This window comes from Coffea arabica, chromosome 3e (genome assembly GCF_036785885.1).
Source record: "Coffea arabica cultivar ET-39 chromosome 3e, Coffea Arabica ET-39 HiFi, whole genome shotgun sequence".
Taxonomy (NCBI): domain Eukaryota; kingdom Viridiplantae; phylum Streptophyta; class Magnoliopsida; order Gentianales; family Rubiaceae; genus Coffea; species Coffea arabica.
This window is the reverse complement of record NC_092315.1, coordinates 46,885,000-46,957,088: the sequence shown is the minus strand read 5'-3', so window position 1 is coordinate 46,957,088 and position 72,089 is coordinate 46,885,000. Positions and strand designations below refer to the sequence as shown.

At 35.4% G+C, this 72,089-nt stretch overlaps 4 protein-coding genes and 3 long non-coding RNA genes across 7 annotated transcripts; 2 read left to right on the top strand and 5 right to left on the bottom strand.

Moving 5' to 3' along the window:
• Nucleotides 1–4,309: 4,309 nt before the first annotated feature.
• LOC140038576 (bi-functional coumaroyl CoA and feruloyl CoA ortho-hydroxylase F6H2-1-1-like) lies at nt 4,310–5,607 on the bottom strand. Its single transcript, XM_072083962.1, has 2 exons — nt 5,105–5,607; nt 4,310–4,886 (listed from the first exon to the last, which is right to left on the bottom strand). Exons 1-2 carry the CDS (start codon nt 5,605–5,607, stop codon nt 4,310–4,312), a joined length of 1,080 nt encoding a protein of 359 aa, XP_071940063.1.
• A 6,149-nt stretch (nt 5,608–11,756) lies between these two features.
• LOC140038575 (protein WALLS ARE THIN 1-like) lies at nt 11,757–14,143 on the top strand. Its single transcript, XM_072083961.1, has 6 exons — nt 11,757–11,950; nt 12,097–12,159; nt 12,698–12,814; nt 12,953–13,187; nt 13,761–13,912; nt 14,011–14,143. The coding sequence occupies exons 1-6, from the start codon at nt 11,757–11,759 to the stop codon at nt 14,141–14,143; spliced, it is 894 nt and encodes a 297-aa protein (XP_071940062.1).
• Nucleotides 14,144–19,844: 5,701 nt separating this feature from the next.
• On the top strand, nt 19,845–20,344 carry LOC140038750 (uncharacterized). Its single transcript, XR_011842325.1, has 2 exons — nt 19,845–20,006; nt 20,149–20,344. It is a non-coding gene; the product is annotated as an uncharacterized lncRNA (long non-coding RNA).
• Nucleotides 20,345–42,661: 22,317 nt separating this feature from the next.
• LOC140038313 (uncharacterized) lies at nt 42,662–45,855 on the bottom strand. The gene is made up of 2 exons (XR_011842142.1): nt 45,152–45,855; nt 42,662–43,803 (listed from the first exon to the last, which is right to left on the bottom strand). It is a non-coding gene; the product is annotated as an uncharacterized lncRNA (long non-coding RNA).
• Nucleotides 45,856–52,542: 6,687 nt separating this feature from the next.
• Nucleotides 52,543–53,840, bottom strand: LOC140038574 (bi-functional coumaroyl CoA and feruloyl CoA ortho-hydroxylase F6H2-1-1-like). The gene is made up of 2 exons (XM_072083960.1): nt 53,338–53,840; nt 52,543–53,119 (listed from the first exon to the last, which is right to left on the bottom strand). The coding sequence occupies exons 1-2, from the start codon at nt 53,838–53,840 to the stop codon at nt 52,543–52,545; spliced, it is 1,080 nt and encodes a 359-aa protein (XP_071940061.1).
• A 4,837-nt stretch (nt 53,841–58,677) lies between these two features.
• Nucleotides 58,678–59,177, bottom strand: LOC140038749 (uncharacterized). The gene is made up of 2 exons (XR_011842324.1): nt 59,016–59,177; nt 58,678–58,873 (listed from the first exon to the last, which is right to left on the bottom strand). It is a non-coding gene; the product is annotated as an uncharacterized lncRNA (long non-coding RNA).
• Nucleotides 59,178–64,860: 5,683 nt separating this feature from the next.
• LOC140038573 (protein WALLS ARE THIN 1-like) lies at nt 64,861–67,248 on the bottom strand. Its single transcript, XM_072083959.1, has 6 exons — nt 67,055–67,248; nt 66,846–66,908; nt 66,190–66,306; nt 65,817–66,051; nt 65,092–65,243; nt 64,861–64,993 (listed from the first exon to the last, which is right to left on the bottom strand). Exons 1-6 carry the CDS (start codon nt 67,246–67,248, stop codon nt 64,861–64,863), a joined length of 894 nt encoding a protein of 297 aa, XP_071940060.1.
• Between the last annotated feature and the right edge of the window lie 4,841 nt (nt 67,249–72,089).

Sequence of the window (72,089 nt, the reverse complement as noted above, 5' to 3'; positions counted from 1 at the left end):
AGCAGAAGCAAAAGGCTCCAGAGGAGTCTGCCCATAATAGTTATTGGGGGAATCAGCAAACTACGCACCATGGGAATTGAGAGGTGTCGCCCCATTTTTGAAAATAAAAATAAATAAATGGCGTTTATGAAAAAATGAATTTTGATTCAATTTTTGATTGGAAAAAGATTTTTGGTTTAAAAGAAAAATAAGTAAAGAAAAATGATGAGGGCCTAAATGGGGTTTGAAAGTGCGACGATTTTGACCCAAATTGATAGTTTAAAAAGGGTTTTATAAAAAAATCGGAGTCGTCACTTGGTATCGAGTTAAGGTGTAGCAATTCACCTAAAAATGAATTTTCTAAAGAAAAAAGTAGAAAACCCTTTTTAAATGACTCCTAGTCTATCAAAATAAAAAAAAAAAAGGTTCGGGAGTCACATTTGAAGAAAGGGAAGGCAAGGATAAAAATCCGAGTCACCCTTTCGACCTAACCAAGGCTAGTTGCATGATTCAGTCAAAGATTTCCTTATTTTAACCTAAGAATTTATCACATTTGGATGTACTATATGAATACAAACCCTAGGCCTAAGGGGGGTATTGGGGGGTCAAAATATCTCTTCAAAGTTTAATTGGTGCCAATCACATTAATTGTGATGCCCAATAGGTATTCTTTGAAGAAGTCACGAATAATGCAAAAATATGAGATTCTAAGAAAAGAAAGGAAAAAATAATTATATAAATACAAATATACATGACCTAAAGGAATCATCATGTCGGGTACGGGGGACTAGTGTTCGTGACTCAATTTTCCCTTTAATAGAGGGAATACGAGCGTGCTAAGGTTAGAAAGCCAAACTCGTCCATATCCTATATTTAAGGGGTTTTCCCTAATCTAATCAAGTAAATGCGCTACCCTAATTCTAATTCTTAAATAAAATGCAAGTCCAATATTATGTATCACACATAGGGATATATATATATATATATATAGGAAAATTTAGGATAAGGGGTATACATATAAGGGGAATATGGGGGAAAAATACATATATAAGGGAAGTATGGGATAAGAGTTATATGTATAAGGGGAACATGCAAAAAATGATAAAAGACCCTAGAAAGTGAAAAATATGCATGAAATGAAGTGATTTTATCACACAATCATGATCTAACGCTTGAAGGGCTCCTAAAGGTCTAGCATTGGACTAGCCCACACTTATGAATTTTCACTAGCATTGGACTAGTGGAAAATCGGAACAGAGGGGCCAGAACTAGTGTGGATTAGGGAAATGGCCCACAACTAGCGTTGGACTAGTGATGTGACGTCACACATTGATTATAACTAAACAAATAATATAAAACATAATAAAGCAAGTAAACACATAATATCACATAAACACATAACACATAATCATGATATCTAAATGTCAGACCCTAAGAAAGCGGTAACACATAACACATAAGCATGCAAAACATATCAAGCAAATAAAGCAAATAAGCCCAAACTATTACATTAGGGGGGGCCCTACTACAATCTAAAGGGGAAATGAAAATAAATAATTAAAATACCTAACTATTACAATTGTGGCATTTCATTGCCTTCCCAAATAATTACAAATTAAATTAAAATAAATAAACTAAATTAAAACAAATAAAGTGACTAAATAAAATAAGTAAAATAAAATAAAATAAAAAATATTCAAAAGCATGCAATTAATCACATAAAGTCACATAATTGCACATAGGGTCAAATAAAGTAAAAATAAAGGATAGAGTGTACCTCCCTTGAGTTGGGGCTCTAATGACACGAATTTACTTATTTACCCTCCAAAATAATAAAAAGGGGTCAAGGTATCACTTTAATTAACAATTACTTATATGAAACGAAAATTAAACACACAAATGAAAATTAAAGATGAAATGAAAATTAAACACAAAATGGAATGAGTTAAAGCATTTTATAAAAGAAATCATCTATATGCAAGAAATTAGAATAGAAAAGAACCTAATTGAAATGATTAAAAAATTCTAAGATGAGGTACTAAAAATGAAATAAATTAAAATTAAAGGCTTAATATGAAATCTATCAAAATTAAACTAAAATTCACAACAAATACATAAAAAAAAAACACTTTGCTACGCTTAAGCCACAAAACATCAAAATTCCACCAAAAATCTAATTAAAACCATAAATCTAAAAAAAAATTACTAAACCTTCAAATTCATCCTAAAGTTTATAAGAAATCTATCCAAAAAATCATGTTAAGACATATTAAGGAGAAAAGGCTTGTTAAGGGGATAAAAATTGATTAAGTTACTCAATTAGTTGGGCCATAGTAAAATAAGGGGAAGCTTAGGGGGTTAAGAGGCAATTTTTGAAAGTTTTCATGCAACTTTCATGCAAAGTTACGAAGCTTATGCTTCTGCAATTTCCAGCCCTTCTGCAATTTGCTTAAGAAGCCGAAGCATGCTTGTGAAACAATGCAAATAAGTCTATAGATTTACCCACCAAACCCCCCAGTGCCATGACCTCCAACTCATGTTGTTAACCTCAAACACAATCATCTATACCCCAAAAGATCTACTCAAAACAACCGAGCATAAAATGCAGCAACCACGAAGAAAACATTCTGCAACTGAAACCATTTAGCAGCCCACGTAGCTCAGGAAAATTTGAGACAGAACTTTAACATGCAAACGAGAGAAAGCTATGAAACTAGCAAACTTGAACTCATTCATGGGTTCATTTCTGCAATGTTTCAGCTTCTATATGCGCAGGAAGACAGCCATGAACATGAACTCAGAAGAAACATGTAAGCCTGTCTACTAAATCCACAAGACTCAAACCATTAACATGCCAAACTCTAATGCAACGTTTGCTGAAGATTCAACAACGGAAACCCAACAGGACATACGACAACAAAATGGGGAAAACACTTCTGTAATGGCAAAAAACTGTCTGCAACTTCTAATGCTTTGAGAATTCCGCAAATTTTCAGCTATGTTATCACTCAGATTTATTGCACAATCAATACAGGGAAGGAAGGAAAACCATGGCATGCCATCTTAACAAGAACCAAACCTTCTAGCAAGAACATCAACTACCCCAAATCTGGTAAACAAAATTTCCAGGACAAGAACATGCAAATCGGGTCTGACCGCCACCAAAAGAAAAAAAAAAAAAGAGAAAAAAAAAATGCAGCAAGAGCTTCTCTGCAAGCACCTTCTGCTGCGAATTTGCAGCTTATTCCATATAGACAGCTATTCAAATAAAAACCCATCAATCAAACTCACACAAACCCCCACGTTCTTATCCCCCAAAACCCAAGTGAAGCCCACAAATTTCTTAACCAAAACAGAAGTATAACTCAAACTTCCTCAAATACAAACTCAGACATGAAACCGAAAGTGTTGGATGAAACGCTACAAAGGACAGATGGCTCTTGGGTTAAAACAAATTTTAGAAACCAAATGATGACAAAAGCAGACCTTCAGACATGGCTATGCCTGGAATATAGGTAAACAGCGAAGAAAAGAAACAACTTCAGCCTGTGAAATAAAGCATATTTTTGTGAACAATTTTCTTTTTCTGACAAATTTTAATACTAAAATGTCAAAAAAATAAAAATTAAGATACTAATGAGCCAAAATGAATAATAATTATCATTTAATCCATAAAAATGAAAATAATAATAGATAAAGCTAAATTAAAAATTTGGTATCTAAAATGCTAAAAAATGTCTAAAAACAAAATCATTAGATTAATAAATAAAAATAGATAATAATTATCAATAAAAATAAAAATAAAATGAAATAAAGATAAATTAAAATTTTGGTATCTACAACAGGATCACCAGCATGGACAAATGCAATATTCTTATAATCAGTGGGAAGAAACCTTTGCCCGTGAATATAATCAGCACATTTGTATTGGCTCTCCCAAGAATTCTAATTATGAGTATTGATGGAACAAAAGTTAATGTTTTCCTGTGATTCCATGTTCTATTTTTGGTAATTTTGGTTTTTTAGACTCTTTTGGTTGCTTAGATAAGTAAAATTTTGGTACTCAGAATGAGTATTTTGTGTGTGTGTGTGTGTGTGTATTTTTGGTGTGGTTTGTTTAGCAAGAACTTGATTCTATTATTTTTCACCTACAAGTTGGTCGTGCTTCAAATTGAGAGGTTTGCTTCGTTATTGTTACTATTAAAAATCATTAGTATTATCAAGCTCTTGAATTCACGGTCCTTGTGTTCTTGGAATATAAATTACATGATTTATTTTTCAATATGGGATGCGAACATCCTATAACACTATAACATCAAAATACATAATCTTATATCTGGACAAATTGAATCTTGTCTTTTCCACGATGAGCTTTTGAGTAAAAATGTGTTGCGTACTCCGAGTAGAGACACTCTTTATAGAGTGGTTCTTCTCCGGTGCTCTCAAGCACTTCTTCAAAAGGTCCGATAATTGCACAAGGTGTTGGACCTGCAAAAAATGGCATTGAAATCCTATTGTGATTTTTACTAACAGTCACAAAATGCTCGATACTCTTGTAGCGCCCATTGCTCATGATTTCTAGAGCATCACCAACATTTATCACTAAAGCTCCATTTATTGGAGCGACATGTATCCACGGATCACTTTCTGATTTCCGAACCCAAAGACCTCCGATCACACCTTGAGGAAGGATAGTGATAGTTGATGAGTCGGAGTGACGGCCTATGCCAATAGCAAGCTCAGGTTGGGGACATTTTGGATAATAATTTAAATTGACTCTTTTTGTCCCCATAAGCATTGAGTGTTTTGTTTCTTCAATCTCTTTCACATTCAACCGCTTCAGGAGGATTTTTAGTAACTTTTTAGTAAGTACTTCGCATGATTTTATATATTCCAACACTTCTTTCCTGAAACCCAACAAAAAGGACAACTTTATATAAGAATTATTAGGGCAATATCTAATAATATACTGCCAAATTGTGATTGTAAAATCTATATGAAAAATCATTTAGAAATTTACTTTTTTTGAAGTAAAGGAATCCAAATGAGTAAGTTCAAGAATCCAATACCATGAGAGGCAAAGAGGTAAAGTATATAGGAAAAGTTTCCATTCTATGTATAATACCTGCAAATTGGAGGCCAAAGCCCCAAGGCCTCTTCATCAGAAACATATGTAAATGTAAGTTTGTCATGCCACTCATGAATCTTCTCAATTTCTGGGAGAAAGCTTGTTCGAAGAGAAACATTTTTGCTTGGAGAGTTGTTTATGGTATATTTCAATTTCTCAGTTGGTGGCCATTCAAAGAATTCACGAGCTGCATTCCTTAAATTTGAAAGTACCTCAGTAGAAATCCCATGATTAACAAGTCGGATCAATCCCCATTCCTCCGCTGCATCACACACCATATTCTCAATGTTAGGGTCACTCCAATTTGATATATCGATCACGGGTACGTATTCTTCCAAAGTATTGTCAACATTGAACCGTTCTTCAAGTGGTTGAATGAATTCCTGTGGCAGAATTTCAAGGTCCATTTCAGACAGGCCCTTGACCCCATGACCTTCATTTATTAGTGCTTTGATATTATTTGAATTCAAAGCAATTGCCGTCTTTTTCGAATCGGCCATTGGAATTTATAAAGCTAGAATGGTACTCGTCACTAGCTTATCTGCAAATGAATAGTAATTGCTTCAGAAGTTGTAGATAGTCAAGTTTTAGTTATTAACAATGACCCATAGTGAATAATGATTAATCACCGGTGAGTCCCAAATGTAGCTGGAGTTATAACTCCATTGTAAAGTTATATTGCAAATCAATAAAAAGTGACATTTTCCCCAAAAAAAAAAAAAGCACCACAGCACTTACCAAACCGTCAATGTCTAAAAATGTCTGTTCCTTTTTCACTTGCAAGAGCCTATTTGGACCTGTTAAGAGACACACAAGTTAAAAAATAATAGTTAAAAAATATTAGTCATGACAAAAGCAGACCTTCAGACATGGCTATGCCTGGAATATAGGTAAACAGCGAAGAAAAGAAACAACTTCAGCCTGTGAAATGCAAGTGAACGCAAGAAAACAGCATGCTGTCTCTCATCTTTCGGCTACATTCACAGGCTATGAATTTCGGGGTTTTCATGTCAAGAGATTCAAACAAGTACCAAACTTTACTCTAGCAATCAAGCCACAGTATTTCAACATTTAAGCATGAGTAAGAGCCCAGAATCTCTGGTTACGCAGACCAGGTTTCATATGGAATGGAAGTGGACAAGAAAGAAAAAAAAAAAAAAGAAAAGATTGAAGACTACCTATTCACCGCCTTTGGATCTGAAGCTCAGCTTGAGTTTGATGAAGAATCAACCCAGGCTTTGATGGAGAAACCTTGCCGTAGCTTTCTTACAACCTCAGCCGCAAAGTTCTTCCCTTTTCTCTTAGTTTCTCCTCTGCTTACTCTCAGTTACGAACCCTTGCTTGCTGTTTCTCCTCCTCTCTCAGCCCGTCACTGCCCCCAGCCCCGTATGGTCGTTTATTTATAGAATGTTGAACGCACGATTTGTGTTCACAAGGAATTCATGAAAAAACTGTCCTATGTCCCAGGACCTGCTCGGTGCATGCTGTTTGGCAGTCTTGTGAACGGTGAACCCATTAAAGTGACATGAGGAAGTTTTAGTAAGTCATCAATTCCTCAATAAAGGAGCCTTGTAACATCTGTAACCTGATTCCAACCATATAACGATATATATTTTTGTCTTCTAATTAAAAGATTATATGTTTAATATTTTTAATTAATGAAGTTTACTATACACTGTTTAAGAAAGCCTTTGAATAGTCTTAATTGAATCAATTCCACTCATGACGATCTCTGTCTTCTTGTTTAAATGGCCCACATTTGCTCATTGTGCTTGCATTTGCCTGCCCGGACGGTGATAGATACCTATTCAAGCGACCCACATTCTTTACATTGATTGATAATTTTGACACTCTAAAAATAAGGCCACTGCCGAAATAGCAGCAGCTTATAATTAAGCATGGATTGGTTGGGCATCAATGCCCCAAAAATATGCATGAATTTAGGTATCGCCATTTCCAAGGATTTTTGCCTTCCATTAATTGCTTTCTACAACAATCTGCTATACGTGTTCAGGATATCCATGGCCATGGAACTCTCTTACTACATCCTAGGGGATATAACAGTGACATACACAACCAACTTCATTACCCTCATTCCTATAGTACACCTTTCTCTTGTCAACAATGGTAAGGTGTTGGCATGTTAAATCAAGTCAAAAAAAAATTCTATATTATTATTTAACGGTGTTTTAGTTAAGTTAAAATTGTGGTAATTTTATTGGGATTAAGTTAGAGTAGTTTTATTCTTTGGAAATTAGTATTTTATTAGAAAATTTTTTGTTGTTGTAACACTACCAAATCATCTAATTAATAAATAGAGAGTTTTATTGTTATTGTCAGCTGAGGAGAGTAAAATTTGATGGTCTTGTTATTTTAGTGTGTGATTAATATATAATAGTTGGTATTATGAAATTTATCGCCTATATATTTTTTGATCAAAATTTTGGATTCTACATCTGGTATCAGAGCCCTAACTTCAAAAAATTGATCTTGGGGTGCTTATGAACATTGAAAATTTGTCCCAACCACGAGTTTAGTCTTGAGCGTCTCCTGATGTCAAAGTTGGAGCATAAGAATTGTAATAAAAAAAAATTAATTGATTGAGTTGGACCACAATTTTCGTCATGGAGTATCCAATTGGTAAAGATTGGACCATAAGATTGGTTCAGAAGAATTGTCAGATTGATTGCGGTGTTGCGACAAAGATAGGAGAAGAATCTTGAGTTGTGGTCACCAAAATCGTAAAGTGACGAGTTGTCAATGAATTGACATCAAATTGTGGAATGAAAATAGTTTATCCAGAGGTTTGGATTATTTTACCTAGTCAAATATAAATTTGCCCGTGCAATATTAAAACAACAAAAACTTTTGAAGATGAAAAATTGAAATTGATATTAGGAAAATTTGCAAAGGAGATCACTCTTAGTGATTGTGTTGGATTAAATTCAAGAAAAAACGTGATTTAAGGGAGGCAATGTTAGAAGAATTAAATCAAGCAATATTTAGAATTATATTTTTTTATTTGGTAATTAGATTAGAATTGGTGTCATAGTTTGTTCAGAAAATCTAGTTGAATTGTGTTTAAGAATTAGAATTAGAATTAGAATAGGTTTTATCATTTTGTTTCTCTATTTAAGGACTTGAAGTCCTAGGTTGGTAGTTGAGGAAAATTGAGTGACGAGATAAATTTGTTCAAGTGTGTGGAATATTACAACAACAAAAACTAAACTATAGTTGAAAAAAATTGAGCAAAAACTATAGTTGAAAAAAAAAAACTGAGCAATTTTCAGCAACAAAAACTGTAGTTGAGGAAAAATTGAATGACGAGATAAATTCGTCCAGTTGCGGGGAATATTATAGCAACAAAAAACTGTAGTTGAGGAAAAATTGAGCGGCGAGATAAATTTGTCCAAGTGCATGGAATATTACAGCAACAAAAACTTTTGAAGATGAAGAATTCAAACCGATATTAGCACAATTTGCAAAGGAGATTATTGTTTGTGATTGTGTTGGACTTAATGCAAGAGGAAGATTGATTCTAAGGGAAGCAATATTGGAATAATTAAACCAAGCAATATTTAGAAGTATATTTTTTATTTGGTAATTAGATTAGAATTGGCGTCATAGTTTGTTCTGAAAATCTAGTTGAATTTTGTTTAAGAATTAGAATCAAAATAGGTTTTATCATTTGCTTCTCTATTTAAAGACTTAAGTCTAGGTTTGTAGTTGAGGAGAATCAATTAGTTGAATAAATTTCTTTATCCTCCTGTGCCTTCATATTCATTAGTCCAGCTTATCAAGCTGTGTGTTTTCCGGCTTCGGGATCTTTTCCGTCCTTTTCTAGTATGTTCAAATAGCCTCACGACTTATCATATTTGTTCATTGTTTGTTTGTGTGCTATCTAACCAACAAATTCTTGGTTTACAAAATACAAATATCTTCCGCTGCATGATTTTTTGTACTAGCACAACGTAGGCCTGACTTCAAATTGCCACTGATCTCTTTCAATCTTTCAAACGTATTTGTTTTTCATCTAACTCGTGCATGAAAAACATCAGTCCCTACCAATTCTAATTTGTCTGAATCAGCTTCCAATTGGGTGGTTCAGAATTTATTTTGAAAGTTACAGGTTCATACCAAAGTTGACAGAATAAAGATTTTGGTTCAGCGACAAAACAAGACATAATTTAAGAAAAGGTCAATCCAAGACGCGAGAGACGACCTTTTCGCTTCATGCAAGAAAGCCAAAGGCGGTTTCCAATTTATTGGGACATAGGACAGTTTTTCATGAATCTCTTGTGAGCACAAACCGTGCAAGACACCAAATCATGCTTAAAGGGTGTCTTCAACATTCTACAAACAAACGACTATACAAATATAGATGGGAAATTAGCGGCAAATACGTTCATTTTTCTCAAAGGCTAAATCTACTTTACAACCTTAAATTTAAGCATCACTTTTTCATTATTCACTTTAAAAAATTTCAATCTCCTAAAAAGCCTCCTTTTACATCTATGATGAAAATATCTCCAAACAAACCTTGAATAAATATCATATCCTAACAAACTTGTAGTGGTAGCAAATTAAGTTGGTTGTTCGGATGATCAGTATGAACATTTTTCATTTTTCTTATACTTAGGAGTTTCAGTTTGTTTAGGAAACAAAAACATGTCTCTAGTTGAATGAAAGAAACGAAATTCATTATTGATATTGATCCGACTTTCTGGGTAAGTATAAAGACAGACGAAATTTTTTAGGAAAGAAGAAGGTATTTTCGTTCACATCAAGATTGTTACTTAATAATCACCAGAAAAAATGCAGAAAAAAAACAGCACCATTGATGCTAGGTTCTGGGGATATTCGGGGCCTATAAAAAGGCCACAAAACAAGAAGGAGAGGGGGGACGGCTGATGAAAAAAAAGAGGTGGCGGCTAGGTTTAGGAAAGGAGAGCTTGGTGAGAGTGAGAGCTAGAGCGAGAGATAGAGCTTCGGGCAGCGAGAGAAAAATCTGGGGGGGAGGAGTGACGGCTGGGGTTAGGAAGGAAGGTTGAGAAAAAGAAACCGAGAGAGTTGGCGGCTGCGGATTGAGGAGAGAGCGAGAGAGCGAGGAAACAGAGTAAGGAGAGGCCAAACGGGGCTGGGGGCAGTGACGGGCTGAGAGAGGAGGAGAAACAGCAAGCAAGGGGTTCGTAACTGAGAGTAAGCAGAGGAGAAACTAAGAGAAAAGGGAAGAACTTTGCGGCTGAGGTTGTAAGAAAGCTACGGCAAGGTTTCTCCATCAAAGCCTGGGCTGATTCTTCATCAAACTCAAGCTGAGGCTTCAGATCCAAAGGCGGTGAATAGGTAGTCTTCAATCTTTTCTTTTTTTTTTCTTTCTTGTCCACTTCCATTCCATATGAAACCTGGTCTGCGTAACCAGAGATTCTGGGCTCTTACTCATGCTTAAATGTTGAAATACTGTGTCTTGATTGCTAGAGTAAAGTTTGGTACTTGTTTGAATCTCTTGACATGAAAACCCCGAAATTCATAGCCTGTGAATGTAGCCGAAAGATGAGAGACAGCATGCTGTTTTCTTGCGTTCACTTGCATTTCACAGGCTGAAGTTGTTTCTTTTCTTCGCAGTTTACCTATATTCATAGCCATGTCTGAAGGTGTTGCTTTTGTCATCATTTGGTTTCTAAAATTTGTTTTAACCCAAGAGCCATCTGTCCTTTGTAGCGTTTCATCCAACACTTTCGGTTTCATGTCTGGGTTTGTATTTGAGGAAGTTTGAGTTATACTTCTGTTTTGGTTAAGAAATTTGTGGGCTTCACTTGGGTTTTGGGGGATAAGAACGTGGGGGTTTGTGTGAGTTTGATTGATGGGTTTTTATTTGAATAGCTGTCTATATGGAATAAGCTGCAAATTCGCAGCAGAAGGTGCTTGCAGAGAAACTCTTGCTGCATTTTTTTTTCTCTTTTTTTTTTTTTTCTTTTGGTGGCGGTCAGACCCGATTTGCATGTTCTTGTCCTGAAAATTTTGTTTACCAGATTTGGGGTAGTTGATGTTCTTGCTAGATGGTTTGTTTCTTGTTAAGATGGCATGCCATGGTTTTCCTTCCTTCCCTGTATTGATTGTGCAATAAATCTGAGTGATAACATAGCTGAAAATTTACGGAATTCTCAAAGCATTAGAAGTTGCAGACAGTTTTTTGCCATTACAGAAGTGTTTTCCCCATTTTGTTGTCGTATGTCCTGTTGGGTTTCCGTTGTTGAATCTTCAGCAAACGTTGCATTAGAGTTTGGCATGTTAATGGTTTGAGTCTTGTGGATTTAGTAGACAGGCTTACATGTTTCTTTTGAGTTCATGTTCATGGCTGTCTTCCTGCGCATATAGAAGCTGAAACATTGCAGAAATGAACCCATGAATGAGTTCAAGTTTGCTAGTTTCATAGCTTTCTTTCGTTTGCATGTTAAAGTTCTGTCTCAAATTTTCCTGAGCTACGTGGGCTGCTAAATGGTTTCAGTTGCAGAATGTTTTCTTCGTGGTTGCTGCATTTTATGTTCTTCGTGTTTTATGCTCAGAATAATATTGATCCGACTTTCTGGGTAAGCATAAAGACAGACGAAGCAGTAAGAGAGAAAGACAGACGAAGCACGCACGAAACACAATGGTGGCTGTGAAGAAATGGATTAAGGATGGAAGATTTGCGCTTGCAATGCTAATCGTGCAACTTATCAGTGGCGTACTACAAATTCTGGCTAGAGTAATATTCAGTCAAGGAGCCTTTGTTTATGCTTACTTGTTTTATCGACATGTTGTAGGTGCAATTTGTACTGCTCCTCCTGCCCTCTACCGCGAAAGGTTGATAAGTCTGTCTTACGTATTTTGAATATTTTTTCAATATTTGGTGGCCCTCTTTATCCATTTTGTAGAATTGTACAGTAATTTAAATCATCCTTTGCTATAGTGTGATTATGCATGCTGTTAATTAATGGTTTCTAATGTAGAGATGGTGGAAAGAAGTTGAGTTGGCGCATTTTCTTCTGGCTCTTCGTGGATGGATTAACCGGGTATTCCATTTTTCCTCCTTTTGTGCACGATATGGCATTTAGTGAAGTAGCACTTTTAATTTTTTTTTTTTAATTTCTAGTAGGGTAGCATTTTTATTTTTATTTGTTTGGCCAATCCAACAGATTGTTAACTCGGGTAATTAGGTTTGATGAGAATAAACAAAAAAAAAAAAAAAAAAAACTTAAGATGTATTATTTGTCGGTATTTAGATATAGAAAATTAAACATGGTTTGATTGTTTATTGTCTTCTCAGCCATCATTCAAGCCAACACCACTAAGAATTGAAAGTTTATACTTTTTGGATTAATTACTAGTACCGCTCTTTTCTATGACATGTTAATTTGTCATGGTTCAGGATTACTTAAAATTGAATTCTGTAACAGTTGAGGATTAATACTTAAAATCGAATTCTTGATATTGATTGATATTTTACACTCAAACACAAAACATAAAACCACGGCCAAAATGGCAGCTGCCTGTACTAGAGTGTTGAGGGCATTAGTGTCCGAATGTATTGCTTTGTGTTTTTGTGTTCAGGATGACCATTGCGTTGGGACTTTTTTGTTACGGCCTAGCAGACACCACTGCGACGTATGCAACAAACTTCCTTACCCTCATTCCTGTGGTCACCTTTCTCTTGTCCGTAATTCTAAGGTAGTCATGATCATCTCCTTAGTCTTTTGAACATCTTGTTTTTTTCATCTTATATCTGTGCTTTAAAAAAAAAAAAAATCTATTCCAACACATTCTAAATATAAATTGTTTGAATCTACTTCCAATTGAATTTTTCAGAGTGGAAAAATTGCAGCTACATACCATAGTTGGCAAGATGAAGACTTTGAGTGCAATACTGTGTCTTGTTGGCGCACTGGTTATTGCTTTGTATAAAGGGAAAGCCTTCCACATCATCCACAGCAGTAGGGAGCAACATATCGTAATGGAAAAGGTCAAGCCTCATAACTGGACTCGTGGAACCATATTTCTAATTGGCAGCTGCTTATCTAATGCTTTATGGTTCATATCACAGGTATTCACTGTCTTCAGTAGATTCTATGTTTCGTTCTTTATCTAAGTTGGGACTTGAAATTAGTTAGTATAGAAACTACATTGTATTTGTTTCACTTCTCTGCAACCTCACAAATAATAATAATTTGGTTCACATACCTGATTATTTCTTAAAATTGATGTTTGATAGGGAAAGTTATTCGAACTATATCCTTATAAGTTTTGGGCAACGTTTTATACTTGCACCATTGCCTCAGTGCAACAAGCAATTATAGGGTTGTGCATCGACAGATCCAAGGAAGCTTGGCAATTGGGATGGAATCTACAGTTGTTTACAATCTTTTTCTCGGTAATAATCTCAAGTTTTACTCCAAAATTCTCTCTTTTTAAATACAAATAATTTTTTCTCGGTAATAGTCGAGACTTTTACTCTAAAATTCTTTCTTTTTAAATATAAAAAAAGTATGTCAATATGAATTAATTTGGTGTTAAAAGTTTGAATATGAAAAATAGTATGTCAATATCAATTAATTTGGTGTTAAAAATTTGAATATGAAAAAAATGATAGGTGTGGTATTAAAATCGATCATTTCAGGGAGTTTTGGCTACGGCTTTATCTTTTTGCGTGATTTCTTGGGCTGTAGCAGAACGAGGGCCTACTTATCCCGCGATGTTCACTCCACTGCGTCTGCTTTCTGTGACAATTGGAGAAGTTGTCTTCCTCAACGAAGCATTGAGTGTTGGAGGGTAAACATTGATTTATAGTATTGGAGCACATCTTTATTATTAATCGCATGTGAAAGTTTAACTTTTTTAGAATTAATTGGTAATTATTATTTTTGCAGCTTACTTGGTATGTGTTTTATGATCGTTGGTATATATTCTTTCCTATTGGCAAAGAATAAGGAGATGAAAATCAAGACAACAAATGCTGGATCAGAAAGTCAATCTGTAGAGCCTACACTTGAATCAATATAGACTAAAAGATGGACACCGTGCTTGCAAGCGGTGAGAAATTAAAATGATGCCCAAGCACAGTGAGAAATTAAAATGATGTCCAAAAGCGGTTCTTAAAAATGTATTTTATAATTTAATTTTTTTTTTGCATAATCAATGAAATTAAGTTGTTATATCTAAATACACAAAATCGATAGGGCACCAAAAGTTAGTCAAGTATAGATATATATTCTGTTGCATGGTTCTCAAATGTGTTACTAAACTGGGCTAATAAAAGGAAGGCCAATATTATAATAATATACCAAAACTTGGCTAATAAAAATAAGCAAAAAGATTTAGCTGATTAAATTTGCTCATTTTGTTTTTACATTCGCTTGAGAATTTTCATGATAGATGATACTTGGTCATCCAAACACCACCGTTGCCTACAATAAAAGAAAACAATCAGGAATAGTGGGGTTAATAAAAAAATCACTTGAATGATATTTATTTAATTAATTACAATATATAGATATGCATTATATATGTGGAGACCATGACTATAGGCATATAGTATTTGGAGTTATTAAAATTGTTACTGCACTGGTATAATTGAAATGGAAATATAATAATTACGCATATGCACTAAATTTTTATTAGCTCTAGGCTCCTATGGTGCTCTTTCTCGGTATTTTTTTTCTTTTTAAAGGGAGAAAAAGAGGAAGAGGAGGAGGATTTTGGTGAAATGATAAAATTGTCCCTATTAATTCGTATACATCTTATGTAGTGTTAATGATAAGATCTCGGTAGGTTGATTAAATATTGACACGAAAAAAAAAAAGAAAAATTAGAATGGGTTAGATGAGTTTCTAAGTACAATTTGGTAATCTGCGGTGCACGTAATTTATTGCTATAATTCTTTAGTTCCCTTGAAAACTATTTTAGGGTATTCACTTGTACATTTACCAGAATTTAACTTGACACCGCAAAAGCTTAAACTAAACAATGAGTTCTATCGTGCTTGGCCATTAAAATTTGTGCTGATTCTTTTGCGTGATTGCTGTTGATAATTAGGTCCGATTCAACAACAGAAATGTAGCTCCTCTCTTTACAACGGGTCCAATTGGGAAAGGATAATGCCGTGGCCAGACATGGTACTCATGGCCTCTGAATACAATATTTGTCTAACATCTCGAGACCAAGCGAATACAATACGTGACTTTCTGAAATTAATTCTGGATTTGGTGTAATCTTGATTGCTGGAAATTGTTACTGGGGTTGGCTTGGTTTATGCTTATGCAGAATTTTCCCCCTTTTTTTTTTCTCCTTGAAAAAACAGTGCGCAAGTAGAATTTCTCAAAAGTAATAGTTGGATTAAAACATTTCAGCAATGGAAAATGGAAAAGAAAAAACATTTGTCTACACAGGTACTCTGATAACATGTTATGTCAGACTAGTACTACTATTTATTTCTACTTCACAATAGGAAATAAGGACTGATCCACAATTTGAAGGTCCACAATAAGAAGACATTTCTGTCGATGAACCCTTTCACGAGTACGTTGCTACTCTATTACTAGAGTTTGTAATTCCTATAGTATTCATGAATGACATAAAATCCCTCGGTTTTTACACCAAGACAAGTACTATCAGTTCATAAATTCACAAGTATGTTGGGCAGCATTACTGGAGATTATGATTCCTATCGATTCATGCACATATAACGTTCTGTGTTTCTACATTTATTGAGAATTTTACGTTAGTTCGATGATGCGAATGAGCAAGCTGGCCATGATGTTTACGTAGACTCTGTGAAGGTTCCATAAGGACCAGTGACACGTGCATGAGTTAAGAGGTTCAAAGAGTCCCTTCAAGCCTTAGTTCATGCCGTACAAGTTCAAGAAAAACCGTGCTCAAGCATTGAAGGAATTGACTTGGAGAATTCTTGCAAGCCTACCAAGATGTTGCTAACAATTGAAGATGCAAGTGATCAAGCTTCAATGTCGGATTGGACCTTAATAAATTAGCTTCAATGACTTGGAGCAATGTTTATTTTATTTTTTTGATAGAAAGCAAAACTTTCATTTATTAAACAACAGACTCCATGATTTTCGGTCTCTATTTTGTTGGTGATTCAGTTGCCTCATTTGCGCTGGAGTGTATTTGAGCTGTGCGTTGTTCAGTTTTATTAGTGCTTCTTTTCTGCTCATGGATTTTTCGTGTTCCTTCAAATTAGTGGCCTGAGTTTAGCTGTAGTTGTTGTTGCGCCTTGATTGCATCGGTACGATACGCGGCCGGCCGTTGTCGCGGCAAGTGCGCCTTGGTATAAGCTCCAAAATGTTGACACTAATGACTAGAAATAGTGTATTATTGCATTCGTTTCGTAGATTGATCGAGTCATGTATCTTCGTCTTCCTATGAACAATTAGATATGAGTTAATGTAAATTAGTGAGATCAGAGGAGTGTGAAAACTGCGGTAGATGAACGAATCAGGTATTATTTTTTCCATCTACTTAAAAAAAAGGGTTCCGGAAGTTAGTTTTTTTTTCCTCCAAAAATTTATTTAATTTAGAAAAATCTAAATAAGGGATATAATAATTGTAATTATATACGTCCGTGTATGAACGCTAGTTAGAATGATCTAAATTTTTTATAATCTCAAATTTTTTTTTTTCATTTTAAGGTATGGCTATCTAAGAAATGATCGTGCTTAAAAACACTGGAGTAAGGCTATATGGTTTTATTTTAAAAATTTCTGCGGTTAATTAAGTAGTATGCAGTTTGGGTCTTCGGGAGTTGGTAAAGAATAGCTTCGTTGCAAAATGTTGAATTTAAAAGGAGCAGGACATAGGCTAGCAAGTAGTATTAGACTATTAAAAGGGACAGGGGTATGTTTGGTGTCGGGTTAGGAGAAATAAAAGTATCTACATGGACCTTAAGTAGTGAGAGTTGACGGAGGGTCAACTACGGTAATTTCTGATCAAGCGAGGAGAATGGCTCCTGAGAGCCCATGTATCCTACCTTGTGCTGTTATACGCTTTCCTAAGTGTTGAACTTTAATACTTGCTACTTGCTTTATTTGACTGCATGTTTTGGGGCACCATTGAGCTTTAGCTCACCCCACGATATTTGTTTTCCTTAACAGGTTTTGGCATTCGGAAGTTTTGAAGTCTGCTTTTAGCTTTTGTAACTGTTGTGTTGAATCGACTATATATCTTTTATTTTGGGTTGCCACTTGAAGTTGGAAAAGTGTAAACTCTAATTCTGGTATCTGGTTTGTATGTATATATTTGCGTTGTATGAGTTTATATGTTTTTGTGATGGTATGACTTTACTCCTTGTAAATAACGCGTGAGGTATTTAAGAGTCGACGATTGGCTATCTTGAAGATGCTGTTATCTCTGAAGTTAATGTGGATTTCGTCATCAGCCTATTTGGAAGGAAACGGTGTTGCAATAGCTTAGGTTATTCTTCGGAAGGATTTGGACTAGATTGCTTGCGTGAGTCCTGGCGAGAGTTAGGCAGGCGACCCGCCAACCCTCTGGTTCGCCTTAGGGAGAAGTGGGGCCGCCACAATATTATTGACTATGCAAATAAGGAATGAAAATTCGGTGATTGAGGGTTCTACTCTGAGTTTTGAGGAGCAAAAGAGTCTTTCAAACTTTTGGCTTAAAAGATTTGCAATTGATACCAAGAATAATCAACTAAATTGTTGACCTTGGTCGATCAATCCTTGGTTTTGATGATTAACAAACCAAAATGTAGATTTGGGCTAATGTTTTTATGTGAGCAATTTGTTAGAACAGATTCTTGTGGCACAAAAGAAGAAGCAAAAACAGGACACTCATGTCGGACGTCCGAAAGGAAGCTATCGGACGTCCGAAAGGATGAAGAACATCAAGAAGGAAACTCTGTCGGACGCTCGTGAGGAAGCATCGGACGTCCGGAAGGATCGGACGCACGCCTCGGACGCACATCGATCGCATCGGACGTCCGAGAAATTTCGCAAAGATTTGATGACTCTCTGACGACGTTCGGACGCAGGGTTCGGACGCAGGGTTCGGACGTCCGACAGGTGGTTTGGACACAGGGTTCGGACGTCCGACAGGTGGTTCGGACGTCCGACAGGCCAACGGCTAGTTTTGACAGCATTTAATATTTGACCGTTGGAGAGCCTTTTGGAGCCATTTCTCACCTTCTATAAACACCCCAAAGCACAAGAAGACACTAGACTTTTGCCAACACAAAATACAAGCTTACAAGTGAGATTTTTGAGTAGAAAGATTCTTTGTTGGTTGTATAAGGGGTTGGGGAAGTTGGGTTGTGAGGTTGCTCAAGTGAAGGTTATTCTCTAGGAGGAGTAAAACCTTGGTGAAGGTGAACCTATCACTTGAAGTGGTAAAACCTTGGTGAAGGTTGCCTCATTTGTATAAAATAGTTCTTAATTGGGTGAGTGATCTTTCAAGTGTAGGTTGTTGAGGGTTAACTAGAATTGTTGTAAAACTCCTTGGCTCAACCAAAGTGTGTTTGGGGTGAGGAAGGAGTGAGCCTTCACTTGTACATCTTGGTTAGCATCGCCATCAATTGAAGAGGCTATTGGTTTGATATTTGGTTTGCATTTCTTATCCTTTATCTTTAATTAAGTTTTCTTTATTGTGCTTAAATTTGATATATCTTTGTGCATCATTGTGAATTTGTTTGTACTCATTGGGTTGCACCGGGCACTTACATAAATTACTCAAATATCTCATTTTTAACTAAAAAGGTTGCAAAATTATATAAAATACAAAAAAAAAAGGAACTTTAGGGTGCGTTTCATAAAAGTGAAGAATCTAAAATCTGAAGTTTGAATTCATTAAATTATTGAATTGTTAAATATTAAATCAAATAAATTTGAATGTATATTACATTCATTAATAAGTAATTAGCTTATCACTTATTTTTGGAAACAAGTTTTGCCTAGGAAATTCAGTGCTAAATAATTAATTCAGATGTTTAATTTTTATTATCAAACGCATCTTAACATATTAAGATTTGAATCCATTAAATTTAAATGTTGAATTGGGTTATCAAATGGGATGTTAATAACCCTTTTGGTCAAACGGATGAGCTCTTGCTTGCTTTTATGCTTGGCCTATAAAGGAAGAATGGGGGACTTTGAAATAGATAAATAAAAAATAAAAGAAAGTAACATGCTAGAGATACCTTGTAACAAAATGTTCCAATTTCTTTTTGCTTGTGCAATGCACACCCTCTCAATCTATAAGACTCATACACCAATGAAAAAAAAAATAACTTTTTCGATAAATTAAAATGTTGACTTCATTCAATTGAAAAACCATAATATAATAGATTAAAGAAAATTAATTGCCCGATACTCAAAATTTAAAGGACTATCAATTTTTTTGTGTTCATGTGCATACTTGTGACTTGTTCATAGAATTTCAGTCTACATTCATTGGTTGCCACTAAATAAACTCAAACAACATTTAGTAATTATCAACCGTTTTATTTCAACTCGAATCAAATTCTCCCTTTTTCTTCTTTCTCTCATAATATTCGAAATTTCTTGAATTGAAAAAAAAGTCAACTCGATAAAAGCAACAAATTACAAATTTCTAGTTGCTTAACAAATTTACCATACTCTTGAACAAAAAAGAAATAATATTAGAACCCAAAAGAAAAAGCTATAAATAACTAATATTTCGTTCAATTAAACTCGTTTGCGTTCCTTACGTTACTGGCTTGTACGATGTGCTTCATGTATTGTACATATGCTGTGTTTAAACCAATGGATAGCTATTTCTTCTGGCAATGAGAATAGCTTCTGCCTTTTCCCCTGAAGCACCAGCAAACTTATCGTAGCTCAACAAGAAAAGGAGGTGCTACAAAAATTCAGAACTGGTGGGCTACTTTTTTTCTTTCTTCACTATTTGGAAATTACTAGCAAGTATCAAAATTTGGTTCCTTATTTTCACTTTTCTATCTCATATTCATTTTTTCTGATTATTAATTTTTTCTTGTATATAAATTGTTGTTCTTGCAGATGCTACCGGGGACTTGACATTTCCAAATAATACCCTCTATCCCATGAAGATTTATAGGTTCTCCTTTGGTCCTGTTGTTTTCTAAATTTTGTTTTGTGGATACCAATTGTTCGACGAAATGCCTATTTATTCTTCATACTCTGTGGTGTCATCGAACGTCATCCCACTTCAATTCTGCAACCTGAAAATCCAAAATGTGTCTGTTTTACGTCCATCCCTCGAATTTGTTCCTCGTAAATGTTCAACTTATCTGGCTTCGGGCTGCAACAAAAGCCAAGAATCATTTTACAAAGTGGGCGGTTGAGAGCTGGAAGCAGCAAGAATAGTAGTAATGTGGTTGCTGAGGAAAGTGCAGTGACAAGGGGTTTCGAGTGGGATGATGGTCAAGTAGAAGAGCTTGGAGAAATGGTGGAAGATGAGGAGGAGGGACCATTACCACGGGAAGGTGCAGCAATTTATAAGAGAAGTGCTTCGATATCCCATATAGAATATTGCACTATTTTGGAAAGGCTAGGACTGGGAAAGGTTTCATCTGGAAAGGCTATTTGACTAGGACTTTTAACAAGCCCAACAAGCCATATGGCCCAAGGTATTTTTTTCAATTCACAAGTCCATTTTGATTGACTCAATAGTGCCCAGTAGACATTTGATTTGTAAAGGCCTTTATTTAATATCATTAGAAGAACCAATCCGGCCCAAGTCTTTTCAGTTTAAAGCTCATTTTAGAAAAGTCCAAACATAAGCTTCACCGATTTGACTAGATCCGACCCCTTTGAAAAAGAACATGATCCGACCCGGTTAAGAAATGGGTCTCATTCTCCCCCAATTTCAGGAAAAAAAAAAATCAAATTTTCTGGTGAATGCAGTCCGACCGATTTGAAGCCTGTTTTATTTAAATCCAATTAATGATAATGTTGGTAAAATTAATGAGAAAAGATATGCAAATTAATGATAATGTATCGTTTTATTTTAACTGTGATATTTTGACTCGTTCTAAACATTTTCAACATGTTATCATTGATTTCAGAGTTTGAAATGCATCCAAAATTGAGAGTTTAAAGTGAATAATGAAAAAGTGATGCTTAAATTTAAGGTTGTAAAGTAGATTTAGCCTTTGAGAAAAATGAACGTATTTGCCGCTAATTTCCCATCTATATTTGTATAGTCGTTTGTTTGTAGAATGTTGAAGACACCCTTTAAGCATGATTTGGTGTCTTGCACGGTTTGTGCTCACAAGAGATTCATGAAAAGCTGTCCTATGTCCCAATAAATTGGAAACCGCCTTTGGCTTTCTTGCATGAAGCGAAAAGGTCGTCTCTCGCGTCTTGGATTGACCTTTTCTTAAATTATGTCTTGTTTTGTCGCTGAACCAAAATCTTTATTCTGTCAACTTTGGTATGAACCTGTAACTTTCAAAATAAATTCTGAACCACCCAATTGGAAGCTGATTCAGACAAATTAGAATTGGTAGGGACTGATGTTTTTCATGCACGAGTTAGATGAAAAACAAATACGTTTGAAAGATTGAAAGAGATCAGTGGCAATTTGAAGTCAGGCCTACGTTGTGCTAGTACAAAAAATCATGCAGCGGAAGATATTTGTATTTTGTAAACCAAGAATTTGTTGGTTAGATAGCACACAAACAAACAATGAACAAATATGATAAGTCGTGAGGCTATTTGAACATACTAGAAAAGGACGGAAAAGATCCCGAAGCCGGAAAACACACAGCTTGATAAGCTGGACTAATGAATATGAAGGCACAGGAGGATAAAGAAATTTATTCAACTAATTGATTCTCCTCAACTACAAACCTAGACTTAAGTCTTTAAATAGAGAAGCAAATGATAAAACCTATTTTGATTCTAATTCTTAAACAAAATTCAACTAGATTTTCAGAACAAACTATGACGCCAATTCTAATCTAATTACCAAATAAAAAATATACTTCTAAATATTGCTTGGTTTAATTATTCCAATATTGCTTCCCTTAGAATCAATCTTCCTCTTGCATTAAGTCCAACACAATCACAAACAATAATCTCCTTTGCAAATTGTGCTAATATCGGTTTGAATTCTTCATCTTCAAAAGTTTTTGTTGCTGTAATATTCCATGCACTTGGACAAATTTATCTCGCCGCTCAATTTTTCCTCAACTACAGTTTTTTGTTGCTATAATATTCCCCGCAACTGGACGAATTTATCTCGTCATTCAATTTTTCCTCAACTACAGTTTTTGTTGCTGAAAATTGCTCAGTTTTTTTTTTTTCAACTATAGTTTTTGCTCAATTTTTTTCAACTATAGTTTAGTTTTTGTTGTTGTAATATTCCACACACTTGAACAAATTTATCTCGTCACTCAATTTTCCTCAACTACCAACCTAGGACTTCAAGTCCTTAAATAGAGAAACAAAATGATAAAACCTATTCTAATTCTAATTCTAATTCTTAAACACAATTCAACTAGATTTTCTGAACAAACTATGACACCAATTCTAATCTAATTACCAAATAAAAAAATATAATTCTAAATATTGCTTGATTTAATTCTTCTAACATTGCCTCCCTTAAATCACGTTTTTTCTTGAATTTAATCCAACACAATCACTAAGAGTGATCTCCTTTGCAAATTTTCCTAATATCAATTTGAATTTTTCATCTTCAAAAGTTTTTGTTGTTTTAATATTGCACGGGCAAATTTATATTTGACTAGGTAAAATAATCCAAACCTCTGGATAAACTATTTTCATTCCATAATTTGATGTCAATTCATTGACAACTCGTCACTTTACGATTTTGGTGACCACAACTCAAGATTCTTCTCCTATCTTTGTCGCAACACCGCAATCAATCTGACAATTCTTCTGAACCAATCTTATGGTCCAATCTTTACCAATTGGATACTCCATGACGAAAATTGTGGTCCAACTCAATCAATTAATTTTTTTTTATTACAATTCTTATGCTCCAACTTTGACATCAGGAGATGCTCAAGACTAAACTCGTGGTTGGGACAAATTTTCAATGTTCATAAGCACCCCAAGATCAATTTTTTGAAGTTAGGGCTCTGATACCAGATGTAGAATCCAAAATTTTGATCAAAAAATATATAGGCGATAAATTTCATAATACCAACTATTATATATTAATCACACACTAAAATAACAAGACCATCAAATTTTACTCTCCTCAGCTGACAATAACAATAAAACTCTCTATTTATTAATTAGATGATTTGGTAGTGTTACAACAACAAAAAATTTTCTAATAAAATACTAATTTCCAAAGAATAAAACTACTCTAACTTAATCCCAATAAAATTACCACAATTTTAACTTAACTAAAACACCGTTAAATAATAATATAGAAATTTTTTTTTGACTTGATTTAACATGCCAACACCTTACCATTGTTGACAAGAGAAAGGTGTACTATAGGAATGAGGGTAATGAAGTTGGTTGTGTATGTCACTGTTATATCCCCTAGGATGTAGTAAGAGAGTTCCATGGCCATGGATATCCTGAACACGTATAGCAGATTGTTGTAGAAAGCAATTAATGGAAGGCAAAAATCCTTGGAAATGGCGATACCTAAATTCATGCATATTTTTGGGGCATTGATGCCCAACCAATCCATGCTTAAGCTGCTGCTATTTCGGCAGTGGCCTTATTTTTAGAGTGTCAAAATTATCAATCAATGTAAAGAATGTGGGTCGCTTGAATAGGTATCTATCACCGTCCGGGCAGGCAAATGCAAGCACAATGAGCAAATGTGGGCCATTTAAACAAGAAGACAGAGATCGTCATGAGTGGAATTGATTCAATTAAGACTATTCAAAGGCTTTCTTAAACAGTGTATAGTAAACTTCATTAATTAAAAATATTAAACATATAATCTTTTAATTAGAAGACAAAAATATATATCATTATATGGTTGGAATCAGGTTACAGATGTTACAAGGCTCCTTTATTGAGGAATTGATTACTTACTAAAACTTCCTCATGTCACTTTAATGGGTTCACAAGACTGCCAAACAGCATGCACCGAGCAGGTCCTGGGACATAGGACAGTTTTTTCATGAATTCCTTGTGAACACAAATCGTGCGTTCAACATTCTATAAATAAACGACCATACAAATATAGATGGAAAATTAGAGACAAATACATTTATTTTTCTCAAGGACTAAATCTACTTTATACCCTTAAACTTATATCACTTCTTCACTGTTCACATTAAACTCTCAATTTTGTATATTTTACATTTTAAACGCTCAAATCAATGATAACATATTGAAAATGTTTAAAATGAATCAAGGAATCGCCGTTAAAATAAAATGATACATTATCATTAATTTGCATATCCTTTCTCATTAATTTTATTAACATTGTCATTAATTGGATTTAATCAAGAGTAAATTTTATATAAACTGTCAGTTTATACACTATCACGGTTGGATGGATTGACACATGAATAAATTTTAAATTTCAAATTCAAAATTTGCACGTGTTATATATCTAATACTGATAGTGTATACATTGGCAATGTATATAAGATTAATCCTTGATTTAAAGCAAACTTGAAAGTTTAGTTTGTATGTCCCAAATTGAGAATTTAAGATGTAACGTATCCAAAATGGTAAAGTTAAGTAATGCAAATTAGAATTAGTCCCTTTCCTAGCAAACATCTATATCTAAGTAAACGACATCTTTGTTTTATTTTATTTTTTCGATAGAAAGCAAAACTTTCATTAATTAAACAACAGACTCCATGATTTTTTGTCTCATTTTTTTTTGATTATTCAGTTGCCTCATTTGTTTCAAATTCCAAATGCATGGAGCCATTATTTTTTTCTTTAATCTTCTCATAATAGTTTTTAAAACTTTTGGCTCTGTTTGGATCCCCCGTTTTTGGGGTGTTTTTGAAAAACTAGTTTTTCAAATACAATAGGGTTCGTTTGGATTCCTTGTTTTTGCACCTGTTTTTGAAAAACTGTTTTTTACATTCCAAATGCTACAGTAAATGTGTATTTCAAAAACAATTCCAAAAACTAAAATTTTTAAAAAGTACTCTAAAAGATAATCTAAAAATTAGTTTAAATTTTTTTAAAATTTTAAAAAATATCTCAAAATATATTCTAAAAACTCTTCTATTTTTAAATATTCCAAAATATTTTTTAAAAATATTTCAAAATATACTCTAAAAACTCTGCTACAACAAATCTAGCCGTACTCATTTTTTTCCATTTAGCATTGCCCCTTAAAATGGCCAGATAATTCCCTATATATGAAATTTCACCTCTAAATTGATCTCTCTATTCCTATTGAAGCACTTCAACTAAATGTATAGCCGACAAATCTGATGTAAGAGACATCAAAGTCTATTCATTCAGCAAAGAATTTCCATTACCGTGAAGCAGTGGTGCACAAGACAGCTACGTTGATAGAGAAGTTTATTTTGTCGATGATATTATCACAAAAAAATTATTCATTGCTTTCTATATATTAGTTCAAGAACCAAACAAACCAAGTCATATTGTTTAAACATTCAGATGTGATTGATGCCAGTCAGAGAAAGTCTATTATTTGTCTCTGAAAAGACTATCCATTTTGTAACGTTAGAAGGTTTTAAGGGTTTATTTTACGTATTTTTAAATGCATTTTATTAGTTGATTTTGGGTTGATTATTTAGTTTTATAACTAAAATAAATAGGTTTTGGTAAAAATATATATTTTTTTGGTAAAAGTGGCTAATATTGCATTTCTATTGATTTTAGTGGTAAAAACTTCATTTTTATGCAGGATTAATGATTCAATCACCAAAGAATGTCAAGTGGGTGAAAAATAGATAATTGGTGATGAATTCAGGTGGTTAAAAGAAAAATGAAGTGAAAAACATTCAAGTGAGGAAATGCAATTCAAGACAATTTTGACACTCTTCGGTATTTCGACTATATCTAGAGCTACACTCATCGGATTGAGGTGATCTTTATACCATTTTAAAGCTACGAAAGAGACCTACAATTGGTATGAAGACATCAAAGTCCAATTCAGCCGTTGTCTTGGTCAAACAGTCGAAAAACATAAACTTATCTGGATGGTCGAAAGCTGAAACCCAGAATTGACCAGTCTATGGTATTTTGACCATGTCTCTGTCCAATGATCTCCAAATTTGATGCTTCTTGAAGCATTGGAACGCTAATTCAAAGGGCTACAACCTTTGTGTTTTGCATAACATCCAGTTCGGTGGCTATCATGGAGAAAAATACAGTTGAAGTGAGGTCAAAAGTGAAAACGCGTTTTGTAGCGGAAAATCTGCAATTTGCTCATCCATTTCTCTTGTGTTCATACCACTTTCCAGCTATAAGTTGCAAGGGAATTCAGTGCACATACTTCAGAAGACAAAAGGGCATACAATATGGCTTATTTTCAAGTAAAAAACATTGGTTATTGACTATCTTAACAAATTTCAGATTTGGGAATCAAAGGATGGAAAATTTGACCAGGAAAAATGAGTTTTGGACCAGCTTTTATGAAGAGACATTGGAGAGGTCAAGGGATGATATGTAGCAAGATTTTCTGATAGCAAAAACTCTCTCTAGCTAGGAAATTTTGCAGGAACACTTGGAAGCTTCATCTTGTAACCATCTAGTACAAGACATAGCAGATTTTTCGAGGGCTTCACCATTACTTGGCTAAGCTTTTCTTTATCTTTCTTGTACTTGTAAACTGAGATTTTTTTATTAATGAAGTTATGAATTTGATTATTATATCATCAATGAGTAGCTAAATTTCTATTCTAGGGAGTAGATGAAACTTATGGCCAAGTGATATGAATTGAATGTGATTTATACTTGTTGTATCTTGTATTAACTTGTCTACTTGTGTATGCTTGATTATTTGTTGTTGTTTGATCACCAATAGCAGGTTTATAGTTGTTATTACTCATTGAGAAATGGTAAAAACAATAGAATAACATGAGTGGAGTTTGAGTTGTTAATTCATGAGAATAGAATTACACTCAAGTGGATTAAATCTGCATTCCATGCATGAACAAGTGCAGTTTCGGTTTTCACCAAGAGATTAGGATAAACCAAACTGTTTTAGACCAATTTTATCATGAGAATGAAGTTTTGGCAATTTTGGAAATGAATCCCTGGTTAAACAAGAGTAGTAACAAGTGTTAAATTCATTCATTTGGATCATTTGTATCATAAGTGGAATCTACATCCCTAGATTCAAGTAATTAGTGAATTTTTTTCTCCATTTGTGATATTGCAATTATCTAGTTAAGGATTTTAGATAGTAAAAAGATTGTCGTCAGATTTAATTCTGAATTTTCTGCTCAAATATATTGTGAGTCTAAATAATAGAGTAAATTGGGATCTAGTAATTGTTTAAGTTGCTCCTCATGGGATCAACCCGATACATACCCTACATTACAATTTTGGCCTGTATACTTGCAGTCAAACAGGTATAAATTCGGATTTAACTTGCACTTGTATTAAAAACCCGTCAAGTTTTTGGCGCCGTTGTTGGGGAGCGGCAATATTAGAGCCTAATCATCTCTATTAATTTAGACATCTTTATTTTTTTTAGTTAAGCTGTCTATAGCTAATTTTACATTTGAATCAGCTTTTGATAAATAAAAGTTGCATAATCTCTCTTATTTCTGTTTGTAGTGTATGAACCGGATATCTCAAGAAGTAGCATCTTTCGATCCAGAAATTGAGAGGACATTACATAGACAAAGAAGGTATACACAATAACAAGAGGAACAAGAGGTTTGGCAACCAATAGAGGAAATCTTAATAGAGCTACCATTTGAAGAAGAGATGGCCGAAAATGAAACAAATAGGCGAGCTCTACGAGATTTTGCTCTACCGGGAATACAAGGATCTCAAACAAGCATAGCAAGGCCTACGGTAAATGCTAACAATTTTGAGATTAAACCATCACTTATTCAAATGGTTCAACAATCTCAATTTGGAGGTAATGCAGTAGAAGATCCTAATTCACACTTAGTTACATTCTTGGAAATATGTGATACCATTAAAATGAATGGAGTTAGTGATGATGCTATAAAGTTAAGGTTGTTCCCATTTTCTTTAAGAGATAAGGCAAAAATATGGCAGGTGAAATATTGGCATGATAAGCATATTATCCCTAAACAATTCCAGGTAAGGCAAAAAGTGCTTTTATTCAACTCACGCTTGAGATTATTTCCAGGGAAATTAAAGTCAAGGTGGTCGGGACCATTTGAAATTACTCAAGTATTTCCTTATGGAGCTGTTGAAGTGGCAAATTCAAGAAATGAAAGGTTTAAGGTCAATGGACAACGATTAAAACCCTACTTGGCAGGTGAAATCGTTCCAAAAGGACTTATATGTCTTTTGGGCGACTCATCTTCAATTTGAGAAGCCGAACCTGTGAGTCGAGCCAACGACTATAAACAAAAGCGCTAATTGGGAGGCAACCCAATGTTTATGTTATATGTGTTAATTTGGTGTGATTTTGTGGTTTGAATAAGTGTTTTAGTTAATTTGTTGTTTTTGGGCTATAGGGTTGGCAAATGGAAGCAAGAATGACCATTTGAAGTGAAAAAGGCGAACTTTGATCAAGCAATTCAACCCCTTGATTTGTGTTAAAGGTGTAGTTGATCCGTTAAAAAGGGTTATTAGTTGCTTGTAAATGGTTGATCGGTCGATGGCTCGCGATTCAAGGATAAACTGGACCGCATCCATCTCAACTGGGGAGTAACTTGTTCTTACTTTTATGACTTTTCTTTTCTTTTCTTTCCCTTACACATTGAGGATAATGTGTATTTTAAGTGTGGGGGAGGAATTGTGTGGTACTTGTGATTTTGTTTAGTTGTGTTGTCAGTTGTGTTTGAAGTTGGATAAGTAGTTGGTTTAAATGTTGTTTATCTTGGGTTTGCTGGCAAGGAGTTTAGTCCACTTTTAAAGGGAGATTCTGTCAAAATTTTTCCAAAACCTTATACTTGTATATATAATAATCATAATAAATAAATAAAATTTTGTCAAATACTCTTTTGAAATAAATATACGTGGTTTTGAAACTTCTTTTGCTCATTTAATTTGGAAATGACTATTATGTCATTATAATTTTTACATCTATAGGAAAGTATATCTAGTAAAGTAGAGAAGATTATGCCTACATTTTGCATATTTGATGAAAATTATTCTTTTTATCTGATTTTATAAGTTAAGAAATTAATATGGTCAATAAGTGTCATACTTTTCTCATATTATTCTTTAGAGGGAATTTTATTATTATTTCTCTATATATATATTTATATAAAAAAAGAGTTATTCTACTCCAATAGTTCTTGTACTTAGTAACTAGGAGTCTTCATCTACAAATATCGACTTTTGCGTAAAGCGGTACTTGAATTAAGAGTATGAAAAGCAACTTAAGTATGTGAAATGTTGAGTAATCGGCGATCTTCATCTAAAAATATCGATCTTCGCGTCAAAAGGCATTTTTCACAACTTAAGTAGTATTTAACTCTTAAAATATATAAAAAAAAGAAGAAAAAGAAAAAAGAAAATAAATCCCTCTTTAATAAAATAAGAAGTTGATCATGAGAATTAGTTAACATCTTTATTGACTATATGAGTTGCTTGCTTGTGAAATTGGGTAAAAATGAGAAATTGAGTTGAATTAGTAAAATTATGGTATACTTGGCTTTTCTTTGTTTGATATTATGAGTACTTGAAGTTAATGGAAAGATCACATAAGGGTTATTTACCTTGATTCAAGGAAATGAAGTTGAAATGCCACATATGTTTATTTTCAATCTTTGGATCATTGATGGTTGGAATTTCATATTGCTTGAGGATAAGCAATGGTTCAAGTGTGGGGGTATTTGATAAGGGTTTATTTTACGTATTTTTAAGTGCATTTTATTAGTTGATTTTGGTTTGATTATTTAGTTTTATAACTAAAATAAATAGGTTTTGGTAAAAATATACATTTTTTTGGTAAAAATGGCTAATATTGCATTTCTATTGATTAATGGATTTCAATCTTCTTAAGTTGGGCGCTTTAGACACCCCTCTAATATTCCATAATAGTGTATTAATCATCGCGAATTACCTGGAGAAAGTTATTGATCGAAGTTGAGGACCGTAGCTATCTGTCGGATTGAACTCGAACACAATCCCTTGCCCTTCATCTTTTTAGTATTCTTTCCATTCCCATCAAGGGGGTCGATGTTCAACTCCAAGAGCGTAGAGGGCTAATCCGGCTCCTGTATGACCACCAATCTTGGTGACACCAGAGGGAGTTTCACCTCTCTCCCTTCCTCACTCGCATCACTCTCCTCCATGTCCGTTACTGCTGCCCTCGCCCCCTACAACTCTATGGTCAGCTCATCTCCCATTTCCTCCAGGTGCAATTCGCTGCTGGGTTGCGAGTCCTCTGCACACCCGCGCAAGCTAGCAGGCTGGCCCTCCACCAGACGTTGCTGTGGTTGGGCCTCCTACGCTTGCCCCAGATGCTGCCGCACCAAGCTCTCCTTCAAGTTCCCCCTCTTCTGCCTATGTAGTCACACCCTCTCGTGCCTCCCTGTCCCTACCCAAACTCTCGCTACCCCCTCCTGCTTTGCCCCCCACCAGGTCTTCTTCTCCCAACTGTGATGGCCGCATGCCAGGACTATCCGTCCCAGTTGGAAGCGGCACCATCTCCCTCTTCGCCTGCACACTAGCCACGAACTGGATGTCCACTACCGCAGCAGAAGCTCCTCCACTAGAGCTACGGCCACGGCTAGCAGTGCGACCACTGCGGCCATATGCCCACCCACTACATCTTAGGCAGTCTCCTTGTGGTTGCGCACCTCCTCTGGCTGCAGGCGAAACTTCCCAGCTTTCTTACCCTCTGTTTTAGATACCCGGAGGTCTGGGTGCAAGATATGACACCCCTCCACTCCATGTCCATGCCGAAAACAATGGGAGCAGTATGGATGGAGATTTTCAAGTATGAAACTCTGCCAAAACACATCGTTGTCGCCGTTCCCAATCTATATTCGTGATGGCTGAGGCTTGAGCAGGTCAACCTCCATACAGACTCTCGCACAGCTTGGACGAGTCGTCTCCGACATTGCCGCATCCACCAACAGCGGAGTACCCAGCGTTGAGATGATCTGAAAGAGAACATCCTTATTGAAGTAGTGCACTGGCAGTTTTGGGAGTTGGAACCAAACGGGGGCTACAGCAGGCTCCTTATCCACATGGAACGCTGTCGACCACTTGAAGACTCTCATCGGAAAGCCATGGACATACCAGATGCTTCTGGCCTAGAGTCTATGAAAATCAACTTCATTCCCCAGCTTCATGAACACATGTCATGAGTCAAACAACCCCACCGAAGCTACTTCTCGTAAATCTAATGAGAAAAAGAACCTGCGTATCTCCTCCATTTTCGGTCTTCCCCTAGAGAATTTTCCCACCAGGGCATACTTGTAAGGAATGGCCAGCCGATTGAGATCCTCCTGTGAAAACATGAGAGTTGGTTCCCTCTCATGGGTCGCAGATGATGCATGGACGAATAGAGCCGGCTGTGAAGATCCGGCTGAGAAGAGAGCAGCAAAGGATTTGCGTTGGAAGGTTTGGGAAGGAGAGGGACACCCCCCAGCAGGTGGCTGGAGGGCAGCCATGGCCGTGGACGACAAGCAGCGAAAACCCTACTAGCGGCACTCAAGACGCAAACGGCGATGTTCCTATTTTCTAAAACTGTAAGAAATCTTTTTTAAATCGGTTTTCACTTGGACATTTTCTCAAACATGTGGAAGGCATGATTTTAGCTCACATGCTTCTTGAAATTTGGCCAAATATAAACCCCAAAAATTTTTGCCAACAATCAAAGGTTGAATTTTTTATCAAAAATTTTTTATAACTCCTATTCCTAGTGTCGCGCCCCATTTTTTGAAACAAAGAAGAATAAAAACGAATTTGGAAAAAATGGCTTTTTGAATCAATTTTTATTGAAAAATAAATTTTTGATTAAAAATGAAAAACTTGGGTCTAAATGGGACTTGTAATTGCGACGATTTGACCCAAAATATAGTTTAAAAAGGGTTTTTGATTGAAAATGGAGTCACCACTTGGTATAGGGTTAAGGTGTACCAAGTCACCTAAAAATGAATTTTTAAAAGAAAAGTGGAAAAACCCTTTTTAAACGACTCCAAGGCTACGCAAATCAAAGAAAAAGGTTCGGGAGTCACATTTGAAGAAAGGAAAGGCAAGGATAAGTATCCAAGGCACCCCTTCGACCTAGCCAAGGCTAGTTGCGCGATTTAGTCAAAAATTTTCCTTATTTAACCTAAAAATTTATCACATTTTGGATGTACTATATAAATGCAAACCCTAGACCTAGGGGATATCGAGGGGTCGAAATTTCTCTTCAAAACTCACTTGGTACCAATCACATTAATTGTGACGCCCAATCAAGATTCTTTGAAGAAGTCACTAATAATGCAAGACATGAGACTCAAAAGAAAGAAAAAAGTAAAGAAAATATAATAATATACAAATGTGTATGTCCTAAGGGAATGCATCATAATGGGTGCGGGGAATTTTATACTCGTGACTTCAATGTTCCCTTTAATAGAGAGAATACGAGCGTGCTAAGACTAGAAAAGCCAAACTCGTCCATATCCCATATCCAAGGGGTTATTTCCCTATCTAATCAAGCAAAAATGCACTAATCTACCCCCCTAATTTCCTAAATGAGATGCAATGTCTAAGTGTTGTATACATAGGGGTAAGGGATATTTTATTAGGGGAAATATTATGAGAAAATGATAAAATCCTAAAAATAGAAAAAATATGCATGAAGTGGAATGTAATCATACAAACATGACCTAACGCTTAAGGGGCTCCTAAGGGTCTAGCGTTGGACTAGCCCATGTCTATGAGTTCTCACTAGACTAGTGGAAAACGGGATAATAAGCCACAACTAGCGTTGGACTAGTGTGGTGACGTGCATTCATCCATCATATTCATCTACGACTATAGAAAGCAAGTAGACATGCCAATCACCTATAAACACGTAGCACATAACACTTAGCATGCTCGACTAAATGCAAGAGCCTAATAAAGCAAATTAACACGTAGCAACAAGCATGCAAATAATCACACAAAGCAAGAAGAGAAAGCGAATAAAAACCTAACTATTACATTTGAAGGGGGGCCTACTATCTAAGGGGAAGACTTAGAAAAGTAAATCCTAACTATTACATTGGCTAACTAAAACAAATGGGGAAGGGGAAAAATGAACAAAAATGCTCTCCAAACCCTATCTATTACAAGCCAAGAGGTGTACACATATCCCATAAAAGAATAACTTAATAAAAGCAAAAGTAAATGAAATAAATAAAAGGAATTAAAGAAAGGCAAGGAAAGCAAAGTAGACATGTAATTCTCACTTAACACGTTGGATCACATAGAGGAGAGACCAAAAAAAAAAGATAAAAGAAACTATACCTCCCTTGAATTGGGGTCCTAATGGAGTGAAACCACTTATTTACCCTCCAAAATAAAAGAAAGGGTCAAGGCACCACTTTAATTCATAAAGAATCACAAAAGATAAAATAAACATGAAATTGAATCAATTAAATCATATAAACAACCCACATTCAAGAGGTCAAAAGAAGAAAGGACTTGATTACAAAAATTAACAAAGTTACGGGGTCAAAATTAAAGAAAAAATAAAGTTTATGGGCCTATTTGCAATTAATTTAGGGACCCAATTGAAAGTAATGAAAGCTTGCAGGGCCATAGCGAAATTAAAGAGAAGTACAGGGACTGATTTGCGAATTCATTTCTCTGGCTTCGTAATGGATTAAACCACTGGGCTATTTTATTTATTTGTTTATGCCCAAAGATCATTCGGCCCAATCGGAAGTCCAAGGAAAACAATCTGGCTAGCCCATCATTTTCACTAATCTAGCTCATACAAAATTAAGGGCCTCAAGTTTCCAAGCCCAAATCATAAACCCAGAAGAAGCAAACCAAAATCCATTAGTCCAACCCAACTAAGTATTATTACCCAAAAATCTAAACCATAACTAAAACCCAACAAGAGTAGTAAATTAACTAAAATTATTAAGCCACAATTATGATCTAAATCCCCGAATTAATTTATCCCAAAAAGTCACATAAAATGGGCAAACATAGGATTAAGCTTAAGAGGGCGAAATTAGTTCAGCTTTTCCAATTTTTGGGGTCACCTCAGAACAGGGGGAAACTTGAGGGGTTCATATGCAACAAAAACAGGGATCTAATTGAAGGAATTACAACAGTTTCGGGGGGGGCAAATTATGAAGTTCAAAACTCTTGGGGTTATATTCCAGAGGAAGCAAAAATGTATGGGCTGAGAATGCCATTTTTAGACAATTGATTGTCTTCTCCAACGAGCTTAACATCAGTTTAGCATTTTAGATCCCTTTTTGGTCAGCAATACCAGAACATCTGGTTTCAATTCCAATTATTTCCAACAATCAATGAAACTCCAACAACACTTCCTCTCACAACATTTATTCGGATTCAAGCATAGAGATATGAGAATTCATACGTAAAATGCGGGCGAAATCCTCTTCAAATAGAATGTTCATTCGGGCATTTTAATAAACAGCAAATGGGCATGAAAAAATTCAACAGATTTTTGCTCAATTTATGTTGTAACTGGCCCCAAAATTATCAGAAACACACAAGGTTTCAATCCAATCAACCCGCGAACATGTATATTCAAGATCATGTATGATCACAGAAACATTATTAGGAACCAATCTTCGAAATACATGTCTCTGAAATTTCAAGAGTCTATGCTTAGAAAAGGGAAAAGGAAAAAGAAAAGGGTTGCTTACAGCTCCCTCTTGAGCGGTGGTGACTTGCTGATGGCGGTGGAGGATTCCATCGAGATGGTAGCTGCGAAAAATTCTGGAGCGGCCAGCAAGATGTAATTCCTCCGCTCAGTTTTTCTGCTTGCCTGAAATTCCTTTTCTTCTTGCTCGGTTTTTTGCAACTCCCTTTTCTTGCTCTGTTTCTGTTTGCAGCCGCGGCCCTTTTCTCTATTTTTCCTTGGCTTTTCACCAATTCTTTTCCTCACTTAGTTCCTCCAGCCCGCAGCCTTTTGCTTTTTCCTTGTTTTCCCTTTTCCTCCCCTGCCGAAACCTCCCCTGTTTTTCCTTTTGTTGCTCCGTTCTTTTTTCAGTTCTCTTCTTCAACCAAGAGCCTCCCTCTCTGTTTTTTTTTTGTTTTCCCCCAAAAGGTCTCCGCCGCCACCTTCTTTTTCTTCCCTTATTTTTTTTACTCTCTCTCGCTCATTTTTCTCTTCCCGGAAAACCTCCCCCAATCTTTTCAGATTTTCCCTTTTGATCTTGCTCTCTGTGTTTTTCCAGCCCCTTCGTCTACTGCCAACTTCTCTCTGCTCTCTCTCCTCTGCTGCGGCCCTCTCATCCGTGGCTTCCTCAATCCTTTTTTTTTTTTTTAAGCTAAACAAGTGTCCCCCTAAATGTTGTGTTGTCAAAATAAGCAAAGGGACACTTGTCCCCCATATTCCTTAACCACTTGTCCAACCGTCCCTAATACACTTTTCCCTTTTTTTTCTTTTTTTTTTTCCGAAAATTTAGTGCAAAAAACCCTTAACTCAATTAAAATAAAACAGGGGACACGAATCAAAAAAAAAATAAAATAAAAATCTAAAATCGAAACAAATAAAATAAAAATTGAATAAAGTTTAAAATCAAAATTTGGTGTCTACAGTTTGCCCCTCTTTGTCTGAGTTTTGGAAAAACCTGAGACAAAGAAGTAGACACCAAATACTTACCTGTGTCTTTGGCTGCAGCTGCTCGAATGACTGTCATTATTGAAACGAGGACTGACCTCTTTAATGAAACTTTAAAATGGGAATTGACCCGAACAAGAAATTTAAAATCATGGGACTGACCCGAATAAAACGAAAATCATGGGACTGACCCGAATAAAATTTAAAATCAAGAGATGCACGCTAGTGGGACTGACCCACGGCTAGCGGCGGGGTAAAATGAAAGGCGCACTAGTGGGACTGACCCAACGGCTAGTGACGATGCAAAATGAAATGCACACTGGCGGGACTAACCCATGCTCCAATGGCTGTGAAAATGAAATGCTTACTGGCGGGACTGACCCACGTTCCAATGGTAGTAAAATGAAATGCTCACTGGCGGGACTAACCTCACGCTCCAGTGGCTGTGAAAATGAAATGCTCACTGGCGGGACTAACCTCACGTTCCAGTAGCGGTGAAAATGAAATGCACACTGGCGGGACTAACCCACGCTCCAGTAGCTGTGAAAATGAAATGCACACTGGCGGGACTAACCCACGCTCCAGTGGTAATATAAATGGAATACCTTGACAATCGGACAGTGGAATCAAACCCGAGCCTGCCGTGATAACTGGTCGGTCAGTGGGATAACACCCGAGCCTGCCGAGGTAACCGGTCGGTCAGTGGGATTAAACCCGAGCCTGCCGAGGTCGGAGGGATAAAACCCATGCCCAACGAAAATAAAAGCGGTCCCAATGTGATAGAGGCTAAACACACACGTTAGTGAGATAAATTCGATGCTAACGGTGGTAGAGTAGAATAAAACGCACACGTTAGTGAGATAGACTCGATGCTAACGGTGGTGGAATGAAAATACACGCGTTAGTGAGATAGACTCGATGCTAACGGTGGTGGAATGAAAACGCACGCGTTAGTGCGATAGACTCGATGCTAACGGTGGTGGAATGAATTAAGGGTGGTTGTCAAGAAAAGGGGTAGAAGGGTGCGCGGCATATGCTGAAACTTCGCGCACAAGAAATTTTGATTTTTGATTTTTGATTTTTTGATGATTTTTTTTTTGAAAGAGAATCTCTTCAAAAATAATTTGCCCTAGTGTGGGGTCTTTTTCTTTCTTTCTTCTTGTTTCTCTTTTTCCATTATCGGCCTTCCACATCATTGGATGCTTCTTCATTATGTTCAGCCATGAATACCTGCACAGGGGCTTACCGAAATACAATATGCACTTAAATTTCTTATTTTGAAAATTAATGCAACTACTACTCATGAAAAGAGCAGCGTGATTGATTCGAAATCCTCAAATGTATTGTAAAAAATTTGCCTCGGTATGGGCTTATTTTGTGAAATGTCACAAATAAAAGAATTTGCCCCAGTTTGGGCCTATTTTGCAAAATCTCTCAAATGAAAATTTGCCCAATGTGGGCCCATTTAATTGCAAAGATTTGTTCGGATGACTCTCCATTTATTTGAACATATTAAGAAACTATGTTTTCTAACAGAAAATTTCATGATGAATTTATCAAAATAATACCAAATTACAAATGATTCTTTCCTCATTTTAGCATTGATGCTTAGGGTAAAGGGTCACCACTTCTTGTTAGCTCATCCTTCAGGACTAATCAAGTAGGTGTTATTTCTGCTTTTGAGGTGGCTAAGGAAAATGAGAAATCAAGATTTGTCTTGTTCTTATGCCCAAATTTGTTTGTAATCCATTCAACATCATATCTTAGTGAAAGCAAATAGTATGTCACCCCTATTTCTTAAGAAAATTTAGTCAACATAGATGCTTTGAGCCTGCAATATATGGGTAGAAACGATGTGGAATCAGGTTATACCCTTTTGATCACAAATGATTGAGAGATTCCTTAGAAGCATAATCCTCACTTTGAGTTGTCATGAGAGATAAGTCAACGATGGACTTTATGAGCTTGTAATGTGGCTTGAAAACGATAGTTAAAGAATAAGACTTTCAAGGACATTGCACCGAAGATCGCATTTCCAAAAATTGGCCCAATTTGAATTCGAAGATTTTCGACTTTTATCACCACTCAACAGGGAATTCACTATCGAAATTTCTTTTGCATTTACTTTTCTCACTTTCTCTCTCTTCTTTCCTCAAAGGTGTCCCGCGGGTTTTCATATGATGAACACTGTCCACCTCACAGCTAATCAATGCAGAAATACATTTAAAAAAATTCTTGGCATCAGTATAGGAGCATCACCTGCCAATTAGAAAATTTCTTGACAGAGATATGGCAAAGAACAGAAGTCAGGGCTTCCGACTTTTGTAATGGGGTCAGGTGGGGTGCTTAGAAAGGTTAGGGCTTGAAAGCAAATTTTCTGAAAATGGTTTAAATGACCTGAGATCGCATTATTGTATCAACCCTTTTCTTAGGGTTAAATCAGAACGTGCCCCAGTTGATTCTCAATTGAGGCACTTTTTCCTTTCATTTGTTTTTTTTTTCTCGACCTCTTGCCATTCTTTTGAATTTTCAAAATTTGCCCAGTCTATTTTTGAACTGAGGTTCTCTTTTCTTCTTTTGCCCTTTTGCTTTTGTTGTTTTTCACCTCTTGAGACTTTTCTTTCTTTTTTCAACTCAAACTTGCCCCCAGTGTGGGGTCTGCGATTCTCAGGGGTTGCCAAACGAAATATTTTATTCTGAAGGCTCAAAAGGGGTAACTAGGGATAGAATGTTGGATTGGAAAAGAAGAGGGCCTGACTTGTATTCCGTTCCTTACATTAGCTCTGAAAGGAAACTTTCATTAATGCGAAATTTTTTTTGCATGCATCTGAATTAATTGACTGAGGAAAACTTCTGTTCATCCATATCTGTGAAACATAAGGGATTTGCGGACACTCCTTCTTCTTTTTCTTTTCTTCTTCTTTTTTCAAAATTGAAGCCCAGGTAGAACCAAATTTTTCCCATTTAGGGTTCTCTCTTTTTGGTTTCAGCATTTTTTCTTTTTTCCTTTCCCCTTTCTTTCGAAAAAAATCTCCAATCTCCTTCCCCAAGGTGGGGTGCGATCATAAGTGCCTTTGAAAAGAACCACCCATTTTAGCTCAAACGAGGATGCAAGGGATAAATATTGTTTAGGTTGTAGAAACGATGGCCAAAGTATCATTCTTACACTTCATGACAACCAAAGTAATGAAATGCTCATTGAGAATCCATTCCCTTTTTTGATATTTGAAAATTTTCCAATGTAGGGCAGTGATCATTAAGGCTCTTATTTGAAACGAATTTATTCTTTCAAAGGCTCAAATGGGAGAGCAAATGATAAAATTTGTATGGATAGAGAATCGAACGCTTGAAATATCATTCCAAATTTTCAAAATAAACAAAGATAATGCACCATTTTGCTTTCACTTAGATGTGAATTGAATATAATTAGACACAGTGAACATTTTTCAAGCAAGGATTGCCCCAATTTGCAATTTATCAATCAATGTGACTGATTTTATTTTGGGGTTAAGTGAAGGAGAAAAAGTATCTGATAGGGTCCTTTTGAGTGACTGTTCACCCTTTTTATTCTGAGCACTTTTATTGTATAGCTCGGATCCCCAATCAAGTGTACGTAAGGATTTCAGAAAGCATACATTTGTGAATTTCAGGCTGGAAGTTGAGAAATTCTCAATTTGGTCTTATTTCTTAAAATTCATCATGAAATCTCCGAAAAAATAAAGAATGAAATGTACATGAATATACATAAAACAATAATTGTCCAAAACTTTATTGCTGAAAAAGTTTACAACAAAATTTCTCGTTCAATTATAATACAAATGAGAAGAGAAAACTTCTAAAAAGCTTCACATATATACATTTTTGTCTCCCTTTCTTTTTGAACAAAATGTATCAACAAATCAAATAAACAGAATTTGCCTTTGAAAAACAATTATAAAGTCTCTCAGAGGCTTTAGCCTAGCGCTTTCGGATAGATCTTTCATGTTTTCATTGCAAGGCTTGCCCAAGAATCAAGTGATACTTGAAATTTTCAAATTAAAATATTTACACCTCATTAAAACATTTTATGAATGCAGGGGAGGGGGAAAAAATAAAAGAAAAATAACCAGAGTTAGTAAGCAAGACTGCAAAATGAGTATGCATGTCCTATGGGGGAACCCTTTTATGCTAAGGGTAGGCCTAGCATGAAAATGCAATCCTCTGGGGTAGGCACCATACATTACCTGATGAATCCGATCAACTGATCGAGTGAAAAAAGATGTTTTGAAAAAATTTGGCCAATTGAAATGAGAAAAGGACATCTGTCCAAAAGATGAGAACAAAGTCCGAATGGATTGCTTGCTTTGATCAACACAAAATGATGCGTAAAAGATATTGCAATGTCTCGATTAATTTATTCAGTGAACCTTAGACTTATTGATGATCTATTCAAAAAAATCGACCGGATCACCCTAAAAAGGGTAAATTGGACAAATGAATTGAATGAAATTGCTGATTTTTTCAAAAATCGACCAGATCATCCTAAAAAGGGTAAATTGGACAAATGAAATTGCTGATTTATTCAAAAATCGACCAGATCACCCTAAAAAGGGTAAATTGGACAAATGAATTGAATGAAATTGCTGATTTATTCAAAATCGATTCGATTGCCCTAAAAATGATAAATTGGACAAATGAATTGAATGAAATTTGATTTATTCAAAATCGATTCGATTGCCCTAAAAATGATAAATTGGACAAATGAATTGAATGAAATTTGATTTATTCAAAATCGATTCGATTGCCCTAAAAATGAGTGAATTGGCCAAATGAATGAAATGAAGTTATGATTTATTCACATTTGATTGATTGAGTGAATTAACAAAATGGATTGGATGAAATTAAGGAATAAAATGATCCAATGGATTGAATGAAATTGATAGTAAAAAATCGATTGAATCATAGCAATGCATTAGTCTATGAGCCTCCCAAAAATCAAAATTTGGCCTCAATACATTTATCGTTTCAACAAGGAGGAATTACTTGTGAATTTCTTCAAATTAGTGTCCTTTACGCAAGGGATTTTTACCAATTTTTGATAAAGTGACCAAAAAGTGATAATTAGCTGCTCATATTCTAATGTGCAAAAAATTGCTGCCGTCTTTAAAAAGATCAGATCCTACCTTACCTCGTGCACTACCCCTTTGGATGGTACAAGAAATGTAAACGTGCAAGTCTCATTGGATTATATATCCGATACACACAGGGCGGTTTATTCCTAGTACGGGATCCCCTATGTGGCATTCCCTTCTAAGGTGGATGCATGATGCTATTTATTAAAGCGATGTAAATATGTGACAAATATAGCCTAAGGGACATAAATAATGCATTGGGGGGAAAAGGTCTAAAATGAAATGTACTTGTTGAAAATTAAGTGTAAAAATTGAAATTTAAACATGTGAGTTATCTAGTGGGTAAGTCACTAAAAGAGTGCCAAAGAGGCCTCTTATTGCTAAGGCACATGAATGCAAGCCAAGAAAACAAAAAATGGTTAGTGCAATTGATAGTACACATAACATATTGGGAACAATTAAGAAAAGAAATACAATAAAAGCAAGTAAAAGGGGTGGAACCCCTTCCCTCGTGCCTAATGAGCTTAAAAAAGGTGAGGCTGACTCTAACCTAGGAAAATTCCAACATGAATGCATGAGGCTGGGGCTCACTAATGCGACTAGACTCGATAAGGTCTAAAAAGGTCCCCAAGCCTTCAGACCTAAGGGAATGGGTCATCAATCCCAAGACCCTCGGTCGGTGGCTCGAGCGATCCCCTAGGTATTGCTATGGGCACAGGGCACACCATCCACATACCTAGAGAAATCATTCCTAGTCCTACAAGGCGGTGTGGGAAAGAGCCCACGAAAATAAAATAAAATGGGATAACAGTAAATAAACGTGCACGTATGAGGTGTTCCCTATTTTGAGGGAATGGGTTGAGAACCAACGCGAGACTCTAAAGGTGACACACACCCCCCCCAAATGCAATGCAAAGCGCGAAACACAAAAAAACCATTCATCCATCAAAGCAATCATACACAAATGTGAGGTCGTGAGTTGATACGCGCGAATATGCAAAAAATCCTAAAAAAAAGGAAAATGCAACCCTAACATCCAAATGCGATATATGAAAAATGTTAAAAGAAGAAAAAGGTTGACTAAATCGAATGCTCGGACTCTCTAAGTCCCCAGTGGAGTCGCCAACTGTCGCGCCCCATTTTTTGAAACAAAGAAGAATAAAAACGAATTTGGAAAAAATGGCTTTTTGAATCAATTTTTATTGAAAAATAAATTTTTGATTAAAAATGAAAAACTTGGGTCTAAATGGGACTTGTAATTGCGACGATTTGACCCAAAATATAGTTTCAAAAGGATTTTTGATTGAAAATGGAGTCGCCACTTGGTATAGGGTTAAGGTGTACCAAGTCACCTAAAATGAATTTTTAAAAGAAAAGTGGAAAAACCCTTTTTAAACGACTCCAAGGCTACGCAAATCAAAGAAAAAGGTTCGTGAGTCACATTTGAAGAAAGGGAAGGCAAGGATAAGTATCCAAAGCACCCCTTCGATCTAGCCAAGGTTAGTTGCGCGATTTAGTCAAAAATTTTTCTTATTTAACCTAAAAATTTATCGCATTTTGGATGTACTATATGAATGCAAACCCTAGACCTAGGGGGTATCGAGGGGTCGAAATTTCTCTTCAAAGCTTACTTGGTACCAATCACATTAATTGTGACGCCCAATCAAGATTCTTTGAAGAAGTCACTAATAATGCAAGACATGAGACTCTAAAGAAAGAAAAAAGTAAAGAAAATATAATAATATACAAATGTGTATGTCCTAAGGGAATGCATCATAATGGGTGCGGGGAATTTTATACTCGTGACTTCAATGTTCCCTTTAATAGAGAGAATACGAGCGTGCTAAGGCTAGAAAAGCCAAACTCGTCCATATCCCATATCCAAGGGGTTATTTCCCTATCTAATCAAGCAAAAATGCACTAATCTACCCCCCTAATTTCCTAAATGAGATGCAATATCTAAGTGTTGTATACATAGGGGTAAGGGATATTTTATTAGGGAAAATATTATGTGAAAATGATAAAAATCCTAAAAATAGAAAAAATATGCATGAAGTGGAATGTAATCATACAAACATGACCTAACGCTTAAGGGGCTCCTAAGGGTCTAGCGTTGGACTAGCCCATGTCTATGAGTTCTCACTAGACTAGTGGAAAATGGGATAATAAGCCACAACTAGCGTTGGACTAGTGTGGTGACGTGCATTCATCCATCATATTCATTTACGACTATAGAAAGCAAGTAGACATGCCAATCACCTATAAACACGTAGCACATAACACTTAGCATGCTCGACTAAATGCAAGAGCCTAATAAAGCAAATTAACACATAACAACAAGCATGCAAATAATCACACAAAGCAAGAAGAGAAAGCGAATAAAAACCTAACTATTACATTTGAATGGGGGCCTACTATCTAAGGGGAAGACTTAGAAAAGTAAATCCTAACTATTACATTGGCTAACTAAAACAAATGGGGAAGAGGAAAAATGAACAAAAATGCTCTCCAAGCCCTATCTATTACAAGCCAAGATGTGTACACATACCCCATAAAAGAATAACTTAATAAAAGCAAAAGTAAATGAAATAAATAAAAGGAATTAAAGAAAGGCAAGGAAAGCAAAGTAGACATGCAATTCTCACTTAACACGTTGGATCACATAGAGGAGAGACAAAAAAAAAAGGGATAAAAGAAACTATACCTCCCTTGAATTGGAGTCCTAATGGAGTGAGACCACTTATTTACCCTCCAAAATAAAAGAAAGGGTCAAGGCACCACTTTAATTAATAAAGAATCACAAAAGATAAAATAAACATGAAATTGAATCAATTAAATCATATAAACAACCCACATTCAAGAGGTCAAAAGAAGAAAGGACTTGATTGCAAAAATTAACAAAGTTGTGGGGTCAAAATTAAAGAAAAAATAAAGTTTAAGGGCCTATTTGCAATTAATTTAGGGACCCAATTGAAAGTAATGAAAGCTTGCAGGGCCATAGCAAAATTAAAGAGAAGTACAGGGACTGATCTGCGAATTCATTTCTCTGGCTTCGTAATGGATTAAACCACTGGCTATTTTATTTATTTGTTTATGCCCAAAGATCATTCGGCCCAATCGGAAGTCCAAGGAAAACAATCTGGCTAGCCCATCATTTTCACTAATCTAGCTCATACAAAATTAAGGGCCTCAAGTTTCCAAGCCCAAATCATAAACCCAGAAGAAGCAAACCAAAATCCATTAGTCCAACCCAACTAAGTATTATTACCCAAAAATCTAAACCATAACTAAAACCCAACAAGAGTAGTAAATTAACTAAAATTATTAAGCCACAATTATGATCTAAATCCCCGAATTAATTTATCCCAAAAAGTCACATAAAATGGGCAAACATAGGATTAAGCTTAAGAGGGCGAAATTAGTTCAGCTTTTCCAATTTTTGGGGTCACCTTAGAACAGGGGGAAACTTGAGGGGTTCATATGCAACAAAAACAGGGATCTAATTGAAGGAATTACAACAGTTTCGGGGGGGGGGCAAATTATGAAGTTCAAAACTCTTGGGGTTATATTCCAGAGGAAGCAAAAATGTATGGGCTGAGAATGCAATTTTTAGACAATTGATTGTCTTCTCCAACGAGCTTAACATCAGTTTAGCATTTTAGATCCCTTTTTGGTCAGCAATACCAGAACATCTGGTTTCAATTCCAATTATTTCCAACAATCAATGAAACTCCAACAACACTCCCTCTCACAACATCTATTCGGATTCAAGCATAGAGATATGAGAATTCATACGTAAAATGCGGGCGAAATCCTCTTCAAATAGAATGTTCATTCGGGCATTTTAATAAACAGCAAATGGGCATGAAAAAATTCAACAGATTTTTGCTCAATTTATGTTGTAACTGGCCCCAAAATTATCAGAAACACACAAGGTTTCAATCCAATCAACCCGCGAACATGTATATTCAAGATCATGTATGATCACAGAAACATTATTAGGAACCAATCTTCGAAATACATGTCTCTGAATTTTCAAGAGTCTATGCTTAGAAAAGGGAAAAGGAAAAAGAAAAGGGTTGCTTACAGCTCCCTCTTGAGCGGTGGTGACTTGCTGATGGCGGTGGAGGATTCCATCGAAATGGTAGCTGCGAAAAATTCTGGAGCGGCCAGCAAGATGCAATTCCTCCGCTCAGTTTTTCTGCTTGCCCGAAATTCCTTTTCTTCTTGCTCGGTTTTTTGCAACTCCCTTTTCTTGCTCTGTTTCTGTTTGCAGCCGCGGCCCTTTTCTCTATTTTTCCTTGGCTTTTAACCAATTCTTTTCCTCACTTAGTTCCTCCAGCCCGCAGCCTTTTGCTTTTTCCTTGTTTTCCCTTTTCCTCCCCTGCCGAAACCTCCCATGTTTTTCCTTTTGTTGCTCTGTTCTTTTTTCAGTTCTCTTCTTCAACCAAGAGCCTCCCTCTCTGTTTTTTTTTTTTTGTTTTCCCCCAAAAGGTCTCCGCCGCCACCTTCTTTTTCTTCCCTTATTTTTTTTACTCTTTCTCGCTCGTTTTTCTCTTCCCGGAAAACCTCCCCCAATCTTTTCAGATTTTCCCTTTTGATCTTGCTCTCTGTGTTTTTCCAGCCCCTTCGTCTACTGCCAACTTCTCTCTGCTCTCTCTCCTCTGCTGCGGCCCTCTCATCTGTGGCTTCCTCAATCCTTTTTTTTTTTTTTTTAAGCTAAACAAGTGTCCCCCTAAATGTTGTGTTGTCAAAATAAGCAAAGGGACACTTGTCCCCCAAATTCCTTAACCACTTGTCTAACCGTCCCTAATACACTTTTCCCTTTTTTTTTTCTTTTTTTTTCCGAAAATTTGGTGCAAAAAACCCTTAACTCAATTAAAATAAAACAGGGGACACGAATCAAAACAAAAATAAAATAAAAATCTAAAATCGAAACAAATAAAATAAAAATTGAATAAAGTTTAAAATCAAAATTTGGTGTCTACACCTAGGTTTAAATTTTTTATCTCATTTCCTCTGCCTCGACCACCGCTCCTATTCTCATTAAACAACCATCCCTGCCAAGTCTTCTTTCCCTTGCAAAAGTTTTTCCCCTTTCTATCGTGAGCATCTATCCTTTCCTATGGGCAAAGAATAAGGAAATAAAAGTCTAGACTACAAACGTTAGTGGTGAAGTAGAAAATTTGCCTGTTGAATCAGCAACTGCATAGTGCATGTTTTACAGAGAATGTAATTGAATTAGTATTAAAAATGTACTTAGGTCAAATTTGTCAATTCTAAAATCTTTTTGTTCATAAATATTCTGTACAAAATAAAGTACACAGGAATCATGTGAATTTCTTTCTAGAAGCTGACATATCAAACTTAGCACTTAAACTTCTCATTGCACTCAAAAGCAATAGAGAACAAGAGGTTCAGGAAATGAGGAGGAGTGATGTGAAATCAGAATATCTTCGTCATTGTAGTCCCTTAGGCAATAGGAGCCTTGCCTGCTATCGCATAAGGAATAGTGGCAATTTTGGAAAATACAGCAAATCATTAAAAGACGATGAGAATTTTTGTCGAAAGGGTTGTTCCCAGAGATGTACACTTCTGCAGTTTCAAAGTTACACTTACCTAGTGAGGTGATCTTTTGAAATCATGGTAAGGTGGCCTCTATCTCAGAAAGACATGGGGAATGACGCATCAAGCACGACTGGCCAAGGGGGTCTAAGACTCCAAATATATTTTTTCTCAAGTAAAATGCTAAGTTTGTGCAATAACATGGTAAGCTATAGTCATGTATAAAATTTAAATTTTTATTGCACAAACTTACCCTTTGTCTCCTAAAATTTACTATTACTCTTAAGGATTTTTCTAATGGATGCTCAGTAGGTACTTGTTAACATACCTAAATTATATATAAGTTATGATGTTGATACACAGAGTTACAATTAATGCACTCTCCCCCCGGCCTCTCGTATTTAGACATTTTCACGAGTTAGCTAACGCCTAAAAGTCTAAACCCACTATAATTGAGTGCTTATTGGATACCTATTAGCCGAACCATTACTGCTAGCGAATCCAGTTATATGTAAATTTCTCAAATAAAGTAATAAGTTTGTGCAATAAACAGTAAGTTTTAGTCATTCATAAAATTTACCATTTTACTACATAAACTTACCATTCATCTTCCAAAACTTACTATTATTCAGTCGAACTTACTTATCTAGTTATTTGTAAGTTTCTCAAACAAAATGGTAAGTTTTTAAAATTTAGTAAGTTTTTATCACTCATTAAATTGTCTATTTTATTATGCAAACTTACTATTTGACTTCCAAAACTTACCATTGTAAAAATTATAACTTACTATATATTTCCTCGTAGAAATTAAAAATTTTGATAAAAATTGAAAACCAAAATGATCATGTCGGATTCCTAAAAAAATTTCATGTTCAATTATTTGACATTTTCATTTGAAAAATAAGTCAAACCATTTATTAAGTTAAAGATATGGTACCACAACAAAGGGAAATGGCACAAAGTTGTTGGGGTCAGTAACTACCGTATTTTTTTCCTATGTCACGGTTGGGTCAGAGTCGTTTGACGTAAAACTAGGTAAGACTCGTTTATAGAAACCTTTGGTACAACATTTTTAAGCTTCACCTTCCATATTTGATTCTTACTAAAAATTAAGTTGCAAGAAGTTTCCATATCCGGTGTTACAGTGACTGTGCGAAATTGGGAACGTGGAATGAAATGGCAACACTGTGTACTAAGGTTCGACATTGTAGCGTCTTTGTTTCTTTAAACTTATTATCTAAGCGTTGCTGCTTCTTTTCTTCTCCTATCAAGAAATCTTGGTAAATTGAATCTATTGTACATGACAAAGTCGTCAAAGAATGGAAGTCAGGGGTGAAGAACACTTTTACTTCCTCGTCTGGAATCCATCCAAAGGATGAACCATACGAATGGATGACTAGTTCATAGTATGACCCCAATACGAGGTAGTATGAAGAGTACAGCAGAAAGCCGGAGGATTCAGGCTTGGAATAGGATTCAGAGTCTGATGAGAAGTCTCCGGAGGTGAAATGGGAGGCAGACTATGATGAGAATAAGCATGTTTACTACGACCAAGGGATGGATATTGCAGTTGGTCGAGCCGGATAGTGAAACTGAGGAGGAAGAGCAGAAGCAAAAGGCTCCAGAGGAGTCTGCCCATAATAGTTATTGGGGGAATCAGCAAACTACGCACCATGGGAATTGAGAGGTGTCGCCCCATTTTTGAAAATAAAAATAAATAAATGGCGTTTATGAAAAAATGAATTTTGATTCAATTTTTGATTGGAAAAAGATTTTTGGTTTAAAAGAAAAATAAGTAAAGAAAAATGATGAGGGCCTAAATGGGGTTTGAAAGTGCGACGATTTTGGCCCAAATTGATAGTTTAAAAAGGGTTTTATAAAAAAATCGGAGTCGTCACTTGGTATCGAGTTAAGGTGTAGCAATTCACCTAAAAATGAATTTTCTAAAGAAAAAAGTAGAAAACCCTTTTTAAATGACTCCTAGTCTATCAAAATAAAAAAAAAAAAGGTTCGGGAGTCACATTTGAAGAAAGGGAAGGCAAGGATAAAAATCCGAGTCACCCTTTCGACCTAACCAAGGCTAGTTGCATGATTCAGTCAAAGATTTCCTTATTTTAACCTAAGAATTTATCACATTTGGATGTACTATATGAATACAAACCCTAGGCCTAAGGGGGGTATTGGGGGGTCAAAATATCTCTTCAAAGTTTAATTGGTGCCAATCACATTAATTGTGATGCCCAATAGGTATTCTTTGAAGAAGTCACGAATAATGCAAAAATATGAGATTCTAAGAAAAGAAAGGAAAAAATAATTATATAAATACAAATATACATGACCTAAAGGAATCATCATGTCGGGTACGGGGGACTAGTGTTCGTGACTCAATTTTCCCTTTAATAGAGGGAATACGAGCGTGCTAAGGTTAGAAAGCCAAACTCGTCCATATCCTATATTTAAGGGGTTTTCCCTAATCTAATCAAGTAAATGCGCTACCCTAATTCTAATTCTTAAATAAAATGCAAGTCCAATATTATGTATCACACATAGGGATATATATATATATATATATAGGAAAATTTAGGATAAGGGGTATACATATAAGGGGAATATGGGGGAAAAATACATATATAAGGGAAGTATGGGATAAGAGTTATATGTATAAGGGGAACATGCAAAAAATGATAAAAGACCCTAGAAAGTGAAAAATATGCATGAAATGAAGTGATTTTATCACACAATCATGATCTAACGCTTAAAGGGCTCCTAAAGGTCTAGCATTGGACTAGCCCACACTTATGAATTTTCACTAGCATTGGACTAGTGGAAAATCGGAACAGAGGGGCCAGAACTAGTGTGGATTAGGGAAATGGCCCACAACTAGCGTTGGACTAGTGATGTGACGTCACACATTGATTATAACTAAACAAATAATATAAAACATAATAAAGCAAGTAAACACATAATATCACATAAACACATAACACATAATCATGATATCTAAATGTCAGACCCTAAGAAAGCGGTAACACATAACACATAAGCATGCAAAACATATCAAGCAAATAAAGCAAATAAGCCCAAACTATTACATTAGGGGGGGCCCTACTACAATCTAAAGGGGAAATGAAAATAAATAATTAAAATACCTAACTATTACAATTGTGGCATTTCATTGCCTTCCCAAATAATTACAAATTAAATTAAAATAAATAAACTAAATTAAAACAAATAAAGTGACTAAATAAAATAAGTAAAATAAAATAAAATAAAAAATATTCAAAAGCATGCAATTAATCACATAAAGTCACATAATTGCACATAGGGTCAAATAAAGTAAAAATAAAGGATAGAGTGTACCTCCCTTGAGTTGGGGCTCTAATGACACGAATTTACTTATTTACCCTCCAAAATAATAAAAAGGGGTCAAGGTATCACTTTAATTAACAATTACTTATATGAAACGAAAATTAAACACACAAATGAAAATTAAAGATGAAATGAAAATTAAACACAAAATGGAATGAGTTAAAGCATTTTATAAAAGAAATCATCTATATGCAAGAAATTAGAATAGAAAAGAACCTAATTGAAATGATTAAAAAATTCTAAGATGAGGTACTAAAAATGAAATAAATTAAAATTAAAGGCTTAATATGAAATCTATCAAAATTAAACTAAAATTCACAACAAATACATAAAAAAAAAACACTTTGCTACGCTTAAGCCACAAAACATCAAAATTCCACCAAAAATCTAATTAAAACCATAAATCTAAAAAAAAATTACTAAACCTTCAAATTCATCCTAAAGTTTATAAGAAATCTATCCAAAAAATCATGTTAAGACATATTAAGGAGAAAAGGCTTGTTAAGGGGATAAAAATTGATTAAGTTACTCAATTAGTTGGGCCATAGTAAAATAAGGGGAAGCTTAGGGGGTTAAGAGGCAATTTTTGAAAGTTTTCATGCAACTTTCATGCAAAGTTACGAAGCTTATGCTTCTGCAATTTCCAGCCCTTCTGCAATTTGCTTAAGAAGCCGAAGCATGCTTGTGAAACAATGCAAATAAGTCTATAGATTTACCCACCAAACCCCCCAGTGCCATGACCTCCAACTCATGTTGTTAACCTCAAACACAATCATCTATACCCCAAAAGATCTACTCAAAACAACCGAGCATAAAATGCAGCAACCACGAAGAAAACATTCTGCAACTGAAACCATTTAGCAGCCCACGTAGCTCAGGAAAATTTGAGACAGAACTTTAACATGCAAACGAGAGAAAGCTATGAAACTAGCAAACTTGAACTCATTCATGGGTTCATTTCTGCAATGTTTCAGCTTCTATATGCGCAGGAAGACAGCCATGAACATGAACTCAGAAGAAACATGTAAGCCTGTCTACTAAATCCACAAGACTCAAACCATTAACATGCCAAACTCTAATGCAACGTTTGCTGAAGATTCAACAACGGAAACCCAACAGGACATACGACAACAAAATGGGGAAAACACTTCTGTAATGGCAAAAAACTGTCTGCAACTTCTAATGCTTTGAGAATTCCGCAAATTTTCAGCTATGTTATCACTCAGATTTATTGCACAATCAATACAGGGAAGGAAGGAAAACCATGGCATGCCATCTTAACAAGAACCAAACCTTCTAGCAAGAACATCAACTACCCCAAATCTGGTAAACAAAATTTCCAGGACAAGAACATGCAAATCGGGTCTGACCGCCACCAAAAGAAAAAAAAAAAAAGAGAAAAAAAAAATGCAGCAAGAGCTTCTCTGCAAGCACCTTCTGCTGCGAATTTGCAGCTTATTCCATATAGACAGCTATTCAAATAAAAACCCATCAATCAAACTCACACAAACCCCCACGTTCTTATCCCCCAAAACCCAAGTGAAGCCCACAAATTTCTTAACCAAAACAGAAGTATAACTCAAACTTCCTCAAATACAAACTCAGACATGAAACCGAAAGTGTTGGATGAAACGCTACAAAGGACAGATGGCTCTTGGGTTAAAACAAATTTTAGAAACCAAATGATGACAAAAGCAGACCTTCAGACATGGCTATGCCTGGAATATAGGTAAACAGCGAAGAAAAGAAACAACTTCAGCCTGTGAAATAAAGCATATTTTTGTGAACAATTTTCTTTTTCTGACAAATTTTAATACTAAAATGTCAAAAAAATAAAAATTAAGATACTAATGAGCCAAAATGAATAATAATTATCATTTAATCCATAAAAATGAAAATAATAATAGATAAAGCTAAATTAAAAATTTGGTATCTAAAATGCTAAAAAATGTCTAAAAACAAAATCATTAGATTAATAAATAAAAATAGATAATAATTATCAATAAAAATAAAAATAAAATGAAATAAAGATAAATTAAAATTTTGGTATCTACAACAGGATCACCAGCATGGACAAATGCAATATTCTTATAATCAGTGGGAAGAAACCTTTGCCCGTGAATATAATCAGCACATTTGTATTGGCTCTCCCAAGAATTCTAATTATGAGTATTGATGGAACAAAAGTTAATGTTTTCCTGTGATTCCATGTTCTATTTTTGGTAATTTTGGTTTTTTAGACTCTTTTGGTTGCTTAGATAAGTAAAATTTTGGTACTCAGAATGAGTATTTTGTGTGTGTGTGTGTGTGTGTATTTTTGGTGTGGTTTGTTTAGCAAGAACTTGATTCTATTATTTTTCACCTACAAGTTGGTCGTGCTTCAAATTGAGAGGTTTGCTTCGTTATTGTTACTATTAAAAATCATTAGTATTATCAAGCTCTTGAATTCACGGTCCTTGTGTTCTTGGAATATAAATTACATGATTTATTTTTCAATATGGGATGCGAACATCCTATAACACTATAACATCAAAATACATAATCTTATATCTGGACAAATTGAATCTTGTCTTTTCCACGATGAGCTTTTGAGTAAAAATGTGTTGCGTACTCCGAGTAGAGACACTCTTTATAGAGTGGTTCTTCTCCGGTGCTCTCAAGCACTTCTTCAAAAGGTCCGATAATTGCACAAGGTGTTGGACCTGCAAAAAATGGCATTGAAATCCTATTGTGATTTTTACTAACAGTCACAAAATGCTCGATACTCTTGTAGCGCCCATTGCTCATGATTTCTAGAGCATCACCAACATTTATCACTAAAGCTCCATTTATTGGAGCGACATGTATCCACGGATCACTTTCTGATTTCCGAACCCAAAGACCTCCGATCACACCTTGAGGAAGGATAGTGATAGTTGATGAGTCGGAGTGACGGCCTATGCCAATAGCAAGCTCAGGTTGGGGACATTTTGGATAATAATTTAAATTGACTCTTTTTGTCCCCATAAGCATTGAGTGTTTTGTTTCTTCAATCTCTTTCACATTCAACCGCTTCAGGAGGATTTTTAGTAACTTTTTAGTAAGTACTTCGCATGATTTTATATATTCCAACACTTCTTTCCTGAAACCCAACAAAAAGGACAACTTTATATAAGAATTATTAGGGCAATATCTAATAATATACTGCCAAATTGTGATTGTAAAATCTATATGAAAAATCATTTAGAAATTTACTTTTTTTGAAGTAAAGGAATCCAAATGAGTAAGTTCAAGAATCCAATACCATGAGAGGCAAAGAGGTAAAGTATATAGGAAAAGTTTCCATTCTATGTATAATACCTGCAAATTGGAGGCCAAAGCCCCAAGGCCTCTTCATCAGAAACATATGTAAATGTAAGTTTGTCATGCCACTCATGAATCTTCTCAATTTCTGGGAGAAAGCTTGTTCGAAGAGAAACATTTTTGCTTGGAGAGTTGTTTATGGTATATTTCAATTTCTCAGTTGGTGGCCATTCAAAGAATTCACGAGCTGCATTCCTTAAATTTGAAAGTACCTCAGTAGAAATCCCATGATTAACAAGTCGGATCAATCCCCATTCCTCCGCTGCATCACACACCATATTCTCAATGTTAGGGTCACTCCAATTTGATATATCGATCACGGGTACGTATTCTTCCAAAGTATTGTCAACATTGAACCGTTCTTCAAGTGGTTGAATGAATTCCTGTGGCAGAATTTCAAGGTCCATTTCAGACAGGCCCTTGACCCCATGACCTTCATTTATTAGTGCTTTGATATTATTTGAATTCAAAGCAATTGCCGTCTTTTTCGAATCGGCCATTGGAATTTATAAAGCTAGAATGGTACTCGTCACTAGCTTATCTGCAAATGAATAGTAATTGCTTCAGAAGTTGTAGATAGTCAAGTTTTAGTTATTAACAATGACCCATAGTGAATAATGATTAATCACCGGTGAGTCCCAAATGTAGCTGGAGTTATAACTCCATTGTAAAGTTATATTGCAAATCAATAAAAAGTGACATTTTCCCCAAAAAAAAAAAAAGCACCACAGCACTTACCAAACCGTCAATGTCTAAAAATGTCTGTTCCTTTTTCACTTGCAAGAGCCTATTTGGACCTGTTAAGAGACACACAAGTTAAAAAATAATAGTTAAAAAATATTAGTCATGACAAAAGCAGACCTTCAGACATGGCTATGCCTGGAATATAGGTAAACAGCGAAGAAAAGAAACAACTTCAGCCTGTGAAATGCAAGTGAACGCAAGAAAACAGCATGCTGTCTCTCATCTTTCGGCTACATTCACAGGCTATGAATTTCGGGGTTTTCATGTCAAGAGATTCAAACAAGTACCAAACTTTACTCTAGCAATCAAGCCACAGTATTTCAACATTTAAGCATGAGTAAGAGCCCAGAATCAATGGTTACGCAGACCAGGTTTCATATGGAATGGAAGTGGACAAGAAAGAAAAAAAAAAAAAAGAAAAGATTGAAGACTACCTATTCACCGCCTTTGGATCTGAAGCTCAGCTTGAGTTTGATGAAGAATCAACCCAGGCTTTGATGGAGAAACCTTGCCGTAGCTTTCTTACAACCTCAGCCGCAAAGTTCTTCCCTTTTCTCTTAGTTTCTCCTCTGCTTACTCTCAGTTACGAACCCTTGCTTGCTGTTTCTCCTCCTCTCTCAGCCCGTCACTGCCCCCAGCCCCGTATGGTCGTTTATTTATAGAATGTTGAACGCACGATTTGTGTTCACAAGGAATTCATGAAAAAACTGTCCTATGTCCCAGGACCTGCTCGGTGCATGCTGTTTGGCAGTCTTGTGAACGGTGAACCCATTAAAGTGACATGAGGAAGTTTTAGTAAGTCATCAATTCCTCAATAAAGGAGCCTTGTAACATCTGTAACCTGATTCCAACCATATAACGATATATATTTTTGTCTTCTAATTAAAAGATTATATGTTTAATATTTTTAATTAATGAAGTTTACTATACACTGTTTAAGAAAGCCTTTGAATAGTCTTAATTGAATCAATTCCACTCATGACGATCTCTGTCTTCTTGTTTAAATGGCCCACATTTGCTCATTGTGCTTGCATTTGCCTGCCCGGACGGTGATAGATACCTATTCAAGCGACCCACATTCTTTACATTGATTGATAATTTTGACACTCTAAAAATAAGGCCACTGCCGAAATAGCAGCAGCTTATAATTAAGCATGGATTGGTTGGGCATCAATGCCCCAAAAATATGCATGAATTTAGGTATCGCCATTTCCAAGGATTTTTGCCTTCCATTAATTGCTTTCTACAACAATCTGCTATACGTGTTCAGGATATCCATGGCCATGGAACTCTCTTACTACATCCTAGGGGATATAACAGTGACATACACAACCAACTTCATTACCCTCATTCCTATAGTACACCTTTCTCTTGTCAACAATGGTAAGGTGTTGGCATGTTAAATCAAGTCAAAAAAAAATTCTATATTATTATTTAACGGTGTTTTAGTTAAGTTAAAATTGTGGTAATTTTATTGGGATTAAGTTAGAGTAGTTTTATTCTTTGGAAATTAGTATTTTATTAGAAAATTTTTTGTTGTTGTAACACTACCAAATCATCTAATTAATAAATAGAGAGTTTTATTGTTATTGTCAGCTGAGGAGAGTAAAATTTGATGGTCTTGTTATTTTAGTGTGTGATTAATATATAATAGTTGGTATTATGAAATTTATCGCCTATATATTTTTTGATCAAAATTTTGGATTCTACATCTGGTATCAGAGCCCTAACTTCAAAAAATTGATCTTGGGGTGCTTATGAACATTGAAAATTTGTCCCAACCACGAGTTTAGTCTTGAGCGTCTCCTGATGTCAAAGTTGGAGCATAAGAATTGTAATAAAAAAAAATTAATTGATTGAGTTGGACCACAATTTTCGTCATGGAGTATCCAATTGGTAAAGATTGGACCATAAGATTGGTTCAGAAGAATTGTCAGATTGATTGCGGTGTTGCGACAAAGATAGGAGAAGAATCTTGAGTTGTGGTCACCAAAATCGTAAAGTGACGAGTTGTCAATGAATTGACATCAAATTATGGAATGAAAATAGTTTATCCAGAGGTTTGGATTATTTTACCTAGTCAAATATAAATTTGCCCGTGCAATATTAAAACAACAAAAACTTTTGAAGATGAAAAATTCAAATTGATATTAGGAAAATTTGCAAAGGAGATCACTCTTAGTGATTGTGTTGGATTAAATTCAAGAAAAAACGTGATTTAAGGGAGGCAATGTTAGAAGAATTAAATCAAGCAATATTTAGAATTATATTTTTTTATTTGGTAATTAGATTAGAATTGGTGTCATAGTTTGTTCAGAAAATCTAGTTGAATTGTGTTTAAGAATTAGAATTAGAATTAGAATAGGTTTTATCATTTTGTTTCTCTATTTAAGGACTTGAAGTCCTAGGTTGGTAGTTGAGGAAAATTGAGTGACGAGATAAATTTGTTCAAGTGTGTGGAATATTACAACAACAAAAACTAAACTATAGTTGAAAAAAATTGAGCAAAAACTATAGTTGAAAAAAAAAAACTGAGCAATTTTCAGCAACAAAAACTGTAGTTGAGGAAAAATTGAATGACGAGATAAATTCGTCCAGTTGCGGGGAATATTATAGCAACAAAAAACTGTAGTTGAGGAAAAATTGAGCGGCGAGATAAATTTGTCCAAGTGCATGGAATATTACAGCAACAAAAACTTTTGAAGATGAAGAATTCAAACCGATATTAGCACAATTTGCAAAGGAGATTATTGTTTGTGATTGTGTTGGACTTAATGCAAGAGGAAGATTGATTCTAAGGGAAGCAATATTGGAATAATTAAACCAAGCAATATTTAGAAGTATATTTTTTATTTGGTAATTAGATTAGAATTGGCGTCATAGTTTGTTCTGAAAATCTAGTTGAATTTTGTTTAAGAATTAGAATCAAAATAGGTTTTATCATTTGCTTCTCTATTTAAAGACTTAAGTCTAGGTTTGTAGTTGAGGAGAATCAATTAGTTGAATAAATTTCTTTATCCTCCTGTGCCTTCATATTCATTAGTCCAGCTTATCAAGCTGTGTGTTTTCCGGCTTCGGGATCTTTTCCGTCCTTTTCTAGTATGTTCAAATAGCCTCACGACTTATCATATTTGTTCATTGTTTGTTTGTGTGCTATCTAACCAACAAATTCTTGGTTTACAAAATACAAATATCTTCCGCTGCATGATTTTTTGTACTAGCACAACGTAGGCCTGACTTCAAATTGCCACTGATCTCTTTCAATCTTTCAAACGTATTTGTTTTTCATCTAACTCGTGCATGAAAAACATCAGTCCCTACCAATTCTAATTTGTCTGAATCAGCTTCCAATTGGGTGGTTCAGAATTTATTTTGAAAGTTACAGGTTCATACCAAAGTTGACAGAATAAAGATTTTGGTTCAGCGACAAAACAAGACATAATTTAAGAAAAGGTCAATCCAAGACGCGAGAGACGACCTTTTCGCTTCATGCAAGAAAGCCAAAGGCGGTTTCCAATTTATTGGGACATAGGACAGCTTTTCATGAATCTCTTGTGAGCACAAACCGTGCAAGACACCAAATCATGCTTAAAGGGTGTCTTCAACATTCTACAAACAAACGACTATACAAATATAGATGGGAAATTAGCGGCAAATACGTTCATTTTTCTCAAAGGCTAAATCTACTTTACAACCTTAAATTTAAGCATCACTTTTTCATTATTCACTTTAAACTCTCAATTTTGGATGCATTTCAAACTCTGAAATCAATGATAACATGTTGAAAATGTTTAGAACGAGTCAAAATATCACAGTTAAAATAAAACGATACATTATCATTAATTTGCATATCTTTTCTCATTAATTTTACCAACATTATCATTAATTGGATTTAAATAAAACAGGCTTCAAATCGGTCGGACTGCATTCACCAGAAAATTTGATTTTTTTTTTTCCTGAAATTGGGGGAGAATGAGACCCATTTCTTAACCGGGTCGGATCATGTTCTTTTTCAAAGGGGTCGGATCTAGTCAAATCGGTGAAGCTTATGTTTGGACTTTTCTAAAATGAGCTTTAAACTGAAAAGACTTGGGCCGGATTGGTTCTTCTAATGATATTAAATAAAGGCCTTTACAAATCAAATGTCTACTGGGCACTATTGAGTCAATCAAAATGGACTTGTGAATTGAAAAAAATACCTTGGGCCATATGGCTTGTTGGGCTTGTTAAAAGTCCTAGTCAAATAGCCTTTCCAGATGAAACCTTTCCCAGTCCTAGCCTTTCCAAAATAGTGCAATATTCTATATGGGATATCGAAGCACTTCTCTTATAAATTGCTGCACCTTCCCGTGGTAATGGTCCCTCCTCCTCATCTTCCACCATTTCTCCAAGCTCTTCTACTTGACCATCATCCCACTCGAAACCCCTTGTCACTGCACTTTCCTCAGCAACCACATTACTACTATTCTTGCTGCTTCCAGCTCTCAACCGCCCACTTTGTAAAATGATTCTTGGCTTTTGTTGCAGCCCGAAGCCAGATAAGTTGAACATTTACGAGGAACAAATTCGAGGGATGGACGTAAAACAGACACATTTTGGATTTTCAGGTTGCAGAATTGAAGTGGGATGACGTTCGATGACACCACAGAGTATGAAGAATAAATAGGCATTTCGTCGAACAATTGGTATCCACAAAACAAAATTTAGAAAACAACAGGACCAAAGGAGAACCTATAAATCTTCATGGGATAGAGGGTATTATTTGGAAATGTCAAGTCCCCGGTAGCATCTGCAAGAACAACAATTTATATACAAGAAAAAATTAATAATCAGAAAAAATGAATATGAGATAGAAAAGTGAAAATAAGGAACCAAATTTTGATACTTGCTAGTAATTTCCAAATAGTGAAGAAAGAAAAAAAGTAGCCCACCAGTTCTGAATTTTTGTAGCACCTCCTTTTCTTGTTGAGCTACGATAAGTTTGCTGGTGCTTCAGGGGAAAAGGCAGAAGCTATTCTCATTGCCAGAAGAAATAGCTATCCATTGGTTTAAACACAGCATATGTACAATACATGAAGCACATCGTACAAGCCAGTAACGTAAGGAACGCAAACGAGTTTAATTGAACGAAATATTAGTTATTTATAGCTTTTTCTTTTGGGTTCTAATATTATTTCTTTTTTGTTCAAGAGTATGGTAAATTTGTTAAGCAACTAGAAATTTGTAATTTGTTGCTTTTATCGAGTTGACTTTTTTTTCAATTCAAGAAATTTCGAATATTATGAGAGAAAGAAGAAAAAGGGAGAATTTGATTCGAGTTGAAATAAAACGGTTGATAATTACTAAATGTTGTTTGAGTTTATTTAGTGGCAACCAATGAATGTAGACTGAAATTCTATGAACAAGTCACAAGTATGCACATGAACACAAAAAAATTGATAGTCCTTTAAATTTTGAGTATCGGGCAATTAATTTTCTTTAATCTATTATATTATGGTTTTTCAATTGAATGAAGTCAACATTTTAATTTATCGAAAAAGTTATTTTTTTTTTCATTGGTGTATGAGTCTTATAGATTGAGAGGGTGTGCATTGCACAAGCAAAAAGAAATTGGAACATTTTGTTACAAGGTATCTCTAGCATGTTACTTTCTTTTATTTTTTATTTATCTATTTCAAAGTCCCCCATTCTTCCTTTATAGGCCAAGCATAAAAGCAAGCAAGAGCTCATCCGTTTGACCAAAAGGGTTATTAACATCCCATTTGATAACCCAATTCAACATTTAAATTTAATGGATTCAAATCTTAATATGTTAAGATGCGTTTGATAATAAAAATTAAACATCTGAATTAATTATTTAGCACTGAATTTCCTAGGCAAAACTTGTTTCCAAAAATAAGTGATAAGCTAATTACTTATTAATGAATGTAATATACATTCAAATTTATTTGATTTAATATTTAACAATTCAATAATTTAATGAATTCAAACTTCAGATTTTATATTCTTCACTTTTATGAAACGCACCCTAAAGTTCCTTTTTTTTTTTGTATTTTATATAATTTTGCAACCTTTTTAGTTAAAAATGAGATATTTGAGTAATTTATGTAAGTGCCCGGTGCAACCCAATGAGTACAAACAAATTCACAATGATGCACAAAGATATATCAAATTTAAGCACAATAAAGAAAACTTAATTAAAGATAAAGGATAAGAAATGCAAACCAAATATCAAACCAATAGCCTCTTCAATTGATGGCGATGCTAACCAAGATGTACAAGTGAAGGCTCACTCCTTCCTCACCCCAAACACACTTTGGTTGAGCCAAGGAGTTTTACAACAATTCTAGTTAACCCTCAACAACCTACACTTGAAAGATCACTCACCCAATTAAGAACTATTTTATACAAATGAGGCAACCTTCACCAAGGTTTTACCACTTCAAGTGATAGGTTCACCTTCACCAAGGTTTTACTCCTCCTAGAGAATAACCTTCACTTGAGCAACCTCACAACCCAACTTCCCCAACCCCTTATACAACCAACAAAGAATCTTTCTACTCAAAAATCTCACTTGTAAGCTTGTATTTTGTGTTGGCAAAAGTCTAGTGTCTTCTTGTGCTTTGGGGTGTTTATAGAAGGTGAGAAATGGCTCCAAAAGGCTCTCCAACGGTCAAATATTAAATGCTGTCAAAACTAGCCGTTGGCCTGTCGGACGTCCGAACCCTGTGTCCAAACCACCTGTCGGACATCCGAACCCTGCGTCCGAACCCTGCGTCCGAACGTCGTCAGAGAGTCATCAAATCTTTGCGAAATTTCTCGGACGTCCGATGCGATCGATGTGCGTCCGAGGCGTGCGTCCGATCCTTCCGGACGTCCGATGCTTCCTCACGAGCGTCCGACAGAGTTTCCTTCTTGATGTTCTTCATCCTTTCGGACGTCCGATAGCTTCCTTTCGGACGTCCGACATGAGTGTCCTGTTTTTGCTTCTTCTTTTGTGCCACAAGAATCTGTTCTAACAAATTGCTCACATAAAAACATTAGCCCAAATCTACATTTTGGTTTGTTAATCATCAAAACCAAGGATTGATCGACCAAGGTCAACAATTTAGTTGATTATTCTTGGTATCAATTGCAAATCTTTTAAGCCAAAAGTTTGAAAGACTCTTTTGCTCCTCAAAACTCAGAGTAGAACCCTCAATCACCGAATTTTCATTCCTTATTTGCATAGTCAATAATATTGTGGCGGCCCCACTTCTCCCTAAGGCGAACCAGAGGGTTGGCGGGTCGCCTGCCTAACTCTCGCCAGGACTCACGCAAGCAATCTAGTCCAAATCCTTCCGAAGAATAACCTAAGCTATTGCAACACCGTTTCCTTCCAAATAGGCTGATGACGAAATCCACATTAACTTCAGAGATAACAGCATCTTCAAGATAGCCAATCGTCGACTCTTAAATACCTCACGCGTTATTTACAAGGAGTAAAGTCATACCATCACAAAAACATATAAACTCATACAACGCAAATATATACATACAAACCAGATACCAGAATTAGAGTTTACACTTTTCCAACTTCAAGTGGCAACCCAAAATAAAAGATATATAGTCGATTCAACACAACAGTTACAAAAGCTAAAAGCAGACTTCAAAACTTCCGAATGCCAAAACCTGTTAAGGAAAACAAATATCGTGGGGTGAGCTAAAGCTCAATGGTGCCCCAAAACATGCAGTCAAATAAAGCAAGTAGCAAGTATTAAAGTTCAACACTTAGGAAAGCGTATAACAGCACAAGGTAGGATACATGGGCTCTCAGGAGCCATTCTCCTCGCTTGATCAGAAATTACCGTAGTTGACCCTCCGTCAACTCTCACTACTTAAGGTCCATGTAGATACTTTTATTTCTCCTAACCCGACACCAAACATACCCCTGTCCCTTTTAATAGTCTAATACTACTTGCTAGCCTATGTCCTGCTCCTTTTAAATTCAACATTTTGCAACGAAGCTATTCTTTACCAACTCCCGAAGACCCAAACTGCATACTACTTAATTAACCGCAGAAATTTTTAAAATAAAACCATATAGCCTTACTCCAGTGTTTTTAAGCACGATCATTTCTTAGATAGCCATACCTTAAAATGAAAAAAAAAAATTTGAGATTATAAAAAATTTAGATCATTCTAACTAGCGTTCATACACGGACGTATATAATTACAATTATTATATCCCTTATTTAGATTTTTCTAAATTAAATAAATTTTTGGAGGAAAAAAAAACTAACTTCCGGAACCCTTTTTTTTAAGTAGATGGAAAAAATAATACCTGATTCGTTCATCTACCGCAGTTTTCACACTCCTCTGATCTCACTAATTTACATTAACTCATATCTAATTGTTCATAGGAAGACGAAGATACATGACTCGATCAATCTACGAAACGAATGCAATAATACACTATTTCTAGTCATTAGTGTCAACATTTTGGAGCTTATACCAAGGCGCACTTGCCGCGACAACGGCCGGCCGCGTATCGTACCGATGCAATCAAGGCGCAACAACAACTACAGCTAAACTCAGGCCACTAATTTGAAGGAACACGAAAAATCCATGAGCAGAAAAGAAGCACTAATAAAACTGAACAACGCACAGCTCAAATACACTCCAGCGCAAATGAGGCAACTGAATCACCAACAAAATAGAGACCGAAAATCATGGAGTCTGTTGTTTAATAAATGAAAGTTTTGCTTTCTATCAAAAAAATAAAATAAACATTGCTCCAAGTCATTGAAGCTAATTTATTAAGGTCCAATCCGACATTGAAGCTTGATCACTTGCATCTTCAATTGTTAGCAACATCTTGGTAGGCTTGCAAGAATTCTCCAAGTCAATTCCTTCAATGCTTGAGCACGGTTTTTCTTGAACTTGTACGGCATGAACTAAGGCTTGAAGGGACTCTTTGAACCTCTTAACTCATGCACGTGTCACTGGTCCTTATGGAACCTTCACAGAGTCTACGTAAACATCATGGCCAGCTTGCTCATTCGCATCATCGAACTAACGTAAAATTCTCAATAAATGTAGAAACACAGAACGTTATATGTGCATGAATCGATAGGAATCATAATCTCCAGTAATGCTGCCCAACATACTTGTGAATTTATGAACTGATAGTACTTGTCTTGGTGTAAAAACCGAGGGATTTTATGTCATTCATGAATACTATAGGAATTACAAACTCTAGTAATAGAGTAGCAACGTACTCGTGAAAGGGTTCATCGACAGAAATGTCTTCTTATTGTGGACCTTCAAATTGTGGATCAGTCCTTATTTCCTATTGTGAAGTAGAAATAAATAGTAGTACTAGTCTGACATAACATGTTATCAGAGTACCTGTGTAGACAAATGTTTTTTCTTTTCCATTTTCCATTGCTGAAATGTTTTAATCCAACTATTACTTTTGAGAAATTCTACTTGCGCACTGTTTTTTCAAGGAGAAAAAAAAAAGGGGGAAAATTCTGCATAAGCATAAACCAAGCCAACCCCAGTAACAATTTCCAGCAATCAAGATTACACCAAATCCAGAATTAATTTCAGAAAGTCACGTATTGTATTCGCTTGGTCTCGAGATGTTAGACAAATATTGTATTCAGAGGCCATGAGTACCATGTCTGGCCACGGCATTATCCTTTCCCAATTGGACCCGTTGTAAAGAGAGGAGCTACATTTCTGTTGTTGAATCGGACCTAATTATCAACAGCAATCACGCAAAAGAATCAGCACAAATTTTAATGGCCAAGCACGATAGAACTCATTGTTTAGTTTAAGCTTTTGCGGTGTCAAGTTAAATTCTGGTAAATGTACAAGTGAATACCCTAAAATAGTTTTCAAGGGAACTAAAGAATTATAGCAATAAATTACGTGCACCGCAGATTACCAAATTGTACTTAGAAACTCATCTAACCCATTCTAATTTTTCTTTTTTTTTTTTCGTGTCAATATTTAATCAACCTACCGAGATCTTATCATTAACACTACATAAGATGTATACGAATTAATAGGGACAATTTTATCATTTCACCAAAATCCTCCTCCTCTTCCTCTTTTTCTCCCTTTAAAAAGAAAAAAAATACCGAGAAAGAGCACCATAGGAGCCTAGAGCTAATAAAAATTTAGTGCATATGCGTAATTATTATATTTCCATTTCAATTATACCAGTGCAGTAACAATTTTAATAACTCCAAATACTATATGCCTATAGTCATGGTCTCCACATATATAATGCATATCTATATATTGTAATTAATTAAATAAATATCATTCAAGTGATTTTTTTATTAACCCCACTATTCCTGATTGTTTTCTTTTATTGTAGGCAACGGTGGTGTTTGGATGACCAAGTATCATCTATCATGAAAATTCTCAAGCGAATGTAAAAACAAAATGAGCAAATTTAATCAGCTAAATCTTTTTGCTTATTTTTATTAGCCAAGTTTTGGTATATTATTATAATATTGGCCTTCCTTTTATTAGCCCAGTTTAGTAACACATTTGAGAACCATGCAACAGAATATATATCTATACTTGACTAACTTTTGGTGCCCTATCGATTTTGTGTATTTAGATATAACAACTTAATTTCATTGATTATGCAAAAAAAAAATTAAATTATAAAATACATTTTTAAGAACCGCTTTTGGACATCATTTTAATTTCTCACTGTGCTTGGGCATCATTTTAATTTCTCACCGCTTGCAAGCACGGTGTCCATCTTTTAGTCTATATTGATTCAAGTGTAGGCTCTACAGATTGACTTTCTGATCCAGCATTTGTTGTCTTGATTTTCATCTCCTTATTCTTTGCCAATAGGAAAGAATATATACCAACGATCATAAAACACATACCAAGTAAGCTGCAAAAATAATAATTACCAATTAATTCTAAAAAAGTTAAACTTTCACATGCGATTAATAATAAAGATGTGCTCCAATACTATAAATCAATGTTTACCCTCCAACACTCAATGCTTCGTTGAGGAAGACAACTTCTCCAATTGTCACAGAAAGCAGACGCAGTGGAGTGAACATCGCGGGATAAGTAGGCCCTCGTTCTGCTACAGCCCAAGAAATCACGCAAAAAGATAAAGCCGTAGCCAAAACTCCCTGAAATGATCGATTTTAATACCACACCTATCATTTTTTTCATATTCAAATTTTTAACACCAAATTAATTGATATTGACATACTATTTTTCATATTCAAACTTTTAACACCAAATTAATTCATATTGACATACTTTTTTTATATTTAAAAAGAAAGAATTTTAGAGTAAAAGTCTCGACTATTACCGAGAAAAAATTATTTGTATTTAAAAAGAGAGAATTTTGGAGTAAAACTTGAGATTATTACCGAGAAAAAGATTGTAAACAACTGTAGATTCCATCCCAATTGCCAAGCTTCCTTGGATCTGTCGATGCACAACCCTATAATTGCTTGTTGCACTGAGGCAATGGTGCAAGTATAAAACGTTGCCCAAAACTTATAAGGATATAGTTCGAATAACTTTCCCTATCAAACATCAATTTTAAGAAATAATCAGGTATGTGAACCAAATTATTATTATTTGTGAGGTTGCAGAGAAGTGAAACAAATACAATGTAGTTTCTATACTAACTAATTTCAAGTCCCAACTTAGATAAAGAACGAAACATAGAATCTACTGAAGACAGTGAATACCTGTGATATGAACCATAAAGCATTAGATAAGCAGCTGCCAATTAGAAATATGGTTCCACGAGTCCAGTTATGAGGCTTGACCTTTTCCATTACGATATGTTGCTCCCTACTGCTGTGGATGATGTGGAAGGCTTTCCCTTTATACAAAGCAATAACCAGTGCGCCAACAAGACACAGTATTGCACTCAAAGTCTTCATCTTGCCAACTATGGTATGTAGCTGCAATTTTTCCACTCTGAAAAATTCAATTGGAAGTAGATTCAAACAATTTATATTTAGAATGTGTTGGAATAGATTTTTTTTTTTTTTAAAGCACAGATATAAGATGAAAAAAACAAGATGTTCAAAAGACTAAGGAGATGATCATGACTACCTTAGAATTACGGACAAGAGAAAGGTGACCACAGGAATGAGGGTAAGGAAGTTTGTTGCATACGTCGCAGTGGTGTCTGCTAGGCCGTAACAAAAAAGTCCCAACGCAATGGTCATCCTGAACACAAAAACACAAAGCAATACATTCGGACACTAATGCCCTCAACACTCTAGTACAGGCAGCTGCCATTTTGGCCGTGGTTTTATGTTTTGTGTTTGAGTGTAAAATATCAATCAATATCAAGAATTCGATTTTAAGTATTAATCCTCAACTGTTACAGAATTCAATTTTAAGTAATCCTGAACCATGACAAATTAACATGTCATAGAAAAGAGCGGTACTAGTAATTAATCCAAAAAGTATAAACTTTCAATTCTTAGTGGTGTTGGCTTGAATGATGGCTGAGAAGACAATAAACAATCAAACCATGTTTAATTTTCTATATCTAAATACCGACAAATAATACATCTTAAGTTTTTTTTTTTTTTTGTTTTTGTTTATTCTCATCAAACCTAATTACCCGAGTTAACAATCTGTTGGATTGGCCAAACAAATAAAAATAAAAATGCTACCCTACTAGAAATTAAAAAAAAAAAATTAAAAGTGCTACTTCACTAAATGCCATATCGTGCACAAAAGGAGGAAAAATGGAATACCCGGTTAATCCATCCACGAAGAGCCAGAAGAAAATGCGCCAACTCAACTTCTTTCCACCATCTCTACATTAGAAACCATTAATTAACAGCATGCATAATCACACTATAGCAAAGGATGATTTAAATTACTGTACAATTCTACAAAATGGATAAAGAGGGCCACCAAATATTGAAAAAATATTCAAAATACGTAAGACAGACTTATCAACCTTTCGCGGTAGAGGGCAGGAGGAGCAGTACAAATTGCACCTACAACATGTCGATAAAACAAGTAAGCATAAACAAAGGCTCCTTGACTGAATATTACTCTAGCCAGAATTTGTAGTACGCCACTGATAAGTTGCACGATTAGCATTGCAAGCGCAAATCTTCCATCCTTAATCCATTTCTTCACAGCCACCATTGTGTTTCGTGCGTGCTTCGTCTGTCTTTCTCTCTTACTGCTTCGTCTGTCTTTATGCTTACCCAGAAAGTCGGATCAATATTATTCTGAGCATAAAACACGAAGAACATAAAATGCAGCAACCACGAAGAAAACATTCTGCAACTGAAACCATTTAGCAGCCCACGTAGCTCAGGAAAATTTGAGACAGAACTTTAACATGCAAACGAAAGAAAGCTATGAAACTAGCAAACTTGAACTCATTCATGGGTTCATTTCTGCAATGTTTCAGCTTCTATATGCGCAGGAAGACAGCCATGAACATGAACTCAAAAGAAACATGTAAGCCTGTCTACTAAATCCACAAGACTCAAACCATTAACATGCCAAACTCTAATGCAACGTTTGCTGAAGATTCAACAACGGAAACCCAACAGGACATACGACAACAAAATGGGGAAAACACTTCTGTAATGGCAAAAAACTGTCTGCAACTTCTAATGCTTTGAGAATTCCGTAAATTTTCAGCTATGTTATCACTCAGATTTATTGCACAATCAATACAGGGAAGGAAGGAAAACCATGGCATGCCATCTTAACAAGAAACAAACCATCTAGCAAGAACATCAACTACCCCAAATCTGGTAAACAAAATTTTCAGGACAAGAACATGCAAATCGGGTCTGACCGCCACCAAAAGAAAAAAAAAAAAAGAGAAAAAAAAATGCAGCAAGAGTTTCTCTGCAAGCACCTTCTGCTGCGAATTTGCAGCTTATTCCATATAGACAGCTATTCAAATAAAAACCCATCAATCAAACTCACACAAACCCCCACGTTCTTATCCCCCAAAACCCAAGTGAAGCCCACAAATTTCTTAACCAAAACAGAAGTATAACTCAAACTTCCTCAAATACAAACCCAGACATGAAACCGAAAGTGTTGGATGAAACGCTACAAAGGACAGATGGCTCTTGGGTTAAAACAAATTTTAGAAACCAAATGATGACAAAAGCAACACCTTCAGACATGGCTATGAATATAGGTAAACTGCGAAGAAAAGAAACAACTTCAGCCTGTGAAATGCAAGTGAACGCAAGAAAACAGCATGCTGTCTCTCATCTTTCGGCTACATTCACAGGCTATGAATTTCGGGGTTTTCATGTCAAGAGATTCAAACAAGTACCAAACTTTACTCTAGCAATCAAGACACAGTATTTCAACATTTAAGCATGAGTAAGAGCCCAGAATCTCTGGTTACGCAGACCAGGTTTCATATGGAATGGAAGTGGACAAGAAAGAAAAAAAAAAAGAAAAGATTGAAGACTACCTATTCACCGCCTTTGGATCTGAAGCCTCAGCTTGAGTTTGATGAAGAATCAGCCCAGGCTTTGATGGAGAAACCTTGCCGTAGCTTTCTTACAACCTCAGCCGCAAAGTTCTTCCCTTTTCTCTTAGTTTCTCCTCTGCTTACTCTCAGTTACGAACCCCTTGCTTGCTGTTTCTCCTCCTCTCTCAGCCCGTCACTGCCCCCAGCCCCGTTTGGCCTCTCCTTACTCTGTTTCCTCGCTCTCTCGCTCTCTCCTCAATCCGCAGCCGCCAACTCTCTCGGTTTCTTTTTCTCAACCTTCCTTCCTAACCCCAGCCGTCACTCCTCCCCCCCAGATTTTTCTCTCGCTGCCCGAAGCTCTATCTCTCGCTCTAGCTCTCACTCTCACCAAGCTCTCCTTTCCTAAACCTAGCCGCCACCTCTTTTTTTTCATCAGCCGTCCCCCCTCTCCTTCTTGTTTTGTGGCCTTTTTATAGGCCCCGAATATCCCCAGAACCTAGCATCAATGGTGCTGTTTTTTTTCTGCATTTTTTCTGGTGATTATTAAGTAACAATCTTGATGTGAACGAAAATACCTTCTTCTTTCCTAAAAAATTTCGTCTGTCTTTATACTTACCCAGAAAGTCGGATCAATATCAATAATGAATTTCGTTTCTTTCATTCAACTAGAGACATGTTTTTGTTTCCTAAACAAACTGAAACTCCTAAGTATAAGAAAAATGAAAAATGTTCATACTGATCATCCGAACAACCAACTTAATTTGCTACCACTACAAGTTTGTTAGGATATGATATTTATTCAAGGTTTGTTTGGAGATATTTTCATCATAGATGTAAAAGGAGGCTTTTTAGGAGATTGAAATTTTTTAAAGTGAATAATGAAAAAGTGATGCTTAAATTTAAGGTTGTAAAGTAGATTTAGCCTTTGAGAAAAATGAACGTATTTGCCGCTAATTTCCCATCTATATTTGTATAGTCGTTTGTTTGTAGAATGTTGAAGACACCCTTTAAGCATGATTTGGTGTCTTGCACGGTTTGTGCTCACAAGAGATTCATGAAAAACTGTCCTATGTCCCAATAAATTGGAAACCGCCTTTGGCTTTCTTGCATGAAGCGAAAAGGTCGTCTCTCGCGTCTTGGATTGACCTTTTCTTAAATTATGTCTTGTTTTGTCGCTGAACCAAAATCTTTATTCTGTCAACTTTGGTATGAACCTGTAACTTTCAAAATAAATTCTGAACCACCCAATTGGAAGCTGATTCAGACAAATTAGAATTGGTAGGGACTGATGTTTTTCATGCACGAGTTAGATGAAAAACAAATACGTTTGAAAGATTGAAAGAGATCAGTGGCAATTTGAAGTCAGGCCTACGTTGTGCTAGTACAAAAAATCATGCAGCGGAAGATATTTGTATTTTGTAAACCAAGAATTTGTTGGTTAGATAGCACACAAACAAACAATGAACAAATATGATAAGTCGTGAGGCTATTTGAACATACTAGAAAAGGACGGAAAAGATCCCGAAGCCGGAAAACACACAGCTTGATAAGCTGGACTAATGAATATGAAGGCACAGGAGGATAAAGAAATTTATTCAACTAATTGATTCTCCTCAACTACAAACCTAGACTTAAGTCTTTAAATAGAGAAGCAAATGATAAAACCTATTTTGATTCTAATTCTTAAACAAAATTCAACTAGATTTTCAGAACAAACTATGACGCCAATTCTAATCTAATTACCAAATAAAAAATATACTTCTAAATATTGCTTGGTTTAATTATTCCAATATTGCTTCCCTTAGAATCAATCTTCCTCTTGCATTAAGTCCAACACAATCACAAACAATAATCTCCTTTGCAAATTGTGCTAATATCGGTTTGAATTCTTCATCTTCAAAAGTTTTTGTTGCTGTAATATTCCATGCACTTGGACAAATTTATCTCGCCGCTCAATTTTTCCTCAACTACAGTTTTTTGTTGCTATAATATTCCCCGCAACTGGACGAATTTATCTCGTCATTCAATTTTTCCTCAACTACAGTTTTTGTTGCTGAAAATTGCTCAGTTTTTTTTTTTCAACTATAGTTTTTGCTCAATTTTTTTCAACTATAGTTTAGTTTTTGTTGTTGTAATATTCCACACACTTGAACAAATTTATCTCGTCACTCAATTTTCCTCAACTACCAACCTAGGACTTCAAGTCCTTAAATAGAGAAACAAAATGATAAAACCTATTCTAATTCTAATTCTAATTCTTAAACACAATTCAACTAGATTTTCTGAACAAACTATGACACCAATTCTAATCTAATTACCAAATAAAAAAATATAATTCTAAATATTGCTTGATTTAATTCTTCTAACATTGCCTCCCTTAAATCACGTTTTTTCTTGAATTTAATCCAACACAATCACTAAGAGTGATCTCCTTTGCAAATTTTCCTAATATCAATTTGAATTTTTCATCTTCAAAAGTTTTTGTTGTTTTAATATTGCACGGGCAAATTTATATTTGACTAGGTAAAATAATCCAAACCTCTGGATAAACTATTTTCATTCCATAATTTGATGTCAATTCATTGACAACTCGTCACTTTACGATTTTGGTGACCACAACTCAAGATTCTTCTCCTATCTTTGTCGCAACACCGCAATCAATCTGACAATTCTTCTGAACCAATCTTATGGTCCAATCTTTACCAATTGGATACTCCATGACGAAAATTGTGGTCCAACTCAATCAATTAATTTTTTTTTATTACAATTCTTATGCTCCAACTTTGACATCAGGAGATGCTCAAGACTAAACTCGTGGTTGGGACAAATTTTCAATGTTCATAAGCACCCCAAGATCAATTTTTTGAAGTTAGGGCTCTGATACCAGATGTAGAATCCAAAATTTTGATCAAAAAATATATAGGCGATAAATTTCATAATACCAACTATTATATATTAATCACACACTAAAATAACAAGACCATCAAATTTTACTCTCCTCAGCTGACAATAACAATAAAACTCTCTATTTATTAATTAGATGATTTGGTAGTGTTACAACAACAAAAAATTTTCTAATAAAATACTAATTTCCAAAGAATAAAACTACTCTAACTTAATCCCAATAAAATTACCACAATTTTAACTTAACTAAAACACCGTTAAATAATAATATAGAAATTTTTTTTTGACTTGATTTAACATGCCAACACCTTACCATTGTTGACAAGAGAAAGGTGTACTATAGGAATGAGGGTAATGAAGTTGGTTGTGTATGTCACTGTTATATCCCCTAGGATGTAGTAAGAGAGTTCCATGGCCATGGATATCCTGAACACGTATAGCAGATTGTTGTAGAAAGCAATTAATGGAAGGCAAAAATCCTTGGAAATGGCGATACCTAAATTCATGCATATTTTTGGGGCATTGATGCCCAACCAATCCATGCTTAAGCTGCTGCTATTTCGGCAGTGGCCTTATTTTTAGAGTGTCAAAATTATCAATCAATGTAAAGAATGTGGGTCGCTTGAATAGG

Coding starts and splice junctions, on each gene's coding strand:
- LOC140038574 (XM_072083960.1), bottom strand. CDS start 53,840: ATGGCCGATTCGAAAAAGACGGCAATTGCTTTGAATTCAAATAATATC. Junction 53,120..53,337: donor CTTTGGCCTCCAATTTGCAG/GTATTATACATA, acceptor GTTGGGTTTCAG/GAAAGAAGTGTTGGAATATA.
- LOC140038576 (XM_072083962.1), bottom strand. CDS start 5,607: ATGGCCGATTCGAAAAAGACGGCAATTGCTTTGAATTCAAATAATATC. Junction 4,887..5,104: donor CTTTGGCCTCCAATTTGCAG/GTATTATACATA, acceptor GTTGGGTTTCAG/GAAAGAAGTGTTGGAATATA.
- LOC140038573 (XM_072083959.1), bottom strand. CDS start 67,248: ATGGTGGCTGTGAAGAAATGGATTAAGGATGGAAGATTTGCGCTTGCA. Junction 66,307..66,845: donor TTCGTGGATGGATTAACCGG/GTATTCCATTTT, acceptor TTTTGTGTTCAG/GATGACCATTGCGTTGGGAC. Junction 65,244..65,816: donor CTTTATGGTTCATATCACAG/GTATTCACTGTC, acceptor CGATCATTTCAG/GGAGTTTTGGCTACGGCTTT.
- LOC140038575 (XM_072083961.1), top strand. CDS start 11,757: ATGGTGGCTGTGAAGAAATGGATTAAGGATGGAAGATTTGCGCTTGCA. Junction 12,160..12,697: donor TTCGTGGATGGATTAACCGG/GTATTCCATTTT, acceptor TTTTGTGTTCAG/GATGACCATTGCGTTGGGAC. Junction 12,815..12,952: donor CTCTTGTCCGTAATTCTAAG/GTAGTCATGATC, acceptor TGAATTTTTCAG/AGTGGAAAAATTGCAGCTAC.